This window comes from Rutilus rutilus, assembly GCF_951802725.1.
Source record: "Rutilus rutilus genome assembly, chromosome: 2".
NCBI classification, from domain to species: Eukaryota; Metazoa; Chordata; class Actinopteri; order Cypriniformes; family Leuciscidae; genus Rutilus; species Rutilus rutilus.
The window spans coordinates 38,972,774-39,044,862 of record NC_140210.1 but is presented as its reverse complement, the minus strand read 5'-3'; the positions used below and the strand labels follow the sequence as shown (position 1 = coordinate 39,044,862).

Here is a 72,089-nt window from a genome sequence, read left to right as displayed (position 1 = left end):
AGCCCTACAGGCGACTCCTACTGTCAGCTTATCACCTCCCCTGCCTCGTCTGCTTCAGTTCCTACAGCGCTCCAAGTGTCTCCCAGGCAAAAGCCATTAGATCCCAGTAAGAGAGATTTATCCCTAGATAATTAAGTCTACTGATGTACGTCATGTCTGTGGTTGAGACAAGTCCTTCTGTTTATTGTAATGAGAACTAACCCCTTAGGTGTGAACTGAAGACCTAGAGAAAAGTAAAGAATTTTCTCAGAGTGGAAAAGAATATGATACCTGACTCATGGCATGTAGAAAGGCATGGGCAGGTGCTAACACAAACACTCATAAACATATATAGTCGACACATAAACAGGTTTATGTGTTTGTGTGACTGTATATGGCCTATATACACGGTCACACAAACTTGTACACCAATTCTTGTAAAGATCTTCTATATTGTTCTTAAAGGAACACTTCACCAAAAAAAAAAAATAATAATAATAATAATAATCTGCCATCAGTTTCACACCCAGTTTCGCAATGAGATTTTACTGTGGGCGGGGCTACCAAACAACAAATATATATATATATATATACAGTATATATATATTATAGGGAGCTTCCATACCTTTTTGCATTAAGACAACCAACTTCTATCTCTATCTATCTCTTTGAGGACACATTTGGCTCTCGAAACTATAACCAAACACTCTAACCATCAAACACATACACATACAGCGAACTAACCAAAACAGAAAAAATAAACCAAATCAGTTTTGTAGCTTTTATGGTTCACTTAAAACGTTCTGTGTCCGTTTCAGTACATCTCTGTCCTCAGAAAACCTACATGGCTCGATTTAAAAAGTTTCAGAATTAAAATGTTTTGACTCCGTGTCCTTTCAACAACTCTGCGGAACGTCAGACTCAATCGAATCTGAGTTATGAGAGCAGCGTTTGGCACATGATTAATATAGCCTTGACCATATTTTTAAATATGTAACAGTTTTTCTTGTATGCACATGGTCTTGGGGAATCTGGGGTTTGTGATCAAATCGGTTGTGGTGTGTAAGTTCGACTGTTGAGCTTCTTCCACCGTGGTTTACAGCCAGAGTTCAGTGACGGATTGGCCCAAATGTAATCCTGAAACCACAGAGTGTATTAGAGCTAATACTTGTGGCTTCACCTCATTGGACATGCTTTAGCACAGACTCACAGTCAGATATAAGTCAAACGCTCAAATCTTGACGCCAGAGAGTTTTAAAGAGAAGCAGACTTTGCTATGCTTCAGTTACTATAGCACACAAAGATATGCACTAAAGCCTATTTGTGTTAAATGCCAATGGCTACGAATGCTTTGTTGATGGTTGTTCAATGTTTAACAATCTATTTTAGAATAATGCATTTACAGTGAGGTCCAAATTTGAAAAGTTGAAAGAAATTAATACATTTATTCAGCAAGAATGCATGAAATTGATCAAAGTACACCTGTGATTATTATACGTTAAAGAACTATTTCACCACTGATCTCAGGTTGGACCTGAGTACTGCGTTCAAGCCAAAAACCATAAACTAAAAATCTGAAATGTGCAACCCAGTAAGCTGATACAACATCCGTGTGGATAGGTGAGATAAGGCCACTACAACAGTAAAATTCAAAGTAAACACTTTTCATGACTTTGTGTTGCACTACAAACCGAAAGCAATCACAAATGGTGCTAAAACCACAAGACTTCTACATAGAAAACAAAATCTGAACATGCTCATCTTGGTTATCTGGTCCAGTTCTGGCAGATGATTTCAAAAACCGCAATTATCAACACAGCCCATGACTGATCAAGAATCAAATTTAACTCAACACAATTTATGAAAATATGGAACAGCTGGAGTGGATTAACACTAATATAATGAATAATAAACAGCTTGTAATGATCAGATCAGTCATTTTGACGATACACATGACATCTTCGAGTAATACCATATGGACCACAGGATGTAGGGCCTGACATAATGGCTACTAGACCCCCACCCACCCCCACCCCCCCCCCCCCCCCCCCAAAAAATCCATCCATCCATCATTTCAGCAAGTATTTATAATGATCTATGCTTCACGTTTAATAATATTGAATCCTCCTTCTCTAATATCTTACTTTTAAGTCAAACTATAAGGCTCTTTTTTTTTTAGATATAATCCTGCTCTCTCTCTCTCTCTCTCTCTCTCTCTCTCTCTCTCTCTCTCTCTCTCTTCTGTATGTGTGTGTGTGCGTGCGTGCATGTGTGTATTATTAAACCTCAATGACAGATCCTTTTACCGCTTGACTTTCATCTCCTCTCATTGGTTCACTGAGTATGAGCTCACAACTCTCTCCTCTTTTATTAAATACAATGAGCCCAAACTCTCCACCCAGGGTGTACTCTGATATAAGACGATGTTATGTATGAAATGAATGAACACACTAAAGAGAGTCTAAAGTAGGGCTAGTCAAAAGGGGTTAGAATAGAACAAGTTAGAATTTGTATTTTTTTTAAATAAAATAATTGCTTTCAGCTAAAAATGCTAAATTAAATCCAGCAATTCAATATTTAATTGTCTTTCATATCATTATTTTTGACATGTAGGCCTACATATCATGGTACTACCTCCATGGTATTTAAAAAACATGATATATTAATACTGTAATCATTCATATTTGTATTGCCATGCCATCCAATTCCATGGTTCACCACAGTCATTTTTGCGACTGGCTCCAATAGCACAAATATTGAGCTGTTTACTTCTCTCTCCCTGCACATGTCTGTAATAATGAGAGCATCTAATGTTCCTTTGTAATATTTTGCACATGGTATGCTGCTGTACAAGAGATCTGTATTTGAATGGTCTTTTTGTTTAGAGACTTTATGAGTATGTGTGTGTGTGTGTGTGTGTGTGTGTGTAGACCCTCCTCGACTCTCTCTGCAGCTGCCTCCATATTTAGTTACTGCAGTGACTCAGTAGAAAAGAGAGAATCATCTTTGCTACTCTTGCCATATTGGATGTACTTTACTTAAACCAATTATTATGGTTTTTGTACACTATACAATGACTTTTTTAGGTATCATTGCAACACCATGATGGTAATACCAAGGTATTTGATATACTGACAATGTGCATATAAGATGACAACAGTGTAAAATCCAAAATGGCTTTAGCTGATTCTAGATGGGCATTGCTGGTTACTGCTGCGATTTTACCATGTTTTACCATGATGGCTGTCCTACTGAAAACATGCAAGCGAACAAACAGACATAACAGTTTGCACAGATTCACTTCAACTGAAATCGAAACAAACTGTTGTGATGTCATTTCAAACAATATCAGGCCAAATTAAGGTTTATTTGGAGTTCATTTTGAGAGTTCGAAACAGCTTGCTGTGGTTGGTAAACACCTTCAAACTACCATTGGTCCATAGCAATTATGTAATAAGTAGGTGTGGCTCTTAGGCTCCGCCTTCTTTGACAACAAAATCTTCTCTGGTTCATTTGTTTTGTTCGTTGAATTCGTTGAAGTCAGACGCGAACACACTTGAGAGCTGCTTTGTAGTAGAAATTGAAGTTAAAATTCTAATTGAACGCAACTCTGACACTGTTTTTGACATGTTTAATACTGTAAAGCTGCTTGTTTTAAAATATATTGTTTAACGTGCTATATAAATGAAGGTGACGTTAACTGACTGAAGTGCCGAATTGGAGAGCTGGCACAAATATATCCACATCTCTGCAATCATATGCTTTCTTAACCTCTGTTTTCTAACCGCTTTCATTTTTGTTTTATGTCTATTTTGTTATTGAGAGGAAAGCGCGCAGCACATATTTTAGGGCAGCATTGGGATGTTCAATAACAGTATACCGCTGGAAAGGGGATTCAAAATTTATTTTACCGCTAAGCGAACAACGGAAACTTCTCCGTGAGTTCATCAGGTCCATTAACTGGTTTGATGGTGGAGCTGGTCTGGGGTGCGTTTCCCGAAAGCATCGTTAGCCCACTATGGTCGCAAGTTCCGTCGTTATCAGCATAGTTCAACGATTTGGTGTTTCCCGAAACCATCGTTCCAATGAACGTTCGCAAACAGCATCGCAAACTTGTGTGGTTGGAACGACAGCTCTCGAGCTGTGGTTAGAAGCATAGTTTCTAGTTTACATGAGATGTAGACTGAATAAATCCTTATCTTCAGCAAAATAAGCAAGCTGACATTCAGTACAACCCGTGTTATTTATTTAGAATACATACAAATGTAATTTACGTCTTTTAGTTTGTCAAGAGATTTAAAGCACCGTTTTTGAAGACTGCGCATGTGCGAACGTGCCCTACTATGTAAGAACGAGCCAAATATTGAGTCTGGTAATAAAGCAAAATAACTGAGAAAAATTAGAAATGGTCTTCAGATGCCATGTCTGTAACTTATATGACAAAATCTAGCGTTAATTCGATCTCAAACAGATTAATTAAAATAAGTTATTAGTCCACCACGTGCGAGACGTCATAAACCAACGTGGTTGGACGATACTTTGCGACATACGGTTTCGGGAAACAGTCGTGACTAGCTAGTTGATTTCTCCAACGATGCATCGTACTATGGTAGTTAAGCAGTGAGCTATATAGTTGTACGGGAAACGCACCCCTGGTCAGGTTGGATTTCATCTGTCTAACCAGCTAACAAGTGCATTCTGAATTTGGGAGACCAGCAAACCATCTTAGTCTGTAAACAGTTTTTTTTTTTCCCAAAACGCAGTGTAAACTACTATGGTAAACTAGTCTCAAGCTGAATCAATTTACCAAGTCTTTTTCCGGAGACTGCCATCATAATGGCTAAAATAAATGTTCAGCGTACATGCACGTAATTGCATACAGAATACAGACGTTCACAATTTGTGAAGCTGAAAATGTGTACGCTTTATCACAGACACGTGTGATTTGAACCCTGTGAAACCATAATCTCTTGTTGTCGTGGAAACCTCCACTGCTCTGCAGCTGCTGTAGAACAGCAGATGATGGCAGTAAAAACAAGAGCGAACACACACACTCTCACCGACATTACACACGGAGACACACACCTCTGGGGGACAGGGAGTGTTTACTGGATACACACCAGCTTACATGGCACCATGACACTAGCAGCAATGTCTGTCCTTGATCAATAATTACAAGCTAAATTTGGCTCAGGCCTGCAGTTTTCACATCCACCACCAAACAACAAGGAGATACTCCGCTGGACTCAACGTGACTAGAAGTATCATTCAAGAGTGTATGATTCACTTGACTTCATACAGTATGAAAATAAGCATTTTGAATCCACATAATGGAAGCAAATGCAGTTTCAAAGTCCAGCACATCACCCAAATTGGAAATTTATTTTATTAAACATCAGCAACTAAAGAACTCTCAGTGTCAGACTCTGCCAAGCAATAGTGAGACTGATTAGTGTTTATCCATATGTCAGGAAAAGTCCTCCGTATGGTCAACAAAAAACGCCAGCAGTTGCTGACAGATGCAAAATGAAGTTCCAACAGTGAATATAGGGAAACGATTGGGCTTATGTAATCAGATCTATTATGAAGAAATATGGAGATACAATTGTATCCATGGCTGAGTTCCAATGAAACACATAGGCCTATACATAAGTCATATAGAGTTTGTAAGTAACCATGCTAGACATGTGACATACAGTGTGCAATAAAATCTAAAGTAATGTATAGTCAGCTATTTCAAGCTGAAAAGTTGTATCACCCTTAATGGCTTCTTTTTAGGCTTCTTTTTAGTGGTCATTATAAAAAAAAAATATGACCAGAATCAAGTATTTCAGAGCAGGGTTTTCAAACAAAAGAAGAAACTGAGAAAATCTGAAAAAAAGTGAGAGAAATACCATAAAAAAGTTAACATAATAAGACATGTTTAATACACTTAGTGTACAGTACATATACACATACACATACTGCACAATGTTTTTGAAAAAAGTCTCTTATGCTCACCAAGGTAATATTGTGATATAATAATATTATAAAATATTTAGAATTATTATTACAATTTAAAATAATGGTTTCTATTTTAATTAATTATGAAACTTAATATACTCCTGTGATGCAAAGCTGAATTTTCAGCATCATTACTCCAGTTTTCAGTGTCACATGCTCCATGATGCTAAAACTATATATATATATATATATATATATATATATAGCCCGCCCCTCACTTTCTGTTATAATAACATGTTGTCTTTTTAATAATGCACTTATTTTTCCCCCCTCACGTATTATAGACGAGTAAAAAATATATTAGTTGCCTATATATTTTAAGTTACTTGGCATCCAAAAAACCTTTTCCAGAAAACCGTGCAATAAGCCTGGTGAATATAGGTTTTTGTTGTATAATTTCTCTTAAGTTTCACAATTGATTAACTGACTGGCAATGCATTATAAAACTTGTGACATTATTCAAGGTTGACTGTGTGCAGGATTAATGAAATTATGAGGTCTAATTATAAAATGTAAATTGAAGTATTTTGACATAGGATGAGAAATATAATGGATTGCTCTATTAGCAGAGCCTCTCCAAAAGCATTTTATCTATCTGAGTGTATTATGTAAGAGAATATGTGTTTGGAATTAAAGGAGAGAGGGGGCAAACTCGTGAGAACCTAATGCAGCATGCACAAACACAATACACACAGATATACAGCCTCAGCAATGTGACTGCAGGATTGATGTTGTATCCGCAAAGGAACATTCCCACTTTGGGATCCGAATCCTAAAGGTCAGCATAATTGGCCTCGGCTATCTCCCCAGCTCTGAAATGCAGGCTGGGGGTTCAGCCGCAGTGCCTGTCAAGTCATCCATAAGTGCTGTTCCAGCGTCGGCTGTCTCTTGGTTCTAATGAGGATAGTATTTCATGGACACTTTGTCAGCCAATCTCCAATTGCAATGTGCTTCCAATCATTTCAGGTTTCAGAGTTTAGCCATTTTTATAAAGCACTTACCATAAATTTGTTTACCCAGAGTATATAGTGAGAAGAGAATGGTCGAAAGCCATTTGCTCTTTGCTTTGTACACTACACACACACACACACACACACACACATTTCAATCATGACAACTCTTGGAATAGTATTAAACAGCATTTTATTTAAGAATTGACTGTACATAGGCTTTGTCTTGGCGGACTAGATCTGCCGCTGATGGCATGAGTGAAGTCTATTGTCGAAACATGCACATAAATACAGTAAATAGGACATGAGCTGCTGCAAGAAAAGTGGGGAGAACCCCCTAGCAAATTTAGACAGGTGGTGCTGGGGAAGTAGGGGAGCTGTGAATATGCACTGAGATGAGCCGTTTCAGGACAAAAAAACAAGGGTGCGTTTCCCAAAAGCATCGTTAGCCAACTATGGTCGCAAGTTCCGTCGTCATCAGCATAGTTAAACGAGTCTGTGTTTCCCGAAAATGAAAGCTTTAGCTTAAGTTCTGCCAGGAAGACTTAATTACTACGTCACTTATTACCTTCATTTCTATCCAATTATGTCTTTATACTTTTCGTATAAAAGAGCGGTACTTACTCATGTTTGAGTTCGCAGATGCCGACGCGACAACAACCTCCACCCTCCCCACCACCACCAGGATGGTCCTGTCCATACCTCCCAGGGGGGTCGGCGAGTATCTCCCGAGTCTTTCTGGTAGAACTATAGTTCCAACGAACATTCGCAAGCAGCATCACAAAGTTGTGTGGTTGGAACGACAGCTCTCGAGCTGTGGTTAGATGCATAGTTTCTTGTTCACTCTCAGAAAAAAAGGTACAAAAGCTGTCACTGGGACAGTACCCTTCAAAAGGGTTCTAATATGTACCATTTAGGTACTAATATGTACACATTTGGTACCAATATGTACCTTTGAGGGACTTATATGCACTCTTTAGGTACAAAGGTGTACCTTTTGAAAGGGTACCGCCACAGTGACAGCTTTTGTACCTTTTTTTCTGAGAGCGTACATGACATGTGGGCTTAATAAATCCTTATCTTGAACAAAATAAGCAAGATGACATTCAGTAAAATCTGTATCTTTTATTTAGAATACGTACAAATGTCATTTACATCTTTTAGTTTGTCAAGAGATTTAAAGCACCTTTTTTTAATAGTGCACATGTGCGTACGTGCTCTAGTACGCAAGAACGAGCCTATGATTGAATCCGTAAATAAAGCAAAATAACTGAGAAAAATGAGAAATAGTCCTCAGATGCCATGTCCGTAATGTATAGCAAAACAAACAGATTCATTAAAAGAAGTTATCACTCCACCAAGTTCGTGACATCATTAACCAACTCGGTTGAACGACAATTTTGCGACAATATGGTTACAGTCGTGACTATCTGATTTCTTCAACGATGCATCGCACTATTGTAGAGTTGTGTCGTTGTACGGGAAACATGGCACAGATCGATTGGCCAAAGCACTCAGCTTTAAAGGAGACATATCATGCTTTTAAATCGTTCCTTTTTACATATAAATCATACATTTGTAGTCTATATAAAGCGGAACTGCAATGCTTGGGTCTGATTCCTCATTATTATAGCTCCACAGGCCCCTTTTCTACCCCTTTTCTGATGTGCGTCTGAGAGCAACTCGTTTTGGTGCGGTCTCTTTAAATACAATTGAGACACTTCATACCCCGCCCCCTCTCCAGGTTGCAGAGGTTCAACTCCACCCCGTTCGGCCATTTTTGTAGTTTGATAGCAGAGATACGATTATCTAGCGCCACCGAAAAAAAATATTCACAGGTTATTAACAAAATGTCAACAACGGAAGACTTGTCCAGCCAGCCTTACATGTTCGAGCCAGAGTCGGAGCCGGAGCGAGATGAAAATGAAGACGACGAACCTGCAGAACAGCGTCTTCATATGGATGTATCGCAATGGTGTTACTGTATTTACACATGAAACTTTGGTCTTCCGACCTTTTACCACCGTGTCGATTTATTTTTATTAATATGTGCGAGGGAGAGAGAGCAAGACAGCGTCTAGTTTGGAGACGGTGAAGTCTTGTTTACACTTTCGCCTGGCTCCGAAGAGAGAGTTCGCGCGCGCGACCGGGTCTCTCTCTCTGCTCGTTCTTTCAGTTAAACGTCATGCGCCCTGTCACAAGCGCGCCAGTTCATCTACATTAGACGGTGTAATGAAGCGTGTGGGTTACTACATCCAACAACCGAACATTTTAACTTACCCTCTTGTAACTTCTGCATCCTTTAGCTTGGACTACAAAATTGTAGCGAGAAATTAAAATGGCAGATTGCTCGAAGTGTTGGGCCGGAAGTCAATGTCCTTATTTGGCAGTTCCGCTGCAAATACTGTGACGTAATAGTTCAAAAAACGTCATAGATAACAGAAAAATCGGAACAGGTTGAAAAATAGGACCAAAACAGAATATAAAGATATCAACGAAGCACCTGAAGAGAATAATTTCAACTTTTCTGTACTTCTAAACACTCCAAATATACAACAAAATGCATTTAAGGGCTAAAGTGGATTTAGCATGATATGTCCCCTTTAAGAGACAATATCTGTTGCTCGGAAGAGTTTCATGACTGAACTCTGAATATATTAGTGTGTCTTGCCTTCAGAAAATAAAATGACTCCAACAGTTACCTCAACCCCAAAACAACTAAATGGCAAACATGCACTGTCATAATTCTCAGAAGGAGGTTTTTGTAAGAGCACCATTAATTTCTGTTTGTCATGTATTGCAGAGGATATCGATTCATCATTCATGCGGTGCTAATGAAAGCCGTATGACAATCCCCTATTCCTGAACACAAAAGTAGCACAAGCGCTTGTGCGTTTCGGGCATGAGCTCCAAAAAATGTGTGCACCATGTGTGAGCGAGAGTGCACCAATCAGCCCATCGTTGCGGAGTAAGCGATGATTTCATTTTGATCAAAGTGGTGGTGTTCTGGAGCGAAGGCCTGTGGTTTGTTATGGTTCCCTTCAAAATTCCAATTGTTAAAAAGGGGGACGGCAAAAAAAGTAAATATTATTGCTAACGTGATTTTAGTGGATAATGTTTTCCACGTAATCAGAGAGGCGATAGTGAGAATGAGTTTAATTGAGTTTACATCCTCCCGGCCCTTTGTGGATCACATTTATTTATTAACTTGAAACAGTGAAACTCTCAGGCTATTTGTTTATTAACTGATTTATATAACCAAATGAAAATTCTGCCATGTCATTTCTAAAGTGTTATGAATTAACCGTCCTCTGAACTGTATCAGAAGTAATACTGGCTGAAGAAACGTTTCTTAAAGTGGATGAGGTTCAAATCTGGGATAGGACAACCTGTTCCCAGATCAGTGGAGTGACAGTAAGAAGATTGACCCGAGATGACATTATCAGGGCATAATTCTTAAGGGTCATAGAAGAGAGAGGACAACATTCCCAGAAAGCCAGGGAGGAAAGGAGGTTCTGGGTTTTTTTTTTTAACATAGACTAATTCAGTAATTCTGCTGAGATTTAGAGAGGGTTGGCCATATGGACTTTATTTGGGGTTATACTGTATCTCAAAGACATGACAAAAAAGGGGCCGTAAACATAATTTTCCCATAAGCATATTTCGTTTGACATTATTTTGTGGCTGTTTGCTAAAAAACCATGCCTCTTTTGTCACTTCCTCTTACTTCAAATTGAAAGCTGTACTTCCTCTTGAGATATTGTTTTAGTTCAACCACATTAGAGAAGTGTGCATATGTACAGCCAACAGTGCATTTTTGTTAAATATCTTTGACCTTTTTCTTGCAAAAAGAAATATTAAACAACGCCGATGAGTGAAACTGTAAAGGTAGATCACTGCAACATCTGACAGCTTCTTCTCCCTTTGAACTTGGAAATTAAAATATGACATAAAAAATCCATCAAAATAATGTTGTCCTTGAATTCCTACACTAAAATAAAAGGCCTATAAACGAACAGCGTTGGGTAACGCTTAAAAAAGTAATTAATTACTAGCTATAATTACATCTTCAACAGTGTAAGTATATAACTGTTAATTACTCTCTCTAAAAAGTAATGCATTACTTATTACTTTCTAAACAAAACAAGGATAGACATAAAACTGTTATTTTAATTCTTTAATATAAATTCAATAATATAAAATTGCATAATTTATTCTTGAATTGACCAAAGTATTTAGAAGGGAGAAGGTTACATTAAAAAATACATTTTAATATTACATGTTAAATTGTGATGTTAAACCTATTGTTTAATATAGAATTGTTCTATACAGTTTTTAATGCAATTACATCAGAAGTAAATTACATCTCTTACTTTACTTTTTCAAGGGAAACGTGATTAAATTACAGAATGTGATTTTATACTTATACTTGCACTGAAATTACAGTAGGCTAATTAATTAGTAATGCATTACATACAGCAATGTATAATGGGTATTTTAAATAATTGTTAGAAAAATGTGCACAACAATATACTTCCTTTGCATGTGTTTAAAAAAATATGAGGTTATAGAATGGGTGTTATGTACATTTTTATAGTGTGTTTCTTAGAGTATTTGATATGTCTGCGTGGGTCTGTTTGAAGGGGAGTGACACCCAGCGAAGCGCTTCTAGACTCCGCCTTCTATGTAAATGAGTCAGTGTGGCGCTGGTGTCCGCGCGCTCAGTCAATGAGCACCGAGACTGGAGGAGTGTCCGACTGTTTACATCTCGTTTCGGGGGGCCGAGAGATATTTTCCTCCAGCATGATGTCGGTGTGGAATTATCGCACTCTCCACCTTTGAGAAATAAACGCGACCAGCGCAAAAAAAAAAAAACAGTGACCCGGCGTTGAGTCATGGGAGGCCAGATAACCCGAAACGCATTGTACGGTGAGGATCTACATGCAACCGCTGAATGATGTTCCTTCTGTTTGTACGCTCTGCTTCAGCTGTATTGTACATGATAGATTAATTCAAGAGAATTTGGAAGGAAAACGTCTGCCATACATATTAGACATACAAACATACATATTAGAATACTTGCACTGAATAGAATAAAACACATTCTAGCACAAGTCACAGACTTAATGTAGACTGTATTTAGGTTTCTGGAGATTTTGCGCTCGTGTCAGTGAACGCGCTTTCTACATCAGACGTGTTTCCCCCATAGCAGCTTGAAAGCGTGAGAAAGAGAAGGGATTTTGTGGGGATTCCCTCTGTTGTTGGGAATAAGAAGGATTTACTGCGGGTTTTCCCACAACGTTTCATTTTACTAGGCGATGTACATGCCCGTGAAGCAGCTGGCTCAAAAGATAATCAAATAAATCAATAAATGTATTGATTGGTTTTACATAAAAACGCACGGTTGTCGGTTACTCAGAGTAGAAAGCCTACTGATAGTTCCTGAAATTCATGTTGAGGATGTTGTGCTGCTAGAGTGTATGTTTTGGCAAGCCCTTCTAACATGTATTTCTTGCTTTGCAATTTCCAACTAGTATCTTTTTGTTTATGTCATTGCTTTATCGACATACTGACTGACAGACAGATAGACAGATAGACAGATAGATAGATAGATAGATAGATAGATAGATCTGGTACAGGATGATTTCCGTTGGCCTGCAGGGTGAATGGGTGAATAATCTTCCTTGTTGGATGTGTGGCTGTAACTGAAACAGACTGTGAGCAGTTGGTTTATGTAAATCTCTCTGGCCTGGAGTTAATCTGAACCCTTGGTGGATCAGACTCACTTGATCATTAATTCTAATTAAAGCACTATCACATCCAATTAGGTAAACAGGGACTAGAGATATGACAGGCCAGTATGTGTAGTAGCACCTGGTGTTAGTGCACTTGTCTTGTTCGAAATGTACTGAGTAAACCCCTGAGGAAATGTATTAATTAAAATAAATAAATATTTTAATAAATCACATCGCAAAACCACAATGAGCAATATGAGTGCAAAGGCGAACATAAAAAAAACCAGTCAGCTCTGAAATGAAAACATTACATTTGATTAAAAGCATAAAAGAGTATTTAAAAACCATAAAAAAAGCAAAAAAAAAAAGCATAGTCATTTGGTTGATGGATGCCTTGAACTTGAACTTGAATTTTATTTTTGGAGAGTATTAAGAAGACCAAAGGAAATGATGGGAAGAGGTGGAAACAGGATTGGGAAATGACGCAAGCCAGATTTGAGCATAATTTTTGCTCAAGTCCCTTAAGGCAAGTCATTTCACTCGGCGGCCATCTTTGAACCGCCTTTCAGGCTGATATTTCAGTCATGCAAGTACAACATCTCTTTGAATGGAGAAACATCAAATTCTCCAAAGCTGTTGACCATTAAATTCCCTATTTGAAATCACCAATGAAATCTGACAACAACTCTCTGATAAATTTTTGTTTCTAACCACTCAAATCATGACAAAAAAACCCTGCATTTTTCAGACTGGACCAGCCAATGCGTTTGTGAAGCCACAAGCACTCGTCTCTCACAATGACTTCACCAATTGGCTATTGTTTTATTTAGAAGGTGCGACTTATTCCGTCATATTGCGTGCTGCACTTTCTCCCATTCATAGTACGAGTGCACTGCCTTTGTATATCATATGTCTTTGACTAAGCTGCTGCTTCTGCTTCAACAATGTTTTTAGTTTATCTGTATATAAAAAAAAAATTGTTTGGTCATAACTTTCTGGTTTCTCTTTCCAGTTCCCATTTTTGAGTTAGGGATTGTTTTTCAGTTCTTGCAGCAGGCTGACAGTGGATATAAATTGCTTATATGGGTACAATCGCATCTTTCACCTCAGATATAGCAGATAACAGTGCTTTATCTGATCTTTGTATGAAACCAGAAACCATCCAAAACTGAGAACAAGATTGTCTGGTTTGTAGTGTTTGAGCTGGATAGAGACACTAATGTACTGTATGTTTGTGTGTGTGTTTAAGACTGGTGGGTGTTTCTCATGCAACTCTGGAACACATCCTGGCCTCTGAGGCAGGAAAGAGAGGAATAATTCGGGTTTTTTTTATATAAAGGCTGTTAAAAATGGAACATTATGACAGTTGTTCCTGATACTGTCACTAGAACAAAAACAGTATCAACACTCCACCTTAAACCGTTACAAATATGGAAAGTTAAATGCATATTGTCAGTGTAGTTGCATGCGTTTTTTGCATATACAAATTCTCTGGTCTATTCTTTTTTGTACCATTATTTGATTTGCATTTGGTTAAATAATAAATTTTGTGCAATAAATAGCAATTGTGCAATTCATTCTTAGTAAGAATGCAACAATATAAACCCGTAAAAAATATACATTGTTGGTTTAACTTAAAAAAGTATCCTGGCTGACTTAAAATTTTAAAGGGAAAGTTCACCCAAAAATGAAAATTCTGTCATCATTTACTCTCCCTCAAGTTGTTCCAAACCTGTATGAGTTTCTTTGTTCTGCTGAACACAAAGGAAGATATTTGGAAGAATGTCTGTAACCAAACAGATCTCGGTCCCCATTGACTACCATAGTATATTTTTTTCCTACTATGGAAGTCAATGGGGACCGAGATCTGTTGATTACACACATTCTTCCAAATATCTTCCTTTGTGTTCAGCAGAACAAAGAAACTCATACAGGTTTGGAACAACTTGAGGGTGAGTAAATGATGACAGAATTTTCATTTTTGGGTGAACTATCCCTTTAAGTTCATTGAAACAATGAAGGAGATTGGTTTAATCAACAGAAACTCAAAATATGATATTATCTGAACCACATTAGTTGATTTGACAAAAAAAAAAAAAAAAGTTGTGATAAATCATGAAAATAATGTTTTACAGTGTGGTACTGATAAATTCCTTTCTATTAATAATATTAAAATACATAATACCCATATTAAAAATTCTATACTATTTTGTTTAAAAATAACAAAAGTGTTTACAGTGAAATTAGGCATCATGTCATTATAATGTACTATATTATGACAAATCTATCGGCCTTTTCATTTCGAGATTTTCAAAAAAAAAATGGACTTTGTTACTAAATTTGTAGTGTATGTAAAGATTCACTTTTAAGTGAGCATTAGATGATGGCAAAGGTAATCTAAATGTAAAAATAGGAGAAATGAACATTTCACAACACTAGCCAATATCCAGCTGAAAACCATAATTATGTAAACTTATGGCACAAATAAGAATAGACCAGGGGTGTATTTCCCAAAAGCATTGTTAGCCAACTATGTTCGCAAGTTCCACTCAATTGAACTCGCCCCAGTATGGTACTGATATTCCGTGCATCCCCAATTCTTACTCATCATTGCTGAATCAGTTATTCGCTGCTAATTTGTTTATAACAGCACGGAAAGTATTGTAATTACTGAATTAATTACCACAGTGTTATTTTTTGAATCCACAGTAAGACAGCCATGCACACAAATAACATGAGGAAACTGTTAGCACTGGAGTTTGTTTGGACTGGGATTTTTAATGAGGCATGTTGGGATTGATTATCAGCGATTGGTTGACATGCAGACAAGGAGTTAATGCGCTGTAGTGACAGATTATGGTAAGGCAAACAGAGGAAGTGCTCTTATCTCAATCCCTGCTGTGGTTCCGTGGCTCAGTTGGTGTGTTGTGTCAGAAACATATGTTTGCAGGTCAGGTGCTGATGCTGCTAAGTAACCGTCTGCTGCACCTCTGCTGAGCACAACATCCTTGATGAGTCACTTAATCCTCGCTCTCACCGCAGAAATTAAATGACACCACCACACACTGGGGTTTGTGTATACGGATCAGATCACCTAAGAGCCAGCCGGCCAGCGCTTAATATGTTCACTCATTCATGATACTTTACTTTATTACAGGGCAAGATAGTTGCTAGCTGGCTTCAGGACACAATCACAAACATGGACATCCACACCCCAGGAACAAAAATAAAATAAAGGACACTTATGGAACCAAAACTGTCAATAATTGTGCTAAATAATACAAATAATGTCACAAAAAAATTGCTAAAATTATATTATTACTTTTATTATAAATAAATAAATAAATAAATAATATATATACAGTATATATATATATATATATATATATATATGTTCATTTCTTCTATTTTTACATTTAGATTCACTCCTTTATTTCCATTCACTTCTAGATTGCCATCTAACACTCATTTAATGTTAATCTTTACAAACAGTAAGGACATGTAAAGACAATCTTTACAATTCAATAACAATGCTATACTATACATACTATACATCATTATTTAAAATGGTGTGATAACTACATTCACTGCAAACACTTTTATTTTAGTCTTTTATTTTGAATTTATTTAAACAAAATATTATAGAATTATAATATCAGCCATTTATCGGTTATCAGTACCAGCTAGAATATTGTTGCATCTCTAAAAAAAATCCCATACTATATATTTGGACTACAGTGTAGTTGAAAAGTATGGAAGCTTGTTTCCGCCAATGAATAATAAATAAATAATAATAATTGCGACTTTTTATCTCACAATTCTGACTTTTTTTCTCACAATTGCGATATATCAAGTCAGAATTGTGACTTTTTTTCTCACAATTGCGAGATATGAAGTCAGAATGGTGAGAAATAAAGTCGCAATTCTGAGAAATAAAGTCGCAATTGCGAGATATAAAGTCAGAATTGCGTGTTATAAAGTCGCAATTCTGAGAAATAAAGTCGCAATTGCGTGATATAAAGGCGCAATTCTGAGAAATAAAGTCGCAATTGCGTGATATAAAGGCGCAATTCTGAGAAATAAAGTCGCAATTGCGAGATATAAAGTCGCAATTCTGAGAAATAAAGTCGCAATTGCGAGATATAAAGGTGCAATTCTGATAAATAAAGTAGCAATTGGGAGATATAAAGTCAGAATTGCACGATATAAAGTCGCAATTGCGTGTTATAAAGTCAGAATTGTGAGATATAAACTATTCTGAGGTAAAAAAAAAAAATCCGTCTTTTTTTCCCTTAGAATTGGACTTTATATCTCACAATTGTGAGTTTATATCTCACAATTCTGAGAAAAGATGTCAGAATTGCGAGATATAAACTTGCAATTGCGTGTTATAAAGTCAGAATTGCGTGATATAAAGTCGCAATTGCGAGAAAAAAAGTCAGAATTCTGACTTTATAACACAATTCTGACTTTATATCTCGCAATTCTGACTTTATAACACGCAATTGGGACTTTATTTCACACAATTCTGACATTATATCTCGCAATTCTGATAAATAAAGTCAGAATTGCGAGATGTGAACTCGCAATTGTGAGATAAAAAGTCGCAATTATCTTTTAAAATGTTTTATTTTGTGGCGGAAACAAGCTTCCATAGAAAAGGGCTCTATAATATATATACAATGGGGGAAATAATTATTCAACACCTGAAAAAAAATATTTTAAACACTTTCAATGCAGCAATTCACATGAAATTTTGACCAGACATTGGTATTAACTCAAGAACGCCCCCCCCCCCCCCCCACACACACACCAACCAACCACAAAGGACTATACAGTCTGAAAAAATACAAATATAAAACATTTATGATGTTTAGCAAAGAATATATGAATATATATATACACACACACACACACACACACACACACTATACATATTGTTCAGTATACTGAACAAGTACAGCGAACAAAATGTTCTCTCTACTTGTTCAATGTTAGGCTAAAACATTTTTGGTAATGTTCTGAGCTGTTGTTTGAATGTGAAATAAATAAACAGACAGTGATGCATTCTTCTAGTGTTGATGCTTGATACTAAGTGACAGCGTGTGTGTTCTGATTGATGTGTGTGACGACACTTGAGCGAGGGCTTTGTATAAGCCAGAGGGTGTGTGCTCAGCCAGGTGAAACTCCCAGTTATTCAGGTTTTTTGGGGTTTTTTTGTACCAGAATAACTATTAGCATATGAATCTTTAGCCAAGCCTGCAGCCATGGTGACTGATGTGTTGTGGTCACATGACATGCCTCTCACCTCAGATTAGCACTGTAGTTGCCAAGTACATCTCGTCTTAAGATGCCAATTTCAGCTGATCTCACGCTCATGCTGCTGTTTTATATACTTGTATACTTTTATTTAAACATGTAAGCAATTTTTTTTATTTTTTACAGTTGCCTACTTGCCATACAGCCATGTTTTTCAGATAATCTTTTACGCGAGTTAGTGAAATTGAACTGTTTAATGATTCAGGAAAACAGATTCTCAAGTAGATTATTTACTTTCTGGTGTCTGATACCTAAAAACAGCTTTAATAATGAAGTTATATTGAGTATCAGAACACACGTACTTACAGTAGCACAGTTAATGTGATTACAGACAGAGCAAATTAAAAGCTACTGTAATTCCTAGAGAATAGACTCCGAAAAGAGGACAATGTGTGACGTAATTAAACAAAATGCATTTCTAATGACAATTATTTCATTAAAAGGATTTTTACTGCAATACAATTGAAAGTATTTCTATGTTGTGAACATCTTTTACAATACGAAAAATATATTCACTTACTCAAACAATATCATTATTTCTATCTATCTATTTACTTGTTGAGCCTGCAGCTTTCCCAGACCAAACACACTACAAATGTATATTACGCTAGGACAAGAAAAACGTTGAAAAAGCTTGCACATCAAATCAAGGCACATCTAAAATTACTTTAATTGTGTCCCAAATGCCACACTATATACTTATGCTCTATGTATTTAACCGTGAACTTTATAAGGTTAAATTAATATTTAACATCAGAGTCTGATAGCCCTTCCCCCTTTGTATTTAAATCTGCGACAGTTGAGCGCATGAAGTGTCCAACATTCCACACTTTGTTTTTGGGGTTAATTAAGTGCATCATCCGGGTATTTAAAGTGCACTTTTTCTATTTGGAATGTTCAGTGTAAACACACTACTCGCACTATTTATACTACAAAATGTCATTGAAAAGTACACAAATTGGGACGCACCTACTGTCTTTTGTAGCTGTTGCACAGATGAAACAGAACAGATAGGCTATTGTACTGTCTGTTTGCCGAGTATATTTGGCTGGAGACTTTGCCGCCTCGTGATGCATATAATAAAACACTTTCTCCCCTTTGCAAGTCAGTTTGGAACAAACTTTCTGTATATTCAGCAAACGAAACTGTGAAAAGTGAGCCTCGGGATGTTCTGTTGTGAAAACGGCCTTTTGAGTCCTGCAGGCCAAGCAGTTTTATTTTAACATTGAGTGTATGAGAGTGTCTGAGATGTGAGGTGTTACACATAACATGACATTCTCTTACCTACAGTCAGACATCTGAACCTGCCCTGAGCACGTCTGCATGGTAATGAGGATGTAATGGAGATAAAGATAGCAGCTACCTGACAACCTTACACAACCTTAAACCTGACCTTAGCACTTGGAGATCCTCTTTAATGCAAGTAAAAAATAAAATAAAGAAACACAAATTATTTACTATATACACAAGTGTGCTTTACTAAACCTCTTTCCCAATTTAGAAATGATCTAAAAACCTTTTAAAGATCCATCCATACTGGCTTCACATAAAAATTAGAATATCATGGAAAAGTTGATTTATTTCCATAATTCCATTCAAAACGTTACACTTCCATAGATTATAGATTCAGGGCCCACAACTTAAACGACTTCAAGTATTTAGTTGTTTATTTGTACATAATTTGGGCTTCCAGCTCATAAAACCCACGAAAACAGGATTTAAAAAAATTCGAATATTACATGAAATCACACAGTAATTACACAGTGATACCATGGTCATTGAACCAGGTTTTGGTTGTTTTGGCAGTGTGGGCAGGTGCAAATCCTGCTGGAAAATGAAGTCAGCATGAAGTGCTCTGAAAATGTCCTGGTAGACGGCTGCGTTGACTCTGGATTTAATAAAGCACAGTGGACCAAAGTCCTCTTTTCTGATGAGAGCAAATTTTGAATCTCATTTGGAAACCAAGGTCCCAGAGTCTGGAGGAAGAATGGAGAGGCACACAATCCAAGATGTTGAAGTCCAGTGTGAAGTTTCCACAGTCTGTGTTGGTCATCGGCTGGTGTTAGTCCACTGTGCTGTCCACTCAATGCAGCCGTCTACCAGGACATTTTCAGAGCACTTCATGCTTCCTTCAGCAGACAAGCTTTATGGAGATGCTGACTTCATTTTCCAGCAGGATTTGCACCTGCCCACACTGCCAAAAGAACCAAAACCTGGTTCAATGACCATGGTATCACTGTGTAATTACTGTGTGATTTCATGTAATATTCTAAAAAAATTTAATCCTGTTTTCGTGGGTTTTATGAGCTGGAAGCCCAAATTATGTACAAATAAACAACTAAATACTTGAAATCGTTTAAGTTGTGGGCCCTGAATCTATAATCTATGGAAGTTTAACGTTTTGAATGGAATTATGGAAATAAATCAACTTTTCCATGATATTCAAAATTTTTGGAAAGGGTCTGTACACTATTGGTCAAAAGTTTGGAATAATTAAGATTTTTTTAAATGTTTTTGAAGGAAACATTACGCACTTATACTCAACAAAGCTACTTTTATTTGATCAAAAAATGCAGTATATGCGAAATATTATTACAATTTATAAGAAGCATTTTCCACCAAATCAGCAAATTAGAATGATTTCTGAAGGATCAGTATTAATTGATGAAAATTCAGCTTTGCCATCACAGGAATAAATTACATTTAAATATATATTAAAACAGAAAACGTTTAAATTGTAATAATATTTAACAATATTACAGTTTTGTTTTGTTTTTTGTTTAATGAATGAAGGACAGTTTCACTGATATTAGCAATATATGTCAATGTTTGAACTGCTTAAACGATTTTTACATTTGTATCATTAGATATTTGAGTAAGTTGAACCCAGTACTTACGTTTAAATGTGTAATTTGGAAATTTCTCTCTCTCTCTCTCTCAAAAAAAAAAAAATCCTGTCGTCACTGGTAAGCAATGCATTCTGGGGTAAGCAAGGCTGCGAAGGATCCATCTGTTGTATCCTTGATTGCAAATCGCAAAACGCATTTGGAGGCCTCATTTGAAGGAGCCTTCGTTTTTGGTGATGCAATCAGCTTTCGAAGGACGCAGCCTCTGAATTGGGATGCAGCTATTAGGGTTGGGCCGATAGACAATGCCATCATCCATCGCTGATGGCTGACAGACATCACGATGTTCTCCCCCCCTCCCCCTCATCGCCCAAACCTAGCAGCTAAACTGTAGTGCTAACCAAAGGATGTGGGCAGACATTAGCATTGCTACTTCTGGATATATTTGTAATGCGTTAAACAGAAAATAACATTATTTTTGAAAGCCCTAGATTATTCAAATGCTCAAGTGTGTTGATTCAGGCCCTCCAAGCTGTTCTTTATGGAATAAACTTATGTAAGAAACATCTTCTGTCCGTTGGTTACCTTAAAAAAGAATGTGGTTACCATAGAAATAGCAGCATTATGATGTGTTCGTAGCCCAGGGTGGAATCTGCTTGTGTGTTGGCTATGTCACTGTCTTCTATTACTTACAAAGAGTGTTTGTGTTTCTGCATGTTCAGTGCTGTTACTTTATATGACTTAAGTGCGTCTTATGTAAGAAAATTTAGGATGACAACAGAAATGTATTAAAGGCGTATTATGTGAATTGCTGTTCACAACACATTTTTAACGGAGAAAAATGTGGGTTGGGATTTGATTTAATCATAAAAAGTCAGTGTTGCAGTCAGAATGGAGCCAGACTTAATATAAGTTTGCTAAATCAATACCTATACCTTTTCCTTTGGAATAATGTGCATAAATGAATAATTCATAAGACCAGGAACATCATTAAGAACGACAATAGGGCCAATTTTGATTTCATGTTCATTTAAATTCAATTTTAATTGAATTATTTAGAATAATGGACCTCAGTTGTTGACTGAACATTTAACGCTGCATCTTAACTAGTTCTGCAACGTATCTTCCACCTAGTCCCAAAGGGGGGACTTTTTTTACAGATTAAACCTTGAGAGATTTTACACTGATCTGGGACCAACTTCTCCTGTCCATACAGATTAAGCGAAAGCACACACACTGAACTCAGCTCAGCAGAAAACAGAAACTCTCGCTATGGCAGCGTTGCTAAGGAACATGAGCTGCTACTTAACCTCCATTTTCTGTCTGACAGCTGCAGCTCTTGTGTTTGCTAATGTATTCATTTCAGTGTGCTCAGACTATGAGTGTTATACACAGTGTCCGTCCGCAAACAGACCTGCACACACACATACACACACTAACACTACAGACACGTGTATGCAACGTACAAAGTCTGAAAAGCAAATGAACGCTTAAATGTTTTCTCATATGATGGTTTCACTATTTACATAGCCAGATATAGACAAACATTTCTAGTCTATATGGTGACCAGTGTAGCCTTATCTGCATTGCTCAGGAAACATGTCATTGCCCGCTATCAGTTTCTACATGGGAGCCACAATAGCTGAGAGGACTGGTGTCATCACTGGACGCTCCTCCAACCGTGCCATTACGGACCTGTGAGGGTGTGTTATCTTGTTAAAGGAACCCCTTGCCAACTCAGTGAATGTTGGACATGAATGAATGTAGATAGGAAAGCCATAAAGCTGGAACCTCTCATGGATGTCTCTAAATATGACATTGTGCCAACTGTACGCATTGCAAAACATTCCTGTGCCTCCGCTAAAATAGATATTCAACTTCTGTAGATCAAAACATCCGAATTCATTACTCTGGCCATTATTTAGGCCACGTCTGCATCTTGTCAAAAGGTACTTATAGTGTTATAATTTGGACTTGGGTAGTAAAACACACACACAATGGAACTAGAGCTGCACGGTTAATCGTTAAAAGAGTGTGATCTCGATTAAAATAGCCACACGATCTTATTCCTAAATGATAGCAATTTGGCTTTAAACCTTTGACAAGTACGTTCACAGCGAACATTCAAATCTGCATTAGCGCTGCTGCTGACCCAAAGTATGAAACATATTATCATTATTTCTGTTACAATAATTCAAATTATCACAGAAGTACTGGGATACAGTTCATGGTTCAGATATAAACACTGATGTCTATGGCAGCGATCAAAATAGAGTAAATCATCTTTTGAAAATAACTTGATGGTTTAAATAAAGATTGTCTTAATTACATCATTACACCTGTAGGTGGCGACAAGTGACTGTTAAAAAATGTATTTGTCATTGAATAATTCTTTCAAGAGATTCGTTAAAAAACGCTGATTCATCCAGTGAAGTCTTTATGAGCGAGTCAATTCATAATTTATTCAAACATTTAAATGAATTATATATATATGTATATATATATATGCAGTTAATATTTTGTCAGAAAAAGTTGTTAACCTTGCCTAGAAGAAAGAAGTGTGTTGAAGGTTATACGATAGATAGATAGATAGATAGATAGATAGATAGATAGATAGATAGATAGATAGATAGATAGATAGATAGATAGATAGATAGATAGATAGATAGATAGATAGATAGATAGATAGATCTATACAGTAGATAGATAGATGATAGTTAGATGATAGATGGATAGATAGATAGATAGATAGATAGATAGATAGATAGATAGATAGATAGATAGATAGATAGATAGATAGATAGATAGATAGATAGATAGATACAGTAGATAGTTAGATAGATGATAGATGGATCGAATGCTATAATGATAATACGTTAGATTGATAGAACGAGATATAGCTCTACTAGTTTAGATAGAAGGCCTAGTTTAAAATGACTAGAAAACCTCTATTGTTTTGGCACTTGGATGCATAATTAAAAAGTGTTCAGACCTTGCTTGTGCGTTGTTCATCATTCATGTTGTGCACTTAAGTCTCAAATGAGAATGCCTGTGTTTCCTGCAACTCTATTCAGGAGTGGAGCTTTACACATGTACACACACACACACACACACGCACACGCACACTCACATGCATGTACACACATTTGAGTTGTGATCTTGTAAGTGAGAAAAAGAGTTCACAAGTGAAAGACTGGCTGTTATGAATTCATACAGTGACAATAATCAGTCAACTCAATTTTCCATTACGTGACAAATCTGCAGTGCAACATACTATCCAATTCGTAAACTAATTGCAATAATTAAATGCTGTAGGAAACGCTGCGCACTTTATGCTTCAGTACTGAAATTGTGCAGTTCAGTGCAGCCTGCTGGGAAAAGATGAATCAGATTTATCTACAAAACTCAAAATCACTTTGTCCAATGAAAATGCTGTACATAAATGGGGTCAGACAAATCTCACCATGCAAGGGCTGATGCTATTTTATGCGGTTCATTGATTTGAAAGTAAAGGCCAGGCTTTAGTCATATTGAGCTGGGGGTCTAAACCTATTTTTTACAGTCTATGGTCTAAACACGATTATGGCTGAGAGAAGACTTATTTTCACACCATTATGTATTTTTATCATTTTATCATTTGCAGTATTTAACCATATTGACAGACCATGGTTTATAAACCGTCTTTCTTTCTCTCTTCTAGACTCTCTAGGTGGACCGTTCCCCTCAACAGCCCACCGATGCCACCACAAACCGAAGCGCTGTTTACCCTTGCATCCGTGCGGAGGTGTCCCCATGAGCCCCCTTCTCTTCCACCCCAACGCTAAAGGGTCTCAGATAGTCATGGATCTATCACAGAGGAGCGTCAAACGGCAAGCCAGCTTCTGCAACGCAATCACGTTCAGCAACCGGCCCATTGCTCTGTATGAGCAGGTCCGCTTAAAGGTAAGAACAAGGATAGGCATAGATGAATATGTGGGAACTGTGGGATAATCAGGGGGGATGGTGGGTCCGTATTACACAAGTGGAAGACACACAAGGTGTATGTGAACATTTCCAAATGTCTGCTGCAGGAAAGAGGCCGTTGATGTAGCATCTCACCTGTCTTTTTTTAAAAGTGCAGGGTATACTTTTTTGATGTTAAAATTAGGGCTGGGCAACGATTAAATAAAAGTTTGTACTGCGTATAATTATTTTGTATATATATACACACATATGCATGTATATATTTAAGAAATATTTGCATGTATATACTGTATATATATTTATACATCCGCACTCTAAAAAATGCTGGGTTGTTTTAACCCAATGTTGGGTTAAAAATGCAATTTAAAAATGGACAAACCCAGCCGTTGGGTTACATTTTTAATGTAACCAATGCAATTTGTCCATTTTTTTATTGCATTTTTGTCCATTTTTGATTTTGTCCAAAATGCAATTTGTCCATTTTTAAACTGCATTTTTTAACCCAACGTTGGGTTAGTCCATATTTGACCCAACATTGGGTTAAAACAACCCAGCATTTTTATATTGTATATATACTGTATGTTTTATATATAAATACCCAATTTTTCTTAAATATATACATGCATATGTGTGTATTTATATATACTGAATAATTATACACAGTACACACACATATATTATGTAAACACAAACTTTTATTTTGGATGCGATTAATCGTGATTAATCGTTGCCCAGCCCACCGATGTATAGTGGATATAATTATAATACCGATTATCAGCTGATAAAAGCAAAAAAAAAAATCCATTATGCTGATGCCAAAATTCGAATACGCACAGTACGCACACCCTAGTGCAAGGTTCCTCAAATCCAGTCCTGGAGGGCCACCCACTACCCTGCAGAATTTAGTTCCGACCCTAATCAAACACACCTGAACCAGCTGGTCAAGGTCTTCAGTTACTAGGAAATTGCAGGTAGGCAAGTTCGATCATGGTTTGAGTATAAACTCTGCAGGACAGTGGCCCTCCAGGGCTGGATAAAAAAAACTAAGTATACTTTAGGGAAATGTGTTTGAAAACATTTGTGCAATTCCGTTTGTTTCCACTAGAGGTGCAAAAATGCATAAATTTGGTTCGCATGCAATAGCGTTTTCTTTCTCTGTCTTTCTTGGTTTGTCCTTCTATCTTTACTGAACTTTAAATGCACCACTCTAGAGAAGTTGCTCAAGTTCCCTCTTCCTATGTCAATGCAGTAACAATCTAAGATAAACACTCCTATCCCAGACTATAGCCCAACCAGTTCTTCTACCATCATACACAGATGGTTTTGTGTGTAAACTCACTCATTAGTCAAGTTGTCAATACTGGTATTCTCAGTAACATAGGGCCGCTGTGACATAAGTCATTGTGTTCTTGAATTGTTTGTAGGGCTCATTCCTGGAGTTACTGTAAATCAAATTAAACAGAGCATCTCTAGTCTAAACACACCACATGACTGCCTCATACATCCCCTGAATTGTCCGCTACGCTCAACCATTTAAGACCATCACAAAACATGCCCCCTGTTTGGCCTTCGGCACTGCTGCAAAAGGAAATACTAGAGCCAACTTTGATGGAATTAAATTGAAAATAATCACATGCAAAGGTTTTAAAAGAAAGAACTGGAACCTTTTCAGCCAACAGAAAAGAAAAAAACACAAACGAAATGTAACAAAAATGAGATTAAATAGAAAGTGAATTAAGAATTTGGTGTTTGGGAAACTAAATTAATTTTCACACTGTAGCTTCAAAAATTAAAAGGACAACTTTTTATCTTAATATCTACTCAAATTAGGTGCATATTAGTACCTTGGTGTAGTAATATGTACCCTTAAGGTACTGCTATGAACCTTTTAGGGGCAAATAAGGTTACAAAGATTCCCCTTTAAGGGTACTAGCCCAGTGACAAGCTGCTGTATGCCTAAAGGTACAATCTTTGCACATTTTTCATCAACATTTCCATGCTATGCAATGACTCATAAAGAAGACCGTCTGTTGTCGTAATGATAACAGAAACATTTTTTCCTGTCTTTAGATAACTAAAAAGCAGTGCTGCTGGAGTGGCGCTCTCCGCCTGGGCTTCACTTCTAAAGACCCGTCTCGAATCAACCCCGACAGTCTACCCAAATATGCCTGCCCTGACCTGGTATCCCAGAGCGGCTTCTGGGCCAAGGCCCTTCCAGAAGAGTTTGCAAACGAAGGAAACCTCATTTCCTTCTGGGTGGATAAGAAAGGGAGAGTATTTTATCGCATCAACGATTCCAGCCCCATGCTGTTCTTCAGCGGCGTTCGGACCACAGAGCCACTGTGGGCCCTCATAGATGTCTACGGTCTGACCAGAGGAGTGCAACTGCTGGGTGAGAAAAATAACTGTCCGCATGGTTTAAGGACAGGCCTGTGAAACGAAATACTGTACAGCAATGATCTGTTTTTAAAAGTTTGATTTTAGTTTGATTTTTAAATTAGAAAAACTCAACGTGCATCGTTAATTGTCACATTCAATTCAGTAATTTACACGAGATTGTTTTTTACAATTTACTGAGAAATTTGTTTACTAGTGTGGCTATGAGTGAATCCCAGTGTCAGGTATACAAAAGTTTTTCGGAGAATGGTGAAAATTAGACATTGAACTTCGTGCGCATTATTTTAGATGCAAAAAAATCAGGAATATTTTACGCTTATGTTTTTCCCTTACTATTTTCTCCAGTTTCCTCCCAAATTCTTGTCATTTAAGGCCGTTTGTCTATGAAATCCTGCTAATCAAGCAATCACACATTCACCATGCATGTGTAAGGCTGTTGCACGTCTCTTCCCTATGCAAACCATTCTGCTTGAGTTAACTCACTTAAAGTTCTTGATAGAAAAAAACTGAATCGAACATTAGTTCTGGGTTGATGACTAGACGCACAGCCGAATTAGCGAAAAGAACCGAATGAGCCGGTTCAACCAACTGTCGAAGACTTTAATGAGCCTGATGTGCAATGTAAGTTTCTTTTATTAAATAGGCCTACATTTTTTTATTAAAACCTGAATTTTACTATGGTTTATTGTGCATGCAGATTATATTTTAAGATTATATGTTAAGATAAATCAAGGAGTTTATAAGACGGCTTAAGTTTATAATGGATTATTATTTTTTCTATAGACATGTAGAGCATATCTGCATTTGTGCATCAATGTCTGTAATGTGTGCTGTAGGTGCGAAACTTTTAGGAAACTTGTATCCATGATTGGTCAGTCATATCCGACATGAAGGATCAGCGAATGAAACACCATTAACTTAAGTGAATGAAAAGTGAATGAAAATGGATGCGTTCACACAAATAACTGCATTTGAATGTTTCAGTATGCGTTGACACATATGACTTTATTTGTATTTCATTCATATAACATGACACTGAGTAGTTAGAAAAGCAATGATTAGTGACATCATTGCGTGATGACGTAAGGAACCGATGAATAGTTTTTTTTTTAACCGGTTCATTGAAACAAACTGTCCGAAAGAGCCGGTTCTCGGAAATGGATCGGACTTTACATCACTATTCTGCACCCCAAAAGTTGAATGTTTGATGATCGCATAGCTTTCATGTGCGTAAGCAATGATGCGTTATAGCGCCCCCTACCGTAAAACAGTGAAAACATGGATTGCCAGAAAAACTCATCAATGGCGGAAACGTTGGTCATAAAAATTCAATTGTGGGGAAAGATTTAAGCTTACATTTATCAATTTAAAAGTGATTTTTTACTTTAGTTAAAAACAAAAGATACATTTTGGGATAATAAACTGGTTGCTCTGAAACTGAAACGAATCATTCAGACCAGTTTTGTGAACTGAATTAATTAATTGAAAAAATATCTGACTGAAAATAATGATTTGTTCACAAATCGGACATCATTACATCTCTGACCTAGGGTGCATGTCAACATTTCCTCCAATTTTCCTCCAATTTGCATTTTTTCCCTATGTAAAGCATTGAGTTATTGTAAATTTGTACTTGCTAATAGTATGTGCTAATAGTTATAAAGTTGTCTTGAATTTTTTTTTTTTTTTTACTGCTTATGCAAGTGTGTGATCTAGAATAGCTCTTGCTCTAAACACAGTAAATCAGAGAGCTTAAACTTGAAGGCAGCGGTCTGGATGTATTGCTGTATATAATCACAGTCAACATTGTCATGAGCAGAGCATACCATACGCCATGCTTTGATGTACCGCTGTGTGTACGAGTGTCTGTGCTTGAAGTGGAGGTTTGGCGGTAAGAGGCGAGACATTCACATCTCACACGCATACATGCAGCAGGCTTTAATGTTGTCATCCCCCAGGGTTAATTATAGAACCAGGTCACATACACCAGAGATAGCTCCATTTATCCTAATTGAGCTCTGTGGCAATTGACGGCAGCCTCTCTGTCTGCTATCTGTCCACGGTGTGGGATGTGTTTCGTTACGTGTGCGAGTAACTTTATCTGTATCTTTGCCTCACAAAGACAGCGTTGACATGAGCTGCTGAACCTGTGTTCTTCGATGGTCCACTGCCACGCTGAAACAAAAGAATGTGTGCGTGTATGCTGTACATGTAAGCCTGTTCCACACTGCATGCAAAAGAAGCATGTACAGTCAAACAAAAAATTATTCAGACACCAGATATAATTTTAGATTTTTTTTTTCCACTAGTGGGTATATATAGTGCAGGACACTATAGTTTGTTCATGCAAGTGAGGATAGCAAAATAAAGTAAACTGTGACATATTATATCCAAAAATTCTTCACACAGTGGACTACTAGTAAAATGTATAAAAATTTGGGACCAAAGATTTTTCAGACACTTTGACCTGACCATGTTCCGATTAAGGCCACATTTACACATAGCCGGGTATTTAGAGAAACAAATATCCCCCCCCCCCCCCCCCACCGTTTTCAATAATAACATCGTGCGCACAACATCGTTTTCAAAAAAGTTGTCATTTACATCCAGGGGGGCAGGGTTTCATATTATTTTGAAGTTTCCCCGGGCGCCGCCATTGGCTAGCGGACCCCCACCTGCTGTTAGCATCCCATTGACTCCCATTCATTTTGGCGTCACTTTGACAGCGAATAACTTTACATCTGAGGCGTTTAAAGACTCCATTTGTCCATTATTTATTTCTAAAGAAACACGAAAATGTATAAAAGGCTCCATTACCTTGTAGCTTCCGTTATGGCCCCGTAGAAGCAATTTTTATAAAAATAGGCTAACGATTGCGTCATAACCACGCGACTCTCTGTCGCACAGTAGAGAATTACCGTATGGACAGGAGGAGAAGCTCGCGCGCAATCAGGGGGACGTGGAGGCAAAGTGACAAAATAATTAATCAGAATACATAGCAAAAGTTGCTCCTGCTCCTAGCTCATGGACACCTCCTACTCACACTCTCCGTCTCTGCAAGTTTCGGAAGGGAAGGATTTAGATTTCTCTCGGCACAGCTACTAGAACACAGACGGGTTGCTCACGTCACATCTACGTCGTCAAGCTCAGTTTGAGTCTGCGCAGTACGCTCGACCCCCAGGAAGTAAGAGCTTCTAATTGACTTCACTTGTCTCCGTTGAATCCAATGGGGTCGCTGTGTCCAGTTTATATACTGTCTATGTTTAGATCAACCCGCATAAATACGCCGTCGAGCGCCATCATAACTATGCCAAACCTATAGGCGGCAGTGTAGGGAGAAGGATAAAGCCATATAGGATATCAGAATCCTCAGAATCGACAACAACGAATAACACAAGTGACTTCCTATGGCACTCACATGACGTTAAGCATTTACGTTGAGTTACGTAGCAACTCCCAGTTGACAAGGCAAAACATAACCGGCGTTATCAGAAATCTCCACTTTGGCCGGAGTTTTTAGAAATAATCGTTTTCTGTGATAAAAACGGGGTTTTCGTGTAAATGAGAGGCCAAACCACAGGGAAATCCCATCTTCCCTTCGTGTAAACGGGGCCTAAGTGTTTTTCCTTTAATTGCTAATGCTACCTTTTTACACCACAGACTGAACAAATTTAAGCATTGCCTGGTAATTGGTTGACCTAAATTAGTATTATGTAATAAAGTAGTATTAACATCTGACAGCTATTTAACCTAATTCATTTGTGAGACAGTCTAACAGAAGGATGACCAAAACCAGTGAAATATCAACTGATTTGATAACTCTTGAGTTCTTGTCATATTTTATTACCATTTTCTAAATAATGGGAATAAAGTGTGATAATGTGAGAAATGTTGAAGGTATCTGAGTAAATTTTGGTTTGACTGTATTTATTAGCCGCCTATATTAGCAGGTGACAGCACTGTCCATAAGTAGCACGGTGCTTCATAGCACAAGCATAGGTGTAAGATTCGGCACTGAAAGTGCACTAGAAACTTATCAAGACCTTTTTTTTTTTTTTGCAACACCGACTATATGAACAAACACAAAAAAGCAAACTGTTCATCCGACATTTGAAATGTGTGCGGATATCCACGCTTTTTTACCTCACAGCAATACATCACATTTTCTCTTCCCAGAAGGGTTTGTAAGTGTGTGTAGAGCCTGCAGAGCAAGATCAAAAGAGCTCTTCCTGTATTTCCATCAAACGTTGCTCCTGGAGTGCTGATGCCAGAACTGAAACAATCACATTTGAGTCTCAATTTCCTGCGGGCTGACATGTAATGCCCTTATTTACAGGACACAGGAAGGAAGAACTTGTGACAGTACACAAAGCCTGAAGAATCACAAATTGACCCTATTTAGCATTTACTTTCTTAATACACTTGCTTGGTATTATTGTGAACCACTGGTGCACAATCAATCAATAAAGATTTAGCCTTTGTATTGGGTTACTTTTGTTTGTAATGGTGGCTTTCTAAATAATAATTTTATCCCGGATGACATTAATGCAGTGAAGGTTAGGTCAATAATAATAACAAATAACAATAATTTATTAGCAAATCACCAAATAATGCATTACCATTGTAATGCTCTTGAGGGTGAACTTGACCTTTAGCTTCCACGTCCCAGTTAAAAGGCTAAAAGTGGCTGACGGCAGCTGTTTCGGAAGGGGGTAGTCCTCCACAATCATATAAAAACTCAAAATTGGGTCTAGCTTCATTGTGGTCTAGAACACCCACTCTTCTCAATGAAAATCCCAATGGATAAAAGTCTCAACCTACATTTTTCTTCATTAATATTCTGTCCTACATGGTTGGAGATGTAATGGTTAGAGAGTCAGACTTGTAATCTGATGGTCGAGCAAGACCCCTAACCCCGAATCGCTCCCCGGGCGCTGCTGTGAATGGCTGCCAACTGTTCTGTGTTAAATGCAGAGGACAAATTCAGGCCTTCACGTCACTTCACTTACTCTGAAATGTCGCATTTCAGAAGAAAAACCATTGTGAATGCAGTTTCATGTTAACATTAAAGAAATGTGATTTTTTTTTTCATTTGTTCCTCAGTTCTTGTGCTTGATAAATACAGCTTTGATTGGGAATGGAATAACCATTTGCGACTCATTTATAGAGTGAGGTTTTAAGATTAATTGAAAACATTCTATGGCCCATTTGTACAGATGCCATAAATTCTTTCTTGTAATTTCAGCCTTATCTTCTGTTTTAAGTGCCTTAGGCCTAAATACGTGATGAAATTTTCTCATGCACCTGTGACTTTGAAACATACACACACACACACATACAGATGATTGTACACACACTTACGACACAGCTTTCACTAAGGCTTGAGATCCTTTCAGGTACCTGTCTAACTGAATAACATGCCTATTATGCTGGTGTACATGAGCATGCATTGCTGAAACGTACATTGATCACGGCCTGAAGTTGATGCTACGGTTGCCACACATGCATTCGAGGACAGTCTCCAAGTTGACATTTAATAAATCCACCATAACTCATAAAGCACTATGATTATTTTATGATTTATCATAATCTTGAGTCTTGAGAAAGACTATTTAAAAAAAATGCCTGTACAAATTAAGACCAGCATTGTTAAAGGTGATTTTATTTTCCTATGGTTAAATTACTTTCTAGCTTGACACAGCAGCATTGGCTCAACCAATGGTGTGCATTTGTGAGCGTGGCTATCTGTGTAACCAACCAATGACAGGGTGTTTGGGAAACCTGTTTGAAAACATTATTTTTGCAGGTCTATTTTGTGACACTAGTGGCGCAGAAATTACACACTTTGCCTTTAAGAGAAGGCTTTTGCAGTCACTTTAAAATCGGCAGTGACACTGATATACTGTATCCTTGCTTCTGAAAGGTGTTAAAATTCTCCCTGTCACTAATAAAACTCTGACAGGGAAAAATATAGCTATGAGCAGTAAACCAGCCTCCTGCACGTAAATACTCATTCATTCCTTAGAGGCAACCACTCACACACTGTGATCTCCTGTCTGTTGAACTTCCCTTTTCTCCAGTAATATCCGCTCCTCATCACTCTTTATCGCCCCTGCAGCTAGAGGTGATACCATGACAGTTCTGCGGGATTCTTTCTAGCATGTGATTAAAATCATGCAGGACCTTGATTCTTGCTAGTGTGGTGTAGTTTTCAGGGTTCCAGAATATAATGGTGAAATTAAATCGTCCCCTGAGGCATTTGGAAATGCAATGAGTCTGGAATGTTGTTTAATAAATAACCCAGCCCTCAGCTACCCTCTCCTGAAATACGCTGGCCGGGCTAAATGCGGCAAATGCTGGTAAACCCTCTTTTTGGAAAGCACCAATTCACCCCACAAAAATCATATAGTGGCACAAACCTTTGTATTAAATACAGTTTCCCAATTTGCAGGCCAGAATTTGCACCCTTTACATTCATGAGTTTGAATTGGAATGACATTTACAAAATTGCAACTCAAACAAACACAACGCAGGTAATGCATTCTGGGAAAGTGTTCATCCACTCTGGTCCACAAAAGTTAACTTATTAAATATGATTAAATGTATAAACTAAATACAAATTTCAGTGTCTATCAATACATCTACATAAAAAGCTGATAAACTTTCAAATGTCAAGGCTTTTAAACTTTTAAACTATAACTATAAAGCAAGGCTTAGTCGAAACAACATTCAAAGTTTGAAGCTTTGCTTTTCAATGAAAAACACAATTACATCAGTTTCTGCATCCTGTATGCTACCTTGATTAAAATTCTAGAATTTAATTGAAAATTTCAAGCCCTGAAGCACTGACAGCCTAACCTGCACCTAAACCAGATTGCAGGTGGTTTGTGACTAAGATGCAAAGTTTTGTACTGATAAAAATGTGAATTATTTATTAGACTATACTGCATGATGGATTTGGATGGAAACTTGAAACCTTGATGATAACTATTGAACATTTCAGACGTGACTAACAAGACTAAAATCAGAAGATCCCACCGTGAAGGTCTGGTACAGAAGCCATATTTAACGTTTTACAGACAGAAATGTGAAATGTATGAATCTGTTTAAATCATTTGAGGTCAAGTTATCTGATTATCTGATTCTATCATTACTTACTCATCCTCATGTCATTCCAAACCCGTAAGACTGAAGTTTATCTCAGGAACACAAATTAAGGTATTTCTAATGAAATCTGAGTGATTTCTGTCCCTCCATTGACAGCCACGCAACTGACACTTTGACGTTTCAAAAAGGTCATAAAGAGATCATACAACGAATTAATATGAATTAAGCGGTTTAGTCCAAATTTTCTGAAGAGACTTCATTGCTTTATTTGATATAACAGATTGAATGTAGGTTTTTATTCACATATAAACATTGATCAGCACACATAAACAGAAGCTCAACCGAATCTGCTTGATGCACGAGAATGAACCTCTTGCAGAAGCTCAAACGTGCTGCGTAACACGAGAATGGACCTCATTGGTTCTTGCTAAAAGCTCAAACGTGCTGCGTAACACGAGAATGAACCTCATTGGTTCTTGTGGAAGCTCAAACGTGCTGCGTAACACACGAGAATGAACCTCATTGGTTCTTGTGGAAGCTCAAACGTGCTGCGTAACACACGAGAATGAACCTCATTGGTTCTTGTGGAAGCACAAACGTGCTGCGTTACACACGAGAATGAACCTCATTGGTTCTTGTGGAAGCACAAACGTGCTGCGTTACACACGAGAATGAACCTCATTGGTTCTTGTGGAAGCACAAACGTGCTGCGTTACACACGAGAATGAACCTCATTGGTTCTTGTGGAAGCACAAACGTGCTGCGTAACACATGAGAATGAACCTCATTGGTTCTCACACATCAAGCAAACATGCTTAAGCTTCCATTTATAATAACTGATGTGTACGTTGATGAATGTTCATAAGTGGATAAAATCCTAAATTTAAATCTGTTCAGCGTATAAAACGATCGTGTTCAGAAGATTTCGTGTTCAGAGTGGTCTATACCACTCAATTCATATGGATTAGTTTTACGATCTCCTTATGAACTTGAACTGTCAATAGAGAGTACAGAAATCTCTCAGATTTCATAAAAAATATCTTTGTTTCGAAGATGAACGGAAGTCTTGCAGGTTTGGAACGACATCACCGTGAGTAAATGATGACCGAATTTTCACTTTAACTTAAAGGCTTTGTGTTCCCAGTGTACAAGCAATCTAGCGAAAGAAAATATTATATTATAAGAAAATCTAATTAAAGTGGAATAAGATTCCTCATTTTCCTTCACTAAAAGTATAAGCATTCTCGGTAATTAGAAACAAAATGAGTAAGAATGAGTTTTAAGTTTACAAAAAGACCCATTTTGATTGACATGCAAGTTTGACTTGGCTACGGTCAGTCATTCCAGGCTAAATATCCCTAATTGAAAGTCCCATGCCGAAAGCATAATCCTCCAAAAATAATATCTTAAATATGGACTATTTACACTATTCTGCCAGAAAGAGTGAATTAGAAAGACTGATGGGTTGTTCTGTGCAGGGTTATTAACAGTAGTAATTGCATTTGTTTGGCTGGCCAGCTGCATTTGGGAGGAACAAATTAAAGAAATTAGAACAACAGATGTTGTACCATTTGGCTATTTGACAGTATTTTATGTTTTGAGTACAAGAAGGAAAAAGAATGAAGAAGTGCTTGTCATGGGGTCAGATTGTGTTTTTAAGAACTCACACCAACACAGGAAGCTCTGGGAAGAGTGCTCAAGGTGGCGGGAAAGTGTAGCGTGACCCATCCCAAAAACAGAACACCTTCCTTTTCCTGCCTTTAAGTGTCCTTATATCCCTTCTCCAAACTTAGAACTCCCCTTTTCCTTCATTTTCCTCATGCCAAGGCCTTGGGACATCCAAACATGGACAGTGCTGCTGAGATAAGGTGTGGCTGTCTTATATATAGGCAGAGCACTTCAGGGCCTCTTTGAGGGAGTTATGGGCAAACATCAGTTTATAGACTGCTAGATAAACATCCACATATTTAGGGCTACACAGACCTTCTCATATTTCCTGGGTCAGAGTCCTGGTGCAAAATCTCACTATGCCTTCAATTTGCTGGGTTTAATTAATCATGGTGGTACAACTGAGAAAAGCCTTGGACTGTAAGGGGGTGGGGGAAAACAAATAATTGAACAAAACATGGAAAATAATAACATAATGAGTTCATAATCCACAGCCTAGTCTTATTTGCTTTTTGTGGTTTGATGTGGTTAGTGTGATTTCCCAGCCCCAGGCGAGGGGTTGAAAAATAAATGGGATTTGTAATATAGCTGACAAAAAAAGAAATTTGTTCCAGAAGCAGAACGTTATAGCATTTTAATAAAAGACAACCAAGACAAAAATTGTATTTCTTTAGAAGCTGCACCACTCAATCATTCACAGTAAGACCAGGAACGTGTATTGTAAAAGTAAAATGGTTCAATTTGGATTCGATGTTAACTTCAGTCGTGATGTGAGGCAAGGAAACCATGGTTGGCCTGACTAAAAATTGCATATGAGCCACATGGAGGGTCTTTTGTGGCTTTCTGATTGTATTTGGCTAAATACGTGTGTTTCAGAGAGAGAAAGTGAGAAATGACCTCAGGGAAGGAGGTTTGTGACCCAGAGATCATTTGTCAATGGGTCCACGTGTTGCCTGTGTGGCCATTATTCCAAACAAAGAGACCCAACAGCCAAGCATGGCATGGAGCCAACACGCTGTACTGAAACCTCTCCTGTCTCCCCCTACTGTTTCTCTCAAACACACACACACACACACTTACATGTGCCATATGCACCAGCATCACTCTGCCCTGCGGGCCCCACGCTCTCTTCCCACGTCCAGTTTTTTGTTCATGTTGAACGTCTAACAAACTGGGATACAATCATGAGCTTTGTGAGACAGAACTAAAAATGTCCTTTCATTAAAATGAGAAAATGACAAGCACAAGAATGATACAGCTACTTCTATAAAAACAGATAAATCATCAAATAAAAACGAGAATGAAAAATGAATAAGAACCTTATACAGTGCCTGTAAACGTACAAAGAACGTGCACTTCCATTTTTGGCAATTGCATTCCCGCCCAGGATCTTTCTGACTGAACCAAGAGCTGCTTTTGTTTATCAAAAGCCTCATCTGCTAATTTTCCACTGCTTTTTTGTGTTTAGCCCAACAGGTGCTGGAGCCTGGTGCTAAAAAAAAAAGTACCTTAGATAAAAAAGGACAATCAAAATGGGTATTTGCTTTTTGTCAGCGCAGCTGCGTCCCATCGCTGAAGTACCACAATAATGCGCAAGCCTGGATTCGTTTTTTTTTTTTTTTATCTAGAGAGATTTATATTTTCAAAGAGATTACAAGCTGGTCTCAGCCAGTCAAATTGCAGAATAGGTTTGTGTGAAAGCTGCCAATGAGACAAAGGAAATGTGGCGATTGGCAGCCAAGCAGGTGCAGGGTAATTAGAGGGGCAACAGCTGCCACCGGTCATAGACATCTTGGCACGAACGCTCTCTTGTCTTTGCCCCTCCCTCGCTTTTTCCATTCCCTTTCCTTCAAGCTTCCCAGTCAGAGCATGCACAAACCCTGGAGTTGATGTCTACTCCCTCGGAGTGGCTCAGCAAGTTCATTCAGTAATTAGCACTCACTTGTTCGTTAAAATGGAGAATATCACATGGAAACTGTAGGCAAACCTTCAAGCGTCTGACGCATCCTTTTGGAGAGTGTTGATGAATGTTCAGAGCAGCCAATTTTGTCAGATGTCCAAAACAATTTGTGTTTCAGCTATATAAAAACCATATTGACAGCTAGAGTCAAGAACTCAGCATCCTATAGACCATGTTATGTGCTTCTGCAAGCTGGCATGATGCTCATAGTCAAACAAATTGAAAACATTCCATGATCAAATGAATATTAAATATTAAAATGAAATATATTAAAAACAACTTACAACTCGCCTGCATTAAACATGCCACTAGATAGCATTTACACTAATTTCACGGCATATAAATGTTGGTAGTCCTACAATATTAAAGCTAATTAAACAAACTACAAAACCTTGAAAAAAACTATAAAAGCAAAATAAACCTAACAATGATATAGTGAAAACTAATGAAAAAAGAAACTAAAGTGACATATTGAAAATAAAATTTTAATAAAACCTATAAAAAACGTGTATGAACATCATCTTTGATATTTACCTGAGTCATATGTGTTTTTCACTGATATCATAAGAACAGAAAAGGGGCTTGACTTTAGTTAATCATTAATCCACACAGTATTCAAACCGCTACAGTGAGCAAGACAATTCAAGTGGCATGTTAGTAAATATGATTATCAATCCCAAACATTAGCGAACATCTGTGAATCTAGCCTTTGTCACTGTAAAACTGATAATATCACTGCCTTTCTGTTTGTCTATTTTGCACATCTGTTTTCAGTCACAATCCTGAGACAGATCTGATTATAGTACTGTATAATCCCACTAAGAATGAGAAAATCTATGGGGGAAAAAAAAAGATAGGAACATGAAGAGATAGGGATGAGATGGCGAGAGAGAGACAGGGATGAACAACACACAGTAAGAATAGCTGGATAACATCCACCCAAAAGCATTCAATACAATTTTTGCTCATTGCTTGTATTCCTGTCCACTTTTAATTGATTTGTCCAGAGAGAAGCGTCCTGTCTATTCAAACTAGATTTTAGGTTTGTGTTAGTACTAGGGAGGTTGGCCACTGAAGCCTAGATGAATCCTGTTTACAGCATGGCTTTACTCTAATGAACCTGATCTGAGACACACTCCAGCCAGTCCCCCTGCGGTGATGTCATTATCCCGTTCTCTGCCCAATCCAACTGGAGCTGGGTGGGTTCAGATGCATGTGGATTTTAACCATTCATTTAGGTGTTAGTTCATCCAGAAATTAAATTCTGCCATTATATAATCAGTCAAACCCCAATGAAAAAAAAAAAGTTGTTATTTTTTAAGACAAAACTGAATTTCATAAAATCAAAGCATACAGTTACCAGGGGCTGTGAGGCTTTCTGGTGGATAAAAAGGCACCATAAAAGTGGTTTATCAGTCATTATGCCAAATCCTTTATGTGGCAAGTTTGAACATGTGCAATCGAGAATAAGATTCAAGGGCTTTTTGATTACCATATACTTTTGCTAAATGAGAGCAGCTTGAACATTTTTCAAAACACATCTCTACTGGAGAAAGGAATCATAAAATTGGATCAACATAGAGGCGAGTAAATAATTTTCATTGTAGTTATTTGGTAAATTGTACTTTTACTCAAAGGAGGCAAGGACGCTCTCATTTTAATGATGTCTTTATTATCTCCAGAGATTTTTTTGTTCCTTCTTTCCCATAAATGACTTCAATAAATTTGTGGTTGTGATAAAGTTAGTGCCCCTGGGCCGTCCCCATGCTCTCCTTTGGAGTGTTTAATATTTCACTAATTAGCTCAGACTACCGCACTTGTTTCTTTCCAAGACGCTTTGAAGCTCCCAGAATAATGTCTTTAAAGGATCAATAAGGAAAATGAAGTCATACGTTGGGACACCTCATGCAGCAGTTCAATGAATTTGAAAACATCTAGGCAGGTTTTCTGTGAGCAAATCAGAGACTACGTACTCAGATTCATTTATCTTAGAGTGATGTAATATCTGAGAGTCATTTGAGAGCCGATTATGGGATTATCGCTGCTAAATGGGATAGCTGCTAAACAGAATACTTATTTCCATGAATATCCAAGTCAGATATTGTTAGTAGGAAGATCCGAAAATGGAGACAGGTCTAATACTTTACAAACAAAAAGACCTATGTGTTAACATTAATGTTATAGCTAACATGAAAGGACAATGAACCCTATAACCAACACAAAAAAAGGAACACAAGTCTTTACTTACCCTATCTGTAGTACACAAGCATTTCAGTGCTTTTATGATATTGTAATCCGTTTTTATCCCCCAAGTCATGTTATTAAGGCTTTGTTGACTTTTATTGTGAAACATAGAAACAAAAATTGCTTCATTCTGTTTGTACAGTAGCCTTGCATATTAGGGATTAATCTCTAAGTCAACCACTCTCCGTCTTTCATCCTGATGAAAATGAGTTACATCCTTATAAAGCTAAATATAGGGGGGTTGACGAATCATTTTTTCTTGATCCGTCTCTTTCGCTTTTGTTTGCTGAGACACACACACACACACACACACACACACACAAACACACTGCAAATGTGTCTAACAGGGTTTATCTGAGACTGGAGCTAATCAACAGTCTCTGTGGGTCAATGTGGATATATAAAGTCAGACACAGGAAGAGAAATATAGGCAGAAGGAGAGAGAGGCCTTCTGGAGGAAAGGTCTCTCACTTTCCTTTTATCTTCCTCTATCACACTTCTTGACCTCCACCTTCTTTTCATCTTCAAGTCACTTCCTTCTCTGTTTAACCATTTCTATGTTTGTAAAATATGTAAAATATTGTTACATGCCTATGGGGGAAAAATGGCCTCCTCATAAAAACACTTTTGCTTTGTAATGAAAAAGCTAATTTCTGATGCTGATTTACATTTGAAATACATTTCACTGAGTAGGTTAAATAATGTTCTCCCTCTCTTAAAAAAGTGATCAATGTTATGGAGAAAGGGCTAATTTTAACGAGCTAATTAGCACCGGCAGCCAATTTTAGTGCTAATATTTTTGTCTGGGGTCTGACTGTCTTCGATTGCACAGATGAGGTCTAAATCCAGAGCACACTCCAGCGGGGGCTATCTGTTACAAAAGGAGGCACGACAGTCTTCAGCTTGTTTGAGTGCTGAGCTATGATAAGCTTAGCTAGCCTACCTCTAAACTACTGTAATATGCTATTTTAGGCTACTAGGAATGGGGAATTAAATCTGGTGTACGCATTGCATGTTGCTAGCGCAGCATTTCATTCATATTTCTTGCTATTTTAGGCAGTTGGGTGAGGAGCAGAGGGTATGTTGTGATTGCTGTACTATGCTAGCCTACTATAACATTACTATAAAGTTCTATTCCTGGTAGCCGGTTAAGTAACCGGTATAAATGGTAAAGAATGTAAAGAGACACTCCTTGGCAGCCATTTTGGAAACAACTGTAGCTCTATGTACACTAACTGTCCAGAGATATGAACAGTAACTAGGACTCAAGTTAGATTTTTTAATTATTTTTTATGCTTGTTGTATTACTAATCTTTGTAGCATGCATTTTTTTGGCAATAGTCTGGTCAAGCTGGTGTTCAACTGGTTGTCCAGATGTTCTCCCAGTTGACAATTGCCTGAAAACCATCCAAAACTCAAGCTTGCTTCTCAAGCTAGAGGTTGTGGGCCACTAGGGGGCCTCAGCAAACAGCAAGAGGGGCCCCAATAAGTCTTAAATTATTTAAATTTAGTTAGCAATCTTAATTAAAAAACGTAAGTAAAGATGAACAACAATAAACCTGCAGTTACAGGTCAGATGGTTTGCAATGCGACCTTTAGTATGAACAGTCATATCAGAATGCATGCCACTTTTTCGTCACTCTAGAGCAACATCCGTCACAATTCTGCGCTCATGGGAGTCACTTCAAAGATTTTACATACCCGACGTTATCAAGACGGTTGCAAAAGGTAGTCAGTGGAAGGACAGTGATGTGTCAGAACTCAGTGACAGCTCTATATACAAGCAAAACATGAGGGATCATATCATAAATGTTTAAAAACTCTAACACTTTACAAAAAGGTTTCATTTGTTAACATTAGTTAATGTATTAACTAACATGGACTAACCATGAGCAATACATTTATTACTGTATTTGTTCATCTTAATACAAATACAGTTGTTCATTGTTTGTTCATGTTAGTTCACAGTGCATTAACTAATGTTAACAAATACAACTTTTGATTTTAATAATGTATTGGTAAGGGGTGAAATTAATATTAAGAAAGATTAATAAATGCTGTAGAAGTGCAGTTCATTATTAGTTCATGTTATCTAATATAGTTAACTAATGTTTACTAATGAAACCTTATTGTAAAGTGTTACAAAAAACTGCAATTTTTTCGCATCCTCCTCTTTGTTTGTTTTTTATATTGCCTGCGCTTAAATTCGCTAGCTTTGGCGGCAGATCAAAATGTTAATAAACTTACTTTAATCGCTTACTTTAATGTCCTCCATGTTTACTTCCGTCTTTTTATAGTTCTTTTGCGCATGCGGGTCAGTCCAGGACCATGATCTGTTCGCATCTGATATTGGTCACATTTAAAACAACAATGTGAACAGCTATACAAAAAAATCTGATCTGAGCAATAAATCGGAATTGAGCACTAAGGCTCGCAGTGATAGACGGTGATATCGTAATTGCCTAATGTTTGTCAATTATCTAGGTTTAACCATTACATAAGGCAATACTATATAAAACAATTAGCTCATCTGTGCATCTCACCTCTGTCCCACAGACAGTGAAGTCGTCCCTCCAGACCTTCTCCGCCCACGATCCTTCACCACAGTACGTGGATCCACCTCTTTACGACATGAAGTAGACACCTCCCGCCTGTCCGTCAGTCTATGTGATCTTAACCTGCAACAAGATGATGCCAGGCTTCGACTCCCTCCCGCTCCCGTTGCCTGTCCCATTCCTCAAAACTCCATGAACTCCCAGCAGTCAACACTGCTTCCTCACACCTTGGAATGTGATCTACGTTTCCACCAGCTTCGAGGTGCCCACATCAGAACCCTTAACGAACAGACCGTGGCACGATCCGAACACAACCGCGACGAACGCACGCTGGTCTTCACGGATCGCCCGCTGCGAATTGGCGAAACCATCTTCATCAAAGTCATTAAGTCCAGCCCTGCTCGTTTTGGGTCTCTTTCATACGGTGTGACATCATGTGACCCCGCAGTGCTTCGCCCGAGTGACCTTCCTTACAATCCTGAAGCACTGGTAGACCGTAAGGAGTTCTGGGCGGTGTGCAGGGTGCCTAGTGCTTTGCAGAGTGGCGATATACTCGGCTTCCTGGTCACACAGGAAGGGGAAGTAATTCTGAGTCATAATGGCACCAATGTGGGCATGCAGGTGTGTGTGGACAACTCACGACCACTCTGGATGTTCTTTGGACTGCATGGTGCCGTCACACAGCTGAGGATTCTAGGTAAGCATGATATTACAATGCATTGCACTATCTAGATGTCTTAGTCCAACTTCCACAAAACTAGGGATGCACGATATATCGGCTACCAAATCGGTATCGGCCGATATATGTTCATATAATGTTATCATTATCGTCTCATTTGGCTGATATATTAAAGCTGATAAATAATGGATTATTTCCTTCAGCTGAGACACTGCAGATGCACACTGTTCGCCATGATGGTTTTGAATTTGCTCAAATATAATTGGAATCACTTCAAAAAAGGAAAATACAGTTCAGCGCAACATGTGCTGCGCAAGTCTGTCATATAGGCTAAAATTATAATAAGAACATTATAATTGTGTGCTTGGGACATAGTTTTTTTTTATGGTGAGACATTTGGTTTAGTAAAATTTATAAAAAAAATTATATACAAATTTGGATTTAGATTTATCAGCCAATATATCGGTTACCGACGTTCAAATATAAAGAATTATCAGTATCAGCCAAAAATTTTATATCGTGCATTCCTACACAAAACAAACTGGTATGATTTCAGTTTGCAGCTTTGACATGAAAATTTCAAAAGAATTACCTATTTAGTCCAACTGAAATAGGCGCTTAAAATGTGTTTAAAATACTCACATTCAGGTGTGGAATGCCACTTTTCACAAATCAACTCTTGCTTTATGTAATATGACATTAAGTCCTGTCCTTTTATTTATAGTTACATATTTTGTCCTCTCATAAAATAGGGTTGTGATGCAGTTTCACACTGAAACGTAAGGATTTTGCTTATGCATCTCAGCTTATTAAACCCAAGGAGGGTTCCCATATATCATTTTTTTAATACATTTAAAATAATCTTTGCTTTTTAATTCCTTAAAGTACCTCAATATATATACAATTAAAGTTAAACTTTACAAAACTGTGCTGTTGCTAGGTCTGACAGATTAATTAAAATTTCATTTGATTTGAATCAATTCAGAAGCACTCTAGTAACCTTTCAGAACACCAGACAGTGCTCCAGGTCTCACCCACACACCTGTGACTGACACACTCCCAGTAAAGTTTGAACTAAAAGTACTGTATATGCACAGCTAAAGACAGGACGTATTACAGGAGAATGAGTGGGAGGAGTGTGACCTGCGTTAGCTTTGTCTGCACTTTCCAAGATGTCTGTGTCGCTGGAAGCACACTGCCCTCCCTCCTCACGCTGCACACACGCACTCACCCCATCTCATTAGCATGCGGCGAAGGAAAGGAAATGAGAAAGTGAAGAGGAGAGTGGGCGATTCACACTTCATTTGAGAGCATTCATTTGAGAACATTTCTCTCGTTTACATCTCTTCTCTCCATTTCGCATTACGATTTCCCCTCTTAGCATAATGTTTTTGTTCTTTCAAGATTCAAGGTTCAAAACGTCATTGTAATAACAATTTAGTTGTGCTCTCTCATTGTGCTTATTCAACAGTAACGGCAGCAGGAATATCGAATAAAAGACATGAAATATGAGGAAATCTGAAAGAAATACCAGAGCTTGCAATGCTGCAAAAGAATAGCCTAGTTTTATGTCAGCTTAGGTTTTAGAATTTGGTTCTGTGTAAAGACATTACAAGCATTACTAATCTGCAAGTAGATCATCATTTTGATTCACAAAATACTTAGTGACTGTAATAATAAAATAAAATAAAAAGCCAGTGGAAGGATACTAGAGATATGAAAGTAGCAACCCCTGTGTTGCCATAGACAATGGTTATTGTAAACCTATGCTTAATGTTATGATTGATCAAGAAGAATCAAGTATACCAGAGAGCCGTGTAGTAAAGATACGTTTATATATTTTTAAGACCACACAATTCAGAATGCAAATAAATCCAAGGAAGACCAAGGAACCCATCGCAATTCAGCATGTGAATAGTGACAGTTAGTATGCATACAGGTTACTGTCTGTTAAATTTCACTGCCCTGCAAGCACAGTAATTAAATCTAGTGCCAATAAATGAAATGCACAAACACGTCTATAATAGACAATACAAACACTTTTCCTTCTTGACTCTCTCCATCCGCAGTTTATCTGGTTTATCAAGGTGTGTCTGCTAGCTAATTGATCACTTAAGGCGTGATACATATATCCCCAAATTTTGAATGGTAGTGTATACACATATGAAATGTACTTCAGTGTGAATGTGTGAACCTGACTAAAAGTGACATTTAATTAACGTCTGTTCATTTTTCTCAATCAAGCCACTTACATACAGTGCACTGCCACCAGTAATTTCAGTTCGAGACCCCCTGATGTAGGACACAGCTCACACCTTTACTTAAGATTAAACTAAACTATTTGACAGATGAACGATGTGACTGTTTATACCACGCAAGCTGGTTTAGTCAGTACCTCTTTGGTATTCAAAATATAGAAAAGACTTTCTGCCATGTTGACACATAGTGCTCATTTTACACATAGCAAAGGGCTTTAAAGAGGGCTGACTTTCTCTAATAGCTTTTTTTGAAGTCTTTCCCTCTACGGGTGGAGGTTAGAGAGACTCAGCTGTACTTGTGTCTCTGTTAATCTAGTAGAGATGCTCTTGAAGAGGCCTGGCCCTTGTGATCCAGGGCCAGTTGCTGAGGCCTGGTGAAGGGGATTTATGATGCATCTATGTGTGGAATGACAGGAAGGTGGAATGGCATGTCAGGCTCACAAAGGATCAGGCTCTGTGGACCCCATCTCATATATAACCCCTCACCCTGACTCCATCTTAATCGAGGATCACACTGTAGGACTTGCATACTGTATGCAAACATGTGAGCAAAGAAAACACACATGTATAATTTACACCACTGACGGACCCAAGACAGAACCTTGGGGAATCCCACCGACTCCTAATGTTATTAACTCTAATACTGTCATAGATCTCATCCAGAGTAAATGCACACTACACGCATATATAGGCTAACCTCAGAGAGAGTATATTCATGGGTTTTAGGTCAGCATAGCATTGTAGTTCAGCCAATTCTCCCTCTCATATGCACACACAAGTATATATATATATATATATATATATATATATATATATATATATATATATATCAGAAGATCCAGCATACTAGAAATGAGGTCAGCTCAATTTAATTCAGTCTCAGCTCTACTTTAAAAGGCCCTGAAATCTTACCATGGCATTATAAAGGTTGGAAATTAAGTCTGGTTCCGATTCAGATTCCAATTACTGGTTTCCTTAATAATTATTTTAATAATTCTATAAGAACAGACCACCACCCCTCAAATATGCATGGTCATGTACACCATATATAATCATATATTCTGAAACAATCCAAAACCCAATATGTATCATTTGTTATATGAACAACCTATCAATAAATAGGCTGAATTTATTTGCGGTATATAACTATAGTCAATAACTGCTCCAAATGATTCGGTCAGTGAGAGAATTGCTGTTTTATTCTATTCAAGCTGTATAGAATAGGTCTGCTAGTTAAAATTCTTGCCAAAGAGAGGTGGCTTCCCTTTTTGGTCTCCTGAGTGTCGGATCTGTTAACGAATCTCAGGCCAGCATGATCTTTAAAGGTGTCAGATTTAGATTTCGTCCTGAAGCTCCAACAGCCAGAGCAATGTACTGAGATCAGTGAAACAAACACCCCCATAACATCCACAAATACAGCACCTGTACAGTAATACAGTATGTAGTTTTGCGAAGACGATGACACAGTTACAATACCAGCTTCCTTGATAAGTTTATGATATAGACTACAGCTCAATGTCTCCTACGGTTTGCACCAAAAAAAAGTGTCTCAGTCTGAGGCGGTAACTATGTTCACTGACTGTGTGATGTATATTACACACAAAATTTTTCGATCTCTGATCCAATTGGTTTTACACAATATCTGGGAGTCAGAAAGCACAGGTCTGCAGTCATATTTAACAGTACAGGATTGCGAAAATTAGGGCTTCCGGGAAAGATCTAATGAGCGAAGTGTGGAATGTTTGTCATGAAAGTCCGAAAATATTTTTTTCTTGTGTGCAGAATCCATTATTTGTAGAACTGAAAGGAATCATATTAAAAAGTCTGTCACCTGTTTTTATCTGCTATGTGCATATTCAGGCTCCACTTTCTTGGGTGATGCTCGTGACCCGTCCAGCCCTGGCTCGCCCTCTGCCTCGCCCCTCTCACCCTCAGGCCTGTGTGGTGGAAGCCCAGAGCCCATCTTAAATGAACACGGCTGTTCTGCTGCCTTCTGCAGCTCCACTGAAGGTCTGCATGTTCATCATATTTCAGGATTTCCTGGAAAAATTCATTTGTACATTTTTATTATCAACTGCATTGTATTTTGATCTGTTTCTCACACAAACTTTCTTATAGCTTCAGAAGACATTGATTAAACTCATGCATATATTCATATGACCACTTTTATGACACAGTTGCATCCTTTTTTGGCTTGAAAGCCTCATGTGAACTAATTACCTGGAGCAACTACTACAATAAAATGTATAAATGGTAATCCATTCTTTTCATGTCTTTCTCCGTCACAGGAACGACACCCAACTCGCCCGTCAGTCTCCCCAAATCACCCACTTTCCCATCTGCCTCAGGCTCATGGCCGGACGAGTGCTCTATCTGCTATGAAAACACAGTGGACACCGTCATCTACGCCTGCGGACACATGTGTCTCTGCTACACCTGTGGCCTCCGCCTCAAAAAAATGGCCAACGCTAGCTGTCCTATCTGTAGGAGAGCTATCAAAGACATTATTAAGACCTACCGGAGCACTTAGGGGGGGTCCATACCCCCCCAAACCCAAGTCACATAAGGGCCATTAAGGATCTCTAATAGATCTCTGTTTCAAGAAAGGGTTGGTGTCACAGTTCAGGGACTTTCTCTGGCACTGCATGGGTCTCCGTTCCCACGGCGATGACTTTTGAACCCTCGAACCTTCAAGGCTCAGGCATCCATTCGCAAAGGTCTTTTGTATTTCATGCTCAAGTCTCTGTTGCTATGGTTACCAGTGATGCTGCTGATGGCTTTTCAACTGATGTAAGACAAAAATCATGGTTTCTCATCAAATTCAGGACATTTCAGGTGATACAGGAGATATTCAAGGATGCACATCTCGCATTTCTTTTACTCTCGGTGAGCCATAATAGACTGCAGTAATCTTATTCATAGCATCCTTAAAAGCTGGAAACCTATTCAATAGAGTGTTACAGTGTCTTTTTTTTTTTTTTTTTTGCTGTCCTCAGAGCTAGTCAGACCAGCTAAGGCACTTTCACTGATGAAATTCATACAAAAATGTCTCAGTGTTTCACAATTTTTGTCTGTGCTGGGCTGAGACAGAGATAGGAATACAGATATAAAGGTACAGTGCTTTTTTTCATACCTCACATTTCATGCTAGTTGTGTAACCGACAGCTTGTCCTTATTATGTGCTCTAAAGTGAGTTGATCTGGAGGTCTTTGTGCATTGATGAGCATCTGATCATGTGTTTTGTAATGTAATCGGAAGCTTTGGTAGGTAGCAGGTCAAATCAGCTAACCGGTCTGCTATAATTTTGCTTATGCGTGTGTTCAACAAGCAGGACGTTGGTGGAATTAAAGAGAAATCATTTGTTATAACAATACACAGGAATGATTAACCAATGAGTCATGTGGCAGATTGTTATATAACAACTCATTTCTGGACAAAAGAAGACTAATATTGGATATTTGAATTCATCTAACGGTGCTGGGAAATGTGATTGCCACAGAGAAGTGCGGTTTAAATAGAGCACCTCACTTCACGACCCTAAAACATGTTGGCCTAATCAAACCTTGGTTTACTGTGAACTAGTTCTTGACTGTCGATCCGAACACGCAAGCTTTGGGTTTTCTGCTCAAGCAATTGCAATGTTGCCATGGAGAGCAAAATCTAGAAAGAATGAAAACAGCCTTCAGGCATTAACCAATGAAAGAGTCATTTGTGGTCAGAGGATATTTGATTTGCACGGTTAATCCAGATTTCTCCCAGCCCCCCCACAGTAGAGTTTCTGTAGGCCAGAAATGGTGTGTATGGGGATAATAGTGAGCGCAGGCCACTGATGAAATAACAAATTGATTGGCTCAGTGTCCCTACTGGTGCTGAGAAAGACAAAAGCAGGGTCAAAGATATTATCAAGATTCGCCATTCAAGTTCATGTTAAAAGTAACATTTGACAGCAGACTTCACATATCTTATTGAGGTTACTGAAGGATAATTAATTTATAGAAAGTCCTGCTGCCGTAGGATATAGTTGAGTGGGTATGTTCTTGGAAACAGGAGGACATCTAAGGTTGTCACTGAGAGGTGAATTTTATCTCACTTTGAACCTGATATATCCTGATATCTCCTGATATCTGAAGAGCCGCATAAATGAATGTCACGAAACATGTCAAGAAAATGTCCGTGGCATATTTCACCCCAATTGTCATGAAAATTGGGGTGAAATATGCAAAAAAATATTAATTGTCTTATAATAGGCTTATTTTCTTTATGCAAAACTTCTCAACTCTTTCCCCGCCAGCGTTTTTGATCATTTTCACAAAAATGTCATGGCCCCCAGAATATTTTGTTGGATGAGTATCTGAATATGCAATATATCAAACGAAAGAAAAGAGCATCTGCTTTAAAAAAAAAAAAAGTTTTATTCTAGCTTCATGCATTCTTTTTTTATCAACGCTTGAATTGTGGGTAAGTTTCATTTAAAAAAGCAACATTTTGAACAAAAAGCTGAGAAAATCACGTTTTTTCAAAGACGTTTTTACTGTTTTCAATGGCAAGGGAAGCGCTGTCTCATAAATGACGGAAAATTATGTCAATGGCGGGGAAGCGTCGTCTCGTAAATGGCGGAGAAGTGACGGGGAAGCTTTGTCTCATAATAAATGATGGAAAATTCCATCAATGGCGGGGAAAGAGTTAATGGTCTTGAACAATTTCGAAATGTGGCATGACCATGTTTTATAAGATTGGTAAGGTTAGATGTCATATTCCATCAGCAGTTTCAATTTTTGGTTCTAGATCTCCTATGAACGTCACTTATCCCATGATCCACATTAAATGCTGGAACAGCCTTTTTTAGATCTCCAGATCACATTTTGCAATTCATGGCAAATAAGCAAAAGAGGACTCGATAATGTGCATTTGTGTGTACGTATGGATGTTAAAGCAGCTCAAGAGAAATATCAGTGATCTATAATTGACTGCAGGTTAATATTGTTCATAACTAGCCAGTTAGCTTGTGTAAAGCGATCGTGACGGCTGGCGCTTAAATCCATGCTGCTATTAGTATTAGCCAGCTCTCCTACAGGCGATGCTAACACCGTGTCGAGAAAATACCCCGTCGCTCTCGACAGGATATTCTCTTAAGAGTTTTACTCTATTGTTTGAAGTGGTGATTCACTTTTGAATGTTAATTTATGTTAATTAGAGGAACCTATTACAATAGCTGTATCTGAGGTGTTTCTATAGCGCTTTGTTTTTATTATTTTCTCTTTTTGAATTATTGGACCGAAGTTTATGATTGTACAGTTTTGCTTGTCAATCCTCTGTGGTTTTATAGAGCAATGTATTTCTTGAATTTTGTGCTGGCTTTCTTGTATTCATGCTATACTGAACAGTACACAAATCAGGGGCTTAGCAGTAAACAATCAGAACCAACTTTATGTTGGGAGCAGGATAAACTAAAGATTATGTACACTTCCTTTGATATCAGGTTTTATGATTTCATTGGCTATGTATTTTGTCTATTTATGGTGAAATTTAATGATCCAGTTCTGAAAATGTCCTGAAGGCCTAATATTTCTGATTAGATCTTTTGTTAAGAAGATTTTTGGAAAACTTGAGCAAAGTTTTTATTTAACAAACCTGGCACTTTTTCTGTCAATTTCAGTCACTTTATAAGATCATAAATACCCCCCTAGTTTTATCTAATGATGTCTTTTGCACAGTTTAGGGTGTTAATATAAGGGCAATATTTGTGTTTGTCACTTTATAAAATTTGATTGTACTTTTTTTTTTTTTGGACATCATCTTTATGTTGATATTTGGACAAAATGAAGCTAATCCTGTTTGAATAAGTGTACTAATCTTACACCACATTTCTATCATTTAATGCTTGTATGAAATCGCTACTCCCACCTTGTTTTTCTGAGGACCTACAGAGGGACACACAGTCCTTACTGACGCGCCACTGTTGGATTTGCTTTTGATTGTTGTCGACCCTGTAATGTACTTTATTTAGAGTATGACGTGTTGAATCTGATGTCTGTTGCAGAATCTGTGGAACCTTATTTAGCTTTCCTCTTTTAGAATTATTTGTTAAATCAAAGCTAGAAATAATGAAAACAGCCATATTCGCACATTGCCCAATTTTTCTGTTTGTTTCAGAAAAATAAAGTTTTGTGAAGTAACCAGAAATGGGATCAGGGATTGCATAAATGATCACCCCAACCTTAAATAATGCTGATCAAATCTGAATATTTTTCCAATACTGATGACAATTCTTTCTTTTTTTTATCTTATAATACGTTTTTAAAAAATATTGGAATTGCTTTTATTGTTTCCTTTTCGGCATTTATGGCCAGTGTGTTTCGTTCACTCATTACCCATTGGTGAACAGTGGGACCAAACTAATAATGAATCAAAAAATGTTAGATTCCCCTTTCCCAGGGTTCATTCAAGGGCTGTGTTAAATGAATCATTAATTCATAGAGTCGATGAGGTCAGTAGTGATTTAGTCACAAGAAATGGCTCGGCTTACTGTGGCATTCGATTTTTGACTCAAACCCATGTCTGATTTTTTTTTTTTTTTTTTTTCCTATGTCTGTGATCAGTTTATGAAGATTTGTTTTGTCTGAGTCAAAGATGACTGTCAATAAACTTTGCAGATGCATTTCAGCGAGTGGTGTCTATTCTGTGCCCTCTTTGTTCAAATACATGTTCAAATATAGTTCATGTTTTCTGACACTCTTGATCAATTGATCTTCAAGTGCATATCATTTTACACTTCTATAATATAAAACAATGTCAAGTCAACTGGACTTCCTATAAAGTGATCACTAACTCACAGAATCTGACCAGGAATCAAAGTCTGAAAATATACCGTATGAACCATGATGGCAACCTGACCCTGAATCAGACGTTAAAGGTGGATTGTAACAGGAGTAGGCCTACTTGATATGCCTGAGATCAGAGGTGTGCCGACGAAGGATGAAAGGTTTCTTTGATGATTTTCTCTAAAGTTGAGAGGAGGATGAAGATCTCCCCTCATGGTTAAGGGTAGCCTACATGTTTCTGAGACCCACAGTTAACACACTCATTTCCATCTGGATTTAGTCATTTGACAAGATGGTTAAGCCTGCTTAAGGCTGCCCCCTAATGGACAAAAATACGTGTATCATGCTTTATTTCCCTAATCAAACCTATTATCCTTCCTGTGACGGTAATGACAGCGTTTACAAACAATTAGAAATCATTTTTAATTTTCACATATCTTCAAATATTCCTCTATGGTCCAGTACAATGCCTACAAATACAATTTTTCTCAAAATCTGCACATGTGCCTATCCAGTCCTTATGTTGTGGCACATCAGTTTCATACACATCAAAGGCTTCGTTTTCATGTTAAAATCGTATAGTCTACTGGTCAAATATGTATACTTATGCTGAAATATCACCTGAAATGAAAATTCTCTCATCAATTACTTACTGTACCCTCGAGCCAATATCTGCAGAATATCAGAGTAGTTTTGTTTGTTGATAGATAGGCCTATACTCCATTATTTGATAGCGTTGACGGTACTGTATTACATTTTCTTCCCGCCCAAATTGTCAATGATCTGTTACGTCACACGCGAAAAACGATGGGGTTTTACGTCTATTACAGGTTCAACGCGTTTTTCTGCGCTAATGTTTACAAAAATTGACTTTAAGTCTTATTATAATAAATTAATTTACAATTACGTATTTAGCAGAGGCTTTTATCCAAAGCGAATTAAATTGCATTCATAATTGCAAACATTTATAAGGTAAACATCAGGTCTTACTTTCCTTGGGAATGGAAACCGAAGACTACACTGCTAGTGCAAATTCATCCTCTATCAACCGGTCTGGGATACAGTATTCCACACAGTAAACTGTGTTGCCACTTGCAGTCAAATTATGTAGGCTATTATGGAGGTGAGTTACTGTGCACATTATTTAGGCCTACTTACAGTTGTTCATTTGATCATCCTTAATAATATGGTACCACCACGCTAGCATTTAACAATTGTTATCACATGACCTCCCTTACGAAAAATAAGTTTATTCAAGTGTTCTATTAGTATACTTCTTTTCAACTAAAAAGAAGAAAGCATACTTTTAGTCTACATTTTATATACATCTCAAAAATATACTTTATGTACTTCTCAGAAATATATTTAACTACACTTAAGTGTAGGCTACTTGACTTATACTAAGAGAAAAGTCCAAGAATATTTGGCCTATACTTGTACTCAATCTTTTGATCGAGATATACTTAAAAGTACAAAAGTACTTAAGTATTCAAAGTATACTTGGCTTGTAGTTGTGTTAACTCTTTTGATCGAGTAGCCTATTAAATATACTTTTTTTTTCTTTTTTTTTTTACATAGTTTTTCATACACAGTCTTATGAAACTTACATTGTTTGAAAATATTGATATAAAACAGATATGTTTCTAATTCTGCGTATCTGAATTTCTGGTTGGACTCGATCTACTCCATCTGTGTTTTGATCATCGTTTCTGAATCTGATCAAGGCGTAGTCTTTGACAAAAATGAGATTTTCTCATCTTTTTTGTTTAAAATGTTGCCTTTCTTTATGAAACTTACCAACATTCAAGTGTTGATAAAAAAAGTATGCATGAAGCTAATAAAATGTTTACAGTTAGTACAGTTAAAGGTATAGCGGAGGATTTTCTTTTTCCGGGTAGATCATCAAGACTATTGGTCCTCCTAAGTGTCAATCATTCTGGGGATATGTTTACGTAAGGCTGTCAATCGTGCTTGTGCACATGATTCACACGATGGCGTGCGCTCAAAACACAGGTTGTGCTTCCCACTGATGCCTCAGTCGCGAAGTTTCTACTTGACAGGTAAAGTTTGGCATGCTATTTGGAGAAATCCATTTAAAATCACTGCTAGTAAAAGTTAATGTAAGCTGATTAGCTCGTGCATACTCTCTCGTGCACACGTTTAATAGGCGTTCCCTCTCGGGAGCAGGTAGTGTGTTGCGCATGTGCATTTTTTCAAAAAGTGGAGAGGGCGGTTCTTTTCTAAAATTCGGGAAAATCTTCCATCCTTTTCAAGTATAAAAAATAACATTTGAACATAGTAGTATAGCATTGGCCTACTGCAAGTGCAAAAATTATCTATAAATAGTAAACTATAAGTATAATGTTAAGTTCACTTAAAGAAAACTTGTAGTATAAAACTACTAAACTAGTAGTTTACTGAGAGTACACTAAAAGAAAACTTGCAAGTATACTTGGTATAAAATAGTACACTTACAAGTTTACTACTAGTACAAATTGACATTAGTATACTTACTTCATAATGTAGGCTACTTAAAAATATACTTGAACATTACTTAAGTATACTTAAAATAAAATGAACTTGAAGTATACTTCTTTTTCGTAAGGGCTTTCATGTATGTGTGTAGTTATCATCTTAGAAATGTATATGGTTTGTTTTTAATTACATTTTATTCAAACATCTTTGTCAATGTTAAAAATGACTACAAATTAGCTACTTTCAGTTATTCACACTGGAAATGGAAGGTAAAGCATTGTGGGATATTGTACTCCACACAGTGTCAGTTATATAGGCCGACATTTTTCCATCATTTGGGTAGTCCATGCCATGCATACAGAAAATGTGCAAATCGTGTTAAGTATGCATACTATGCTTTAAATACTATAATAAGTAGTGTTAGTATGCTATTCCAATGACAGATTTTCTTTTCCTTTCTGAATGAATGAATGTGCTCTGCTAAATGGAGACCAAAGCATGACAGTGAAATTTAAGAACAAGGAGGATACATTTTATTGTGTTTTCCGTTAGGACAATGCAAGATACAATGTAAACATAAAAAGGTACAAAAACAAAACGTAAAGTAAAAATCACAGAACAAAAAATGCTGAAAATTAAAAGCTATGCAGACCTTTAGATCTTTAAAAGAAATGCATACAAAATGTAGATTTGGCTGAGCGCTGAATAATATCAATGCAAGGCTTTCTCTCATTATGTCCAAGGGAACACTTTTTAATATATCTTATGAGGGTTTGCAAATATCCATCCAAACATCCGTTACATCCGATGGTCTGTAACAGAAGAACAATGTGGCATCTCATGTAGGCATCTTCACTTCCAATCTGAGAATTCAACTTTGCTTGAAGAATTACTTGAGGAGTACTTTGATTGCAAAGGCTGTCCAAGAATCTGCTGTACATGTATAAGATAATATTTAAAAGAAAAAGAAAAACCCTTGCACACAGACAGCAGTCTGTTAGGTGAATGCATGATGAAGGCAATCAATCAATGTAACTTTCAGAGAAAGTGACACTCATCAAAACACTCTTTTAAGCGAGACGTTACCTGCCTCGTTTTTTTATTTATTTTTTTGCTGTTAATTAAGAGAAGAGGAATGATAATTAGTGCAGACAGCCAAGCGGAGACAGGGACAGAAAACAGCAAGAGATTAGACTGCCGCAGCATGTTCCCTCTCTTCACTTGTTTGCATCAAAAAGAACACAAAAACGCCGTCGCCTCGCATCAAACACAGATGCATCTGAACATAAATGCAAATTAACACAGAAAAAACCTACCAAACTCCCTTTAAAAACTTCATACATCACAGTGTGCACACATGCATCTCTCTCCATCCTAATCCATGCCTAATATAGGCCTACTTCCTTATTATCCAAGTAAGGTCACATGTAATGTTAGTTGGATTATTGTTAATACTGAAATATTTAACTAATTGCAGGTACTTCCCACCCCTTTTAACCAATGAATTTCCATTCGCAATCACCAAATCAATTAATCATTTACTGTAATTATTGGCAATTAAATCATTTTGAGCTACAAAAATATAAATCCATCCATGACTTTCTCGCAATTGTAATACCCAGTAAATAACACCCTGACACAATCGATCATGTACATTGTTACATCTTTTTGTTTTACACCAACATAACACGTGGACGCCTCAGTAAATCCAGCCATTCCTTGACACGGGAAGCACAAATGATTCCTCTTGATGATGTTAATACATCTCGACATGCTGTGAACCATTAGAGACACGATCAATCTATCTCGCCATCTGATCCAACCCCCCTGGCAGCTCGACATCCACGATCAGTGTGACATTTGTATTCACGCCGCTCTTCCCAAGCATCTGTAATTAACCGAGCACTCGGGTAATATGATTTCACAGCACGCGTGTAAGCCTGCTCCTCCTGGAGGACGAGGAACCCTATTCTTTTACAGCAACATCCTGTCAGCAACTTTTTAATTGTTATAAAGAGGTCTGCAGCAGCAGCAAACTGGTGTGGGTATACATTCTGAACCTCAGCATGTGTACTCAAAGTTATGTTTTGAAAAAACAATGGCCTCAAAGACAAGGCTGCTCGCTTGAATTAAGTAGCAGTCAGTTTTCCAACAGAAATAACCAGTGTGTTTCTAGAACACAGTGCCTCACCAGAGCTGTTATGACAACGCAGTTCCACTGTGACACCATAATGAGCTGCTGCAAGCACTCTGAAGTGCTAATTATCGTAAAAAGCCTTGCTTTTCTTTCCACAGCCAACACTTCTTCAAATCCATTAGAGCTGTTTAATCACGCCTAACCTTACCTGACTGGATTCCCTTCTAACCAAACATCATAAACAAACACTCTCTCTATTCACCTTCTCTTTCCACCATTTAAAAACTTCTTTACACAAACCATCACAGAATACACCACACAAACACACAAAAATACACCAACAATCTTTTCTTAAAGTAACAATTGTCTCTACCGGTTCAGGAGCATATGGGATGTTCCAGGTTCAGTACAAAGTATACACATTTGTGTGCAAACCAACACGCTCTAATTGCAATTCGTAACTATTTTAACTATCTCATTCGTACTGGTTCTTTACGCCCCACTGACGGTTAGGTTTAGAAGTGGACCGTCACGCTATTACTTTTTCTAAATATCGTAAGTTTCCATACGAATCACATTGTACAAATTCATGAAGGTGGACCTTCATACATTTAAAAAAAAAACGTATGGCCCGGTTGTACTTAATTTTCCATGTTCTGCTTTGTCTCACACACAGTTAAGCACGCAAGCCTTTGTGTGCGCATTCGGCACTTACACACTATCTAGTGGACTTTGTAGTCGCTCGCACGCGTGCTGTTGTATGTGCACCGTCCACGCGGTCACAAAAATTGGGGTCACCCTCCTGATGACGAAAATTACGTTGCGCGGAACGTGGAAGGCGAAGCTATACTTTGACCTTTACCTTTTTGTGCAAACCACATCGTGCAAATTCATATAAAATCGCCACCTCATAAAATAGTTACGTTTTTTTCACGAGATGCTGTTGGTGCAAACGATTTTCGTCTGTTTTTGCGAAATCATTTTCGACAGCATGTCACAGAACCCGGAACATTCCTGTAAATACATGCCATATATCCTCCCATATAAACTGTTAACCATAAAAACGGAAACCTTAATATCTTAATGTGATCGTACAAAAGGAAAACAGAAAAGAAAACACAACATTAAGCGAAAACCATAGCAAGCCTCTTTCTGAGAGGGCCTGTTTCAATAGAAAAATGTAAAGACATTTCAACTCTCATTAAATTCTCTTTTTCTCTTGACCAGAAACTCCTTCTATAACCAAAGCGAAATTCGTTAAAACTCTCAGTACATGCGTTCTGATGCGTAAATGTTCAGATATTCATGAATTCAGACAGAAAGAGAAGCAAATATATGCAGTCCATGTTATTTTAAGGTGTGGAAAATTAAACCTGGACTTTCAGAGTAAAATGATGCTAAAAATGAACTTGTTAGTAGGCTAGGCAAAAATTTGAAAGGAAACAGACAATGCTAGTCCTTGCTGTCGATGATTGGGATTTAGGATAGAGAAGTCGTGTTTGCCATGGTAATGGTGCAATGTAGGGGCGGATGTCAAAGAGACATGTCGAGCAGTTGGCAGTGTGTGGTGCGACGCTCATATGGCTGCTGATGGTTTTGCCCCGCCATCTCAGATTTGTGATTCGACAGGCTGAACTGACAAATGCCTCTGAGAATAAGATATGCCCATGCTTCCCTATTATTTCCATACTGATTCACCATAGGTCTGAGAGGTCACTAAACCCCTTAAAGCAAGATACGGTTCAGTGGGTAAATGCAGAAATCAAGTCATGTTTGGCCGGCAGACTGAAGGTGTCAATCTATTAGGGGATATTTGAACACATATTGAGCGGCACGTTCCGGCACTTTTTTGACTCTGAGGATTTAAAAAAAAAACACTATGGGACAAAACCAGGCATTATGTGACATAAAATTGTCACGAAAAGTAAAAACAAAGATTTTTTTTTCCAAATACTATGGTTCTTAACTAATGAGATGCCTGTTTTTGTATTGCACATTTCCTCATTCCATCTGAGTAATGTCAAAAGTGAACAGGAGAAAGAAGAAGAAAAAAAATAGCAAAACACAACATTGTTCCTGAAAAACGCATTGAAAAATTAAATAAATAAAGAACACAAAAACAAAGCTAGCAGATACACAAGTAATATGAGATAAGAACTAGTTTGACACTTAACAGTTCCCTTGTAAATTCTATAGGCGCAAATGAAGAAAAAGCATAGTGTTAATGGAGATAATCCATCACAAGCTGCTGCGCTGTAGTGAGTCGACACATTTCTATAATGCCATCGTCAAAGGAGAGTTGCAACTGAGAGTGCAATGGCTTCATTTTCATGTTCAAATTGTAACGTTAAATTAAAAAAATCACTTTAAAATTCCATTATTGCTGGGTTTTTTTGTGTGTTTTTTAAGATAACATTTAAAAGAAACACTCAAATCAAATCAAATTTGGTCCAGTCACAATTTGGGATCCACATATACTATAGAACTATAAAGCCCTGCTGTTTTTAATTATAAAATTGATGACAGTTGCTATTTGATCATTCCCATTTTAATGCTGGCTTTTAATTAGGAGGATTGATTGATTATCATTTAGATTTTTTTGTACGGTCGTTTTTTTTTTAATTTTTTTTTTTTATTAAGTGGTATGATGATATTAAAATAAGAACAAATGATTTTTTGCTTAAATAATCTGGCATTATATGTGGCTCAATAACGAGAAAGGAAGTGTCCATAGTTGCTAAAGGTGCAGCTTTCAGCTTGGTTGAAAATGCATTCCTGATTAAAAAAAAAAAGAAATTTAATAAATAATGAGGAAAAACATGGGGGAAATGGTCCCATGAATTAAAAAAAAATCGAATTTCAAGAGTACGAGTAATAAAGTCCTACATAAGAGACAAAAAATCATCTTGGTAGGAAAAAAAGCTCAGAATATAGCAGTAGCCAATTACTACAAAACTACACATGTGTCAAATGACAATAAAAAAAACTTTTTTTTTAATTAAAATAATAAATACAACAAAAATGTTGTTAAATAAATTATATGCTGATGAAGTACACTGCATCTTTTAACCAATGCATTCAAGAAAAAGTTCAAATGCATTGATTCACAACAAATTAACGACTTCATTCATCATTATTGTCCATGTGTGATCACACAACAACCAACAAACAAACAAGACAAAATAAACAACTTTCTGCTTAATAGAATATAACTGCAATCTAGCAGGTAATTAATGTTTTAACTGTTTAACACTAAAATACTGTCCAGCAGAAAAAAAATAAATCAAAGTAGTGCGAAACCCAATTAAGAGCTCACACTATTCATTAGAAAAATATTTCAGCAGTCTTGAACATCAGCTGTTTGATGCTGTTGTTAATGAGTATTATATGACTGAATCAGGGAGAAGTAATCATTCTGAGCTCAGACGTCTAAAAAAAGAAAGCACAAATCGGACTATGGACTAAGATCATTTTTTGGATATCTTTTGACGGAAAATGAAGAGCTATTCTTAAATGATAGAAGTTTAAACTGCTTATTGTGTAACTTCAGATTCAATACTGCCCAGCAATATCATAACGTACAAATTAACCTTGCATATTAATGTGCTTTTCTTTGGGTTAAAAAAATCAAGTGCTTCCAGATATAACGATTAAATATACTTTGTTCTCTGTTCTGAAACCTGGTTTAGGTTTTGTCGAATACACTGTATTTGTACCCATACAAATAAATACTAACTCTAAAACAAAATGTGTCTGTAATTCTTCTTTGGTGTGATATAATTTTTGGCTCAATGTTATGTTACTACTTCCCTGGGATAAAATGCTGAGCAAAACATAAGATTTTCCAGTCCTAATTTCATGACTTAGCACACACAGAGCAGCGATATCTAAAGTCCTCTCCTTTGAAGCTGTCTACCCTCCTAACATGACCAGATGCACTTTGTAAACTAAACTTGGGTTTAAACCCAATAAAGAGGCGGGCATGAGGTGATCTATGCATATAGCTTTCACAGACTGTTTTCCTTGAACATGTTTTATTCGTTTTGGCCTGCGAATATTTATAGAATGGGGAAGACAAAAGAGATTGATCCGTCATAACTGATCAGGACAGGAAGTAAGTCAGTGAATGTTTTGATGGTTTAGGATGTTACAAGAAAGCAGAAATACATCTCTAAGGAAGATATAAAAACATCAACACAAAACAATTTCTAAAAAATGATACGTTTTTAAAAAACGACAATCAAAGTTATGCTTTGTTTTTTTGAATGCACTCAATGCTTTGATAAAATTTTGAAGTTGGTTTTTCTGTTCAAAACATTTTTAACGGACATTTCTTGTTTTTGAGTGCTTAAGATTGAATTTGCACATTTTGTTATGCATCTATGCTGAAATGATCTTTCTCTCTTTTCAACGTTGTAACAAAAATAAGTTTGTTGCTTTCAGTACTTGTAGGCCTATGGCACTAAGTTGAAGTTTAGTATTTTCGTTGCTTCACTGGTATTTGACCAATTCCTCTTAACATTCAGTAAAAGATGTAAGAAGGCACCCATTTGGCATAAAGTTTCGGCAGGTATTTTGCTAAACATTCACCTGCATTACTCTAGTTTTAATGTAAACTCCTTTCTAAAAGGCTCTGTCCCTCTCGTTTCAAACCTAAAGTCCTTCAGTCAGTTCGTCTTTTTACATTTTGATTACAATTGTGCATGTTTAAAACATTTTTGGGGAATTACTTTTTTCTCTCCAGGTAGTTAGACGGTACCCAGCCTTTACGTCCCTGTAAGCCATCGAGAACCTGGCAGTACCACCATCCATTTGGATTCTTCTCCAAAACTTCAAGACTAGTGCCCTCCGAGAAACCCATGGTCTCTTCATCGCCACGGTAATCAGCAATAGATACGTAAACCTCTCGAAGGTTGTTGTGAATGAGGTGTGTCTTCTCGATGGGCTTGGGTCTTACTGTAGAGATTGGAATTCCATTTCTCTGGGAAATCAAGGGGCTTGAACTTCCGACGGGAGCTGTAATGGTGGTCCCAGCCCTCACCCGCACATCGGTCGCTGGCTGCGGTCGAACGGCAGTAAAGGAGGAGTTTCGCCTTACTCCTGTGGACCTCAAGTGGTCGCCAGCACCCAGTGATTCATTTCTCCTCAAAGACCCTGTATGGATGTTAGTGTCCTTCAGAGGCTGTGGGGGAGACACAAACACTGACTGCGGTCGCACTGCTGCCTGACGGACACCGTTCCGCATCCGTACGCCTGATCCGTTCAGCATTGCGGTTGGTTTGCTAAATCCCCCTGGTGGTTTGGATGGGATTGGTGGGCTAGGGTTGCTCATACTCCTCAGGTTCTGCTGGTTGAGGTTGTTAAGGGCTTGAACACGCTGCTCGTTTTTCTCGAGGCTGTTGGACTTGTTGGTGCTACCGAGATCCACAAGAGGGCCATCACGGGATTCTTGAACCCCGACGTTATGGGTATGCTTGACTGGCTCCAAGTAGAAAGCAGGTGCCCAACCCTCATCATTGCCCCAACGGACATAACACCATCCACTTTCCTGCTTCTCCAGCACCTCAACATCCACACCGGCTGGGAAGCTAACCTCTGACTCTTGGGCTCGTTCGTAGGCATCTGTGGTCCTGTAGATCGAACTTTCGTGGTCGGATTCCCCACCTCGGCTACCTTTGGAATAGACGCTGGAGAGATCGGAGGTACTTCTTGAGGAGATGGAATCCTCTGAAGACACAATGGAAGCCGTCTCAGAATCTTCACCGCGCACTGCACGGACCGCTCCTTGCCGAAGACTTCCCGTGGGCCGAAGCTGGCGACGTAGGCTTTTGATGTCCATTCTTTCTGGACTTTGTGGCTCCGACTTTGTAAGCAAAGGTTTAGGTCGCACTACTGGTTTGGGTCTGGCTAAAGGACTCTGACCAATCCGGATCTCCACATCTTTACGCATAACAGGCTCTCTTTTGGGATTGCGTCCTGATTCGTCTGATGATGACTTGGGGCTGTGTCTCTCAGAACGACCAAGAGAGTGGCTCCGGCTTAGATCCGGCGTTACTTTCCGTAGGGGCTTCCCTCCTCCAGAAGAGGACCCGTAAGGTTTGCGACCCAATGTGAGACTCCTTGGTGTATCCGAATCACAACCACTGGCAAAGTCATCAGAGGAAAACCTAAACCCTTCATTTTCATAGATCACTTCCTCCCTATTGACATCCTCTAATGAGTTTCTTTTCCTCAAGGGGGAGGTCATCACTTTTAGTAAAGGTGACGCTTTGCCAGCCTGTGCAATCCTTTCGGCAGCTGCTGGATTGCTTTTAATTTCAAACTTACGGGGCTCTGGTTTAGTGGAATTATTTGTTTTTTGTTTCGGAGGATTACTGTCCAGATCGGATTCAAAACCAATGGCAGGAACGTCATATTCCGGCTCCTCATAGACACACTGAGTGGGGGATTCTGGAGCTTTGGAGGCAGAGCCACCCAGAGAAGGTGATTCCTCAGAATCCTGTTTTTTGACTGGTGGAGCAGGGGGTGGAACTTTGGGGCGGGTGAGTGTACTGGTTCGCCTGCTTAGGTTGGGCTTCTTGCGTTTATCAATGTAGGAGCAGGGTGCCCAGCCTTCCATTTCCCCGATCTGGACGTACCACCAACCACCAGAGTTCTTCTCTATGACCTGAAGACCACATATTACGTGTTAACATTATACAATGGCATATATTTATCATACAGTGCAATCTAAACTTTGAAAATGTGTTTATATTAAGTTTTAAACAAATAAATCCCATTGTTAATTTGGTAAAAGTCTTTTGAACCCCACTGTATATCTTAATTATTTTATATATTTTCATATTGTCAAATGATAATTTTGTTTTTGAAAAATAAAATATATCAGATATATCAGCCTTACATCAGCCTTTTGTCCTCCACGGAAACTAATGCCATCTGAGATACTGGATTGAAACTCTGCTATGGTGTAGTACTCCGCTTCCACAGTAGGGGCCTCTGGAGGTTTGGGCAACTGGAATGCCTTGAGTTTTGGAGCAAAAGACATTACTGTCTAAATAAATGCTGCTCTCTATGAATTAAATTTGATCATAAAACACTTAACTTACCAGATTTGTATCTCTGCGAGGAGGAGGTTTCTGTCTGAGGTTTGGAGATCCTGCCAATTGAATACAAAACATCTCAGCTCAAGACAGCAAACATTACCATAGTTTAATCAAATTTAGGCCATTAAAATAGGAGAGTTCCCAATTTGTCTGTCACTTTTTTTTCTTTCTTTCTTATTTTAACAAAGGCAATTGGAGCCAAACTGGATTACAGTGCCATCACTAACCCTCATTATAAGAGAGAAGTTCAGAGATGTGTTTCAACACACTCAAGCATGCATTCACAACAAGCATGTTTAAGAAAAAAATATCAGAAGGAAATCTTGTAGTGTGAGAAATGTGATGGCCTGGGTATGATGTTTAAGTAACGAGGGCAATGATAAGAGATAGCCAATGAGAAAATAGAACATTAACCATTGTCTCTTTAAATGTCATATTTCATATTTGTTGTTTTTAGATTTATTAGCAAAAAGTACCATGCATACAACTTAAGCTGCTGTTATTTGAATAGAATCAGTCACTTTGCAAGTTTTAACCAAGGCGAAGAATATTGGGGATCATATGCTGTCTGTTAAGGACCTGTTAAGGTGAAATAATAGTGTGTGCATCTCATCCACAACAAAACAGATTTAACAAGAATGAATGTCATGTAATGTGAGCAGTACAGCACTATGGGAATTTTTTTTCTGTTGTATAGTGTGCACTTAGCATTAGAAAAATAAGCACAAGAACAAACAAAAGTCAAACAAACAGCAGTTGACAGGCTGAATGTTGAGCAACAGAGACAGTGAATGTGTCACTATCAAGGTACACAACACCCGGACAAAATGTTAGGAAATATCTGTTTACCACAAAGAAATGTTACCTATGGCATCAAATCCTATGTGCAAAAATAACAGGAACATAAACATATTTATTATATCATATGGAGATATAATTATACAATTAAATATGATTTTATATTAAATATAAAACATATAGCTATATTAATAAAGAAAGAAATTTTATTATAATTGTACTTGTTTTGAATAAAGTAAATAAATACTGTAAGTCTTATATATCTAACTTTTCTATTCTATTATATTCTGAACATGTGAATGCTGTATACATTAAGTTATACATGTCATAAACCAACTGTTTACTCACCGATCTCAACTCTGTGTGGTGCCACCCGGGCTATGGCAGGCGACCCCGGCTCTGCCCTGCTCTTGTTCTCCTGTAGGGCGGCGCTAGATCCAGAGTTCATTCCCAAACCAGTGACCACTGTGGGTGCCACTCCAGCCTCTGGGGCATATGGGATAGGTAAACTGATTTCACTTTTGGAAATGTGGCGCTCAGGGCTGGTGGCCTCGCCATCAGTTTGAATGTCCTTCTCGCTTACAGCCTTCTTGTTGAGGAGGTTGCTGATCTCCATTATGTTTCCAATGATCTCCACAGGGCCAGTCAGAGTCTTCTTCCTTGGGGAAAGGTCATCTTTCAGTTTCTTCAGGTATGAGGCTGGGGCCCAGCCCTCCTTACCCTGATACCTGCAACACATTAGTAGAAGTATTACACATATTTCAAAACATGGGGGGGATTACAAATAAAATCCATTAACCGTTCTCCTACTGACCACTAGAGGTCAGCATAACATTTTAAGTAAGATTAAGTCCTATTGACCATCCAGAGATTGCAAAAAATTGTAAAACTGTCATTTTTTCTATGTATCCTTAATATGCAGAAGCATCTACTTCATATATAATATATACACACACTAATTATATGGCATCATATGTACATAAGCCCCAATCACTCTACATATGGTTTCAAAGCAGCTTTTACAGAAAATCATGATGTTAATATTTCTAATATCTTAATATCATGCCTTTAGATTAGAGCTGGGCGGTAATTAGTTTCCATTTCATTAAAAACAAGCAATCTAGCAATTGAGATATGCTATAGGCCAATAGTATATACTGCTTTATATGATCAAGTTGGATATACTTACATATCTAACTTTATTTATAGAGCTATATTTACATTTTGTGACCAAATTAAAAATCAGGCAGTTGAGATTTGCAATATAGCATATATTTCTCTGTATATGAGTGTACTGTATGCAGGAAAAATAGGATGCACTATATATCCTACTTTTAATATATACTGTATAATCAAGCAGTTGAGATTTGCTATATACAGTACCAATTAATACAGTGATAACATAGTAATCTCTAGTAGTGCAGATGTTTCTGAAGACTCAAAATGCAATATCACCAGACAAATTGCAATGAAGAAATTAAATATCATCAGCAAAGATATTACCAAATATTTAAAAAAAGCAAATATTTCCATAATATACCACCTTAAAGTGTGAGGTCCAGATTGATTACCTGATGTACCACCATCCCTCCAGGTTCTTCTGGATGACCTCCACGGTTACTCCTTTCTCGAACCCGATCTCATCCTTTCCCTGACTGCCATAAGCCTGGACAGTGACATATTTCTCCTCTAAAAAAGACAGATAAGGGAAAAAGAATGAGAAAGGACTTTTTTCTGTACTTGGGTCTTTGCCTTTTCTGTGGTGTGAAAGGAGGTTGACTAATGGATTTAACTGCTAACTTATAAACTTACAAATTTAGGGACTCTCCTTGGGAAAACAGAGGCAGAAGTAAAACCACAAAGTTTGCAGTAAGACCGGTCCAAAACTCACCCTTCACCACAGGCACAATAACACAATCATCTCACAATCCGTCAATAGTAATAACATTAACGAACCCTCCAGGAGACAGTGGGCCTGTTGTAACCAGAGCAATACAAGCCCAAGACACAATAATTATCATAAGCCTCTCCACTCCGGTTCTAGTATTATTCCATATGAAATACTTAGCAGGGTCAGTCTTATACAAACATATCAAGGTCATGAAGAAAAAAGAAAAAAAAGATTTACATATTGCATTAGGAATATAGAATCACCATAATGCATCAGGACATTATGCCAGCATTAAAGATAGGACAACACATACTACCAGTTTTACAATTGAAATAATATATTATTTTCCCATGAACAGTAAAGAGAATGAGACTGTTTTGTATAATGATAATACAAATTGGGGAAGAACATGTGCTTAATTCTCGTGAAAATAATCTCACATTGCAAAAAAAGAAGAAAAAAAAAGGAATGGTCCTAAACCTAGACATCATTTTCTTTCTTTCTTGTGCTAAAATATGTCCTGGATATGTTCATGACAGGTTTTGTGAGATTCACACAGTAAGACAAATAACAGATCGCAACCAGTTTTATTCCCACCATTTTGCATTGAAGACTCCTGAGATCTTATAAAGCATTTATCTTCCCTAAAAACCCACATAAAACATTATTCAGTATCGTTTACATATGACACAACTGTGTTTAACATCTACATATCAAACTCTGATGTCTTTCCCTTTGCGAAAGAGCTTACAGTCTGCTCAGAGCAATGCTATAAATTTCGATTTAGTGAAACAGAAATAGAGCTGATAAAAAGACATTTATAGTGGGAGAAGTGTTGAGAAAGAAAAACAACAAAAAAGAGAGATGAATATCCTATATGTAGTTTTTCTAAGCAGTGAGTAACACAGTTTGCCAGCAACAGATGACATGAGGTCAGGGTAGTTAGTCACTCTCTTTCGTAACGTCTCTATTAACACTTAATTATTTCGTGGGAGCAGACAAGCTGGGAAATCTGATAAGTGAACATATGAAAGAGAAGAAACTACCCTGTGCTGATCTCATTCTGAACTTCTGACCTAAAACCAACACTAATCATTTTTACCAAATGCAGAAGAGCTGATTGCAGGCATTCTGCTAAACATCTCCTTTTGAGGTCCACAAGAGAAAGTCATAGTGTGGACAGATGACAACCAACAGGAGTGAGAGATTTGAGGGTAAAAACGTAAGAGCTAAAAACACACAAAAAGAAACGCCACAAAAACACATTTCCCAACAGTCAGCAGTATTTTCATGGACTGTTCTGGACGGTGGAAAAAGTCAGGTCGGTCCAGAACACATTACTTGAGTTTTGCATGCTCTTGTGGGGTTGTGTGCCAACAGAGGCATTTTCTCCTTCAGCCTCCGTGACCTAAAAACCACTGCGATACGAAATGAGAGAGAGATTGTGGGTACACAGATCATTCTAGCTGTCATATTGACCTTCCTGAAACTCGCTTGCTTTAACATTTCATATAAGCTATAACCAAAAGTCGTGCTCGGTCCGGCAGGAGTTGTCTGAATTTGAGCTGCACCCATCTAAAAATGAAAATAGTTCATTTACTCATCCTTATGTCATTCCGAAACTTTTATGATTTTAATTTTTTCATAGAATAGAAATGGATAAATTTAGAGGAATGCTGATTGAAAGTGAATGATGATCACTGTGTCTGATCAAGCTAGTAGGGATAGTTCAACCAAAAATTAACTTTTTGTCGTTACTTACTCACCCTCAAGTTGTTCCAAACCTGTATGCACTCCTTTCTTCAGCTGAACAAAAAAGATATTTGAAAGAAAATGGGTAATCAAACAGCTAATGAACCCCACTGACTTCCATCGTATGGAAGAAAAAATATATAATTGAAGTCAATGGGGTCCATAAACTGTTTGATAACCAACATTCTTCAAAATATCGTCTTTTGTGTTAGGCAGAAGAAAGAAACTCGTACAGGTTTTGAAACAGCTTGAGGGTGAGAAAATGACAGAATAAAATGTTTTGGGTGAACCATTCAATTTAAGGAAAAGAGCAGCATGAACATACTGCCTAACATCTCCTTTTGTGGTATATGGAAGAATAGTACTTAAAATAAAGATAAATAAATAAAAATTCTGGTTTGGAGAATGCGGGTGAATAAATGATCATCAATATCATCAATAAATGATGATAGATGAAAATTTTCATCATGGATCAAATGTACTTTTTTGAGAAGTTAGTTGTAAATTAGGGTCCAAGGGCTCCTAGTACTGTATTTCAGTATGGATTTTGAAACCATTATGTTACAAAAGATCATTCGTTTATTTCAAGCAACCACTCTGAAGCCATCACAACCTCTGACCTGTTTTGAAGGTTGCAACTTGTGTTTATGGAGAAACGTTCCCTCTGAAACTCCTTGGCTGTTCTTTGTCTCTGGATCAACCGTGGTGCTCTCTGACTCATTAGTATGTATACGGTAAAAAAAAATGACAGGATTAAATGCAGTCACACACAGCGAGCCAATGACCTACTTCCACAATTTCCACTGTGAGTTTCCAAAGACTTCTCCAATGATGCAGAGCAAAGTAAGGGAGAAATAATGAGGGAAAGGCAGTTACTGTAACAGTGTCACATCCAATCTAAAACCAGAATTTTTATCCCAATCTGCATAAGCCACTTTCGGAAGAAAAGAGAAAAATTTATAATACTTATCAAATTTGACCACGGTAACCATAGTTTTGCCTAAAATGCCATAGTTACCACGGTTGTTAGAGGTGGTTGTTGGAGGACTTGAAGATTTTAAGAGACTAATTAACATAACTCATCCCATAAACATAAGAACTGGTATTTCATATCTTACGCCTGCTACGGAATGTGCGATTTTGTACCCTGGTAATCCAGAGTTCTCGCGAGAGCACAAGTTGAATTTGCTCAGCGAGTTACTCTGGTGTCGGGTAATGATGCTCATTAAATATGCCCCTCGATCTGAGCTGCACCAATCACATCGGGTTATCTGATATAGGCGGGCCAGAGGCGAGCTAAACAGATGACGACAGCGCTGTGACGTCCAAGTCATTAGTAAACATTGCAAGATGGCTATGGATGAACACCAGTTGTTTGAAACGGCTTTGGCCGCTACAATGAACGAGTTAGACTTGGCTTTTTATCTAAAAGAGGAACAGAAGACGCCGCTCGAATCGTTCCTTTGCAAGAAGGACGTTTTTGCTGTTTTGCCGACCGGATACGGTAATTTACGGAGTTTAATCTACCAGTTAGTTCCGCTGGTAGCTAAGCGTATGGGGTTTATTGTTGTGATTGGTCGTAGTGTTATCCAATTGCGTGCAGTGAGATTTTCAAATGCATGCTTGGTGCCGCCCCTCGAGCTGGGCGATTTTCATTAGTCGACGCCAGACCATTAATCTTTTAGATTTAGGTCTGGATTTCCAAGCTAGCGATTTTGGCAATCATCATTACAAATGACACTATACGACATGGATCTGATAAACTTGGGTACGACATATATTTAGCCTGTACGATGGTGACACCTATTGAAACATAGACTATGACACAAGTGAGTATAGAAGAATAAAACGTCATCAGCATGCGTTAGTGGTAAACAAATAGAGCAAGATGAATCGCACTTTGGCAATTGTGGTTTTATGTGCGCTGAAAAAAAGAGGAGAATATGGACAAGGGAAAAGAGGCCAGCTTGGCATACCAATTTTGCAAATGGAGCTTGAGATATATAGTTTTAGCAACATGTCGCCTTGATCAATACGCCATTTCATGTTGCATTTTTATTGGCTAGTCAGTAGACGTAGGTCATAGCAGCAAACACACTGTGAGATGATCATGATAAATTTATGACACTGTCAAAAAATTATTGCAGGCTATCTTTGGTCGCAAGACTGTGACAACGGTCATCTTTGAACCTCTCTCAATGTACGACCTACAGTAGGATCACCGTTTAGGAGCCACGACTACAGAAATTGCCACGATCGGTCATCTTTCATCTGGGCAGGAAATCGTACAATGTGTATCGGGCATTAGGAGTCTCAGTAGACATTCACACAGTCCCAGTCGACATTCACACAGTCCCAGTCAGGGTGATATTCATCCACTTGCCAGTGCAGGTGAAGCTCTTACCAGCTCCCACCAATTCCAGATCCAGCATGCTCTAGTCTAGAGTCTACTTACAGCCATGTGCATGGTGTTCATGACATGTTAGTCATTACACTCAGAGTACACAAATGGAAAACTGCGGGAATTACAACCGTGGAGGTCTATTCCTTGTGACTCAACATGAAACGGCAGATCTCCAAGGAGACTCATTACCATACAAACATACAATTCCACCAAAGGTCTAGACATTAGTAATTATTTGAGGTCTGGGTGTTTAGAATTAAACCCTGGGATTTTGAAAGGTCAAACCTCATGTGTGAACTGCAGGATGCCAGATCTGACTGCTGAATTCAGAATTATTATTTTTTTAAACCAGAATGACGTTTTTTTCTTCTGTACAACACCAAAAAAAGATGTTTGATGTTAGATGTTGAAGTATGTTTTTGTCCATATAATGGTAGTAATTAAATGGGGGTCCAAAACAACATTGCTCTCCATTGACTTTCATTGTATGAAAAAAAAAAAAAAAAAAAAAAAGTCGTACAGGTTTGGAACAACATAAGGGTGAGTAGTGAGTTTTTATTTTATTTTTTGGGTGAACTATCCCTTTAAACCAGGGGTTCCCAAAGCTGCTCCTGGAGGGCAACTGTCCTGCAGAGTTTAGCTCCGAACCTACTTAAAAACACTTCAACCAGCTAATCAAGGGCTGTGTCCGAAAACGCCCCCTCTATTAAATAGGCCACTATTTGAAGGGGCAGCCATTTTTAGTGGTATCCGAAACCATAGTGGACGTAATCGAGTTCACTCGTTCAATCCCACAATGCACTGCATTAACAAGTGTACAACTCAACGACTAGAGAATACCCATAATGCACTGTGATCGTCGTGCCGAATGAATTCCCGCTTCTCACCAGAAGATGGCGCCCTCAGATGAATCATCGCTATATAAATGCCTCATTCATTCAGATGAATCATCAATCCATTCGTTTTCCAAACCGCTGGTCCAATGTGGGTACAGAGTAATATAATACAGGTATAAATTCCTTTTTAATTGATTATTAAATTGTTT

At 37.8% G+C, this 72,089-nt stretch overlaps 2 protein-coding genes across 4 annotated transcripts in view; one reads left to right on the top strand and one right to left on the bottom strand.

Annotated features, from left to right (window-relative positions):
• The first annotated feature begins 11,649 nt into the window (after nt 1-11,649).
• Nucleotides 11,650-52,321, top strand: neurl1aa (neuralized E3 ubiquitin protein ligase 1Aa). The gene is made up of 6 exons (XM_084402204.1): nt 11,650-11,861; nt 24,533-24,774; nt 26,866-27,187; nt 42,728-43,423; nt 47,524-47,673; nt 47,952-52,321. The coding sequence occupies exons 1-6, from the start codon at nt 11,828-11,830 to the stop codon at nt 48,191-48,193; spliced, it is 1,686 nt and encodes a 561-aa protein (XP_084258330.1). The 5' UTR covers nt 11,650-11,827; the 3' UTR covers nt 48,194-52,321.
• Nucleotides 52,322-61,105: 8,784 nt separating this feature from the next.
• sh3pxd2aa (SH3 and PX domains 2Aa) overlaps nt 61,106-72,089 on the bottom strand; it is a 109,730-nt gene continuing 98,746 nt past the window's right edge. For all 3 annotated transcript variants that reach the window (XM_084392011.1, XM_084392012.1, XM_084392013.1), the window contains 5 exons: nt 66,569-66,686; nt 65,346-65,725; nt 64,203-64,252; nt 63,998-64,117; nt 61,106-63,763 (listed from right to left, as the gene is read on the bottom strand). In XM_084392011.1, the coding sequence (XP_084248137.1) occupies nt 61,823-63,763; nt 63,998-64,117; nt 64,203-64,252; nt 65,346-65,725; nt 66,569-66,686 (2,609 nt within the window). In that variant the 3' untranslated portion in view covers nt 61,106-61,822. The remainder of the gene's footprint in view (nt 63,764-63,997; nt 64,118-64,202; nt 64,253-65,345; nt 65,726-66,568; nt 66,687-72,089) is intronic.

Excerpts from the sequence above, each read along its gene's own strand:
- neurl1aa (XM_084402204.1), top strand. The coding sequence starts at position 11,828 with ATGGGAGGCCAGATAACCCGAAACGCATTGTACG. Across the intron at positions 24,775-26,865 it reads ATGAGCAGGTCCGCTTAAAG|ATAACTAAAAAGCAGTGCTG; the intron begins GTAAGAACAAGG and ends TCCTGTCTTTAG. Across the intron at positions 47,674-47,951 it reads CTTCTGCAGCTCCACTGAAG|GAACGACACCCAACTCGCCC; the intron begins GTCTGCATGTTC and ends TCTCCGTCACAG.